Below are 72,089 nucleotides of genomic sequence, written 5' to 3' on the forward strand. Positions count from 1 at the left end.
CTCACCAGACAAAGTAGCATCTGATTTCTTAATTCTTCTTAGCTGAAACAAACCCCGACATATACATATGAAATAGAAATTACAGTGTTAACATCTGTGCAAAGGAAGCAAACCTCGGGCAAAAAGTAAGAGCAAAATAAGGTAAGCTAAAGCTACATGCAGAACATCAAAAATGAAAAGAAAAGGAAAGACATTTCAGCTTCCAATTATTTACAAACAGGTCCTCAGACACGGATATATTAAGAGCACGAGCGAGAATTATGCAGAGTTGAAAGTTGAAACAGTTGACATGTCTGCAGCAGCGAATGCATCTATCCAATGCCAAAGATGTTAGCTAACTGAATTGGTATAATCACTCTCTATACGCAGTATCAACAACAGCTTCTCTGCTCCGCTAGAGAGGTTGTACACATCTTACCCATCCTAGATCTCACCAAAAGTGAGAACGAGTATCCTGAACTCTTAACTACTTCTTGTTAGACAGTTAGAGCACAGACAATGAAATAAAATGAGCATTACAGCCTCATTGACCCGTGCTCATAGTCTTTTGAGCTCAAAATAAGTGCAAGATAATATGGACCTCAAAAGATGCAGATGTAACTTACCTCCGATAACCATTCAAGAGAAAAGTATGATCAAAATTAGATAGTCACCTTAGTTTTAAAATGTGCAAAGAGCAAGACGCACGGCGAAGGCGTGTGCATCCCGTAGCCAAGGCGCATCTTTTATTTTTATTATTATTTAACTTTTGTGGTGTTAAAATATCAATAGATGAGCCCATAGTGTCAAAACAATCCCGTATCGTATCGCCCGTATCGTAAAGGTTTTCAAATCTAACGAAATGATATTACCCGCATTGTAAAGGTGTAAAAAAACCGCATTTTATGGGGGTTTTAGGGATATTTCATGGTTTAAGCCAATATTCAGCGATACGACATACGACAACTGCATCATCCCCGTTCCCGCATCACCGTGACCGTTACCGCAACCGTGACCGAAACCGCATTTTTGAACTATGGATGAGCACTATTTGAAAAGTAAAATGAATATGGCTTCAGCCTTCAAGAAAAAAAATTAATATATATATAATATAAAAAGTGAAATCTTTCCATAAAGAAAAGGAAAAAAAAAATTGCACACCTGACATTGATAGAGGACAGCAGTGGGGTTAAGGAGTGGGTACCCTCCCATTTTACTACCATAATACACCATTCGACATAAAAAGAAAAGAACAAAAGAAGTTGAATTCAAAGCTTATCAGAAGATCAAAGAAGAGAAGAGAAAAAAAATTATCAGATAGAAGCTCATGAAAAATGAGCAGAAGAAGAAAAGAGGATCCAAGAAGAGAAAAAAGAGAAAATCCAAGGTGTCCATAGAAAGAGAGACTAACCTCTAAGTTGCTTGTCGCCGCCAACCACCGGAGATATCAGAATGATGGTGGTTGGCTTGCCGACATCCGCTGTCACCTACGGCGAGTTGGCAAGCCATCAATTGCCACCAATTCATGAATTAGGGTTTTTCTCCCATATTAGGGATTTTTAGTTAGCGTTCAATTTGATGAGATTTACTGCAATTAACAAAGGGTTTTTGCTCGAAATTGCTATATTAAAACCAAGGTAAGTCTAAATTTGAATATTTTGGGTTTTTTAACCTTTCAAGTAAGATCTTCCCCCTCTCTTCCGCGCCTCTCCACGATAAGTGTCAAGGCGGTGCGCCTTGCACCTCTCCCAAAGACGGCAAAAACCGAGCGCCTCCGCCAGTCGACTTACGTTTTGGCGTGGCGCCTCTACTCGCGTGGCGCCTTGGACACGCTATTTGAAACCTAGAAAGTCACTATTGAATTGAGGAATATATCCACTGCAAAATTATACTATTGGTTGGCAGCCAGCAAACATTTTACTTCACAAGTCAGTGCCACTTAATAAAACTACAAAAAAACATAAAACATAAAGCTTAGCAGAGTGTTACTAAATTAGCTGAAGGGGATTCCCCTCCAGAGATGAGGCCTTATTCATTGTGTTCTACTTGCAATTGCACATCCAGCTTCACTACTGTTAAAATCTCCTCAGCCCTCAGCAATAAGGTGCTTTACATGGCATATTGAATTTCATAGAACTAACAACAACAAAATCAACCTGCTGATCAGGCGGCAATGCGTCATCACACTACTCCCAAGATCACCTACTGACCCCTAATCCAAACCTTAATACACCACCTGCAGGACCAAAAAAGCCTCTAAAGTGTAAGCCACTCACACGCGCCCCCGCGCCATTGACCCCAATATGGTACCTTGAACTTCTACGCCTCCGATTTCAATTTTTCTCTCCTCTCATTCCTCGACCACCCAATCCAACTCCTTATACACCCGTGAGGCAACTACTGGTGCACTAAGCCAGAACATGATTGTTGCAGGGTCCTCTTGAGGGTTTCTATTGCAAGCTAGAGCAAGGAAGGGAAAAGAAAGTGACAGCAGCAGTGATAAGAGAGAAAAGAAAGGAAGGGGATTAGAGTGTCTAATCCAAGTAAGAAAACTAACCAGAGCCTCAAAAACCTCCCAGATCACTTATGGCCCAATTGATAAAAGGGAGAGATCGGGTAAGGAGATAGAACTTATTAGCACCTAAGGCGCTGGCTAGACAGAGCTTAAAATATTTGATTGATACTACTTGTATCACCAAGGTGACTCGCTCCCACGACTAGAAAAAAAATGCATGCTTAGTCTACCATAATGAAAAAGTGCTGAACTTGTGCAACTTTCCCTGTTAGGATGAGAAAAGAGTGCCTAAAAGGCTTGGCCAGGGTAAGCGCCAGAAACCATCCGCATTGTCCGTGAAAGTGGTTCTGTGACTGTTATCACAATCGCAGTCACATCCTAGATTTGAAACCATGCTCCTTCCTGTGCCATAGGCATGGTCAACTAACTATGCAATGGGTGCATTTATGATAATTATCCTGGTAGAAAGAGAGATGGTAACGAGTGTTAGCTAGATTGCTAGAGTTGCAATGTTCTTCTAAGTGACCCATCAAAAGAGAAGTCATGGAACAGGGATGCTTGACCTGCATAATGCAATGGGTGCATTGTGGAAATCTCCATGGTAGGGATTGTGACTATGAAGTGTTGGAAATGCTTACAGCAGTTAATGAGGCTAGCTGCTGACTAGTGTTACAATGTTTTGCAACAACCCAACTCAAAAAAAAAATTGTGAAAGACGGATGGATAAGTTAGGGTAGAATTAAAAGAAAATGGGGTTTTCAGGTACAATGTTAACCCACACTATTAAGACCTTCTTATTACTACTATTGATCTTTGTGCCACACCCAAATGAGAAGAAAATTCATCACTGCAGATAGTTGTACATTGCTCCCTCCGTTTCAATATAGAAGGCTAATTTACCATCTTTACCCCTTAAGAGCTAAGTTAATGTTCAAAAGTTGCATTGGCAATGTATTGACAATATTTAATGTGCAGATAATACAACATTAATCTCTCTCTCCCTGTCCCCTCTCTCCCCCTCCCTCACTCTCCCCTTCTCCCTCTCCCCCCACCCCTCTCTCTCTCTCTCCCTCCTCCCACCCTCCTGTCTCTCTCCCTCTCCCTCTCCCTCTCCCTCCCCCTCCCCCTCCCCCCTCCCACCTCCGCCCTCCCCCCTCCCCCTCCCACTCCCTCCCTCGTTCCCCCTCTTCTCTCTCTCTCTCTCCCTCCTCCTCCCCCCCCCCCCCCCCTCTCTCACTATATATATAGGCCTTTATTGTTGCATTCATAGTGTCCTACTTGTATTTTGCTATATCTCAAATCAACAATTCTAAGCTCTTTAATATTAATTTTCTCTATGTTCCTTGAATGCACTTTCTCACTAAAGCTATCCAAAGTCGTTGACATCCACTTCTCTTAATCTTTGTAAATGTATAAACTAGGACAAATATCATGCAGCAGCGCAAACAATATTGTTTTAAGGGAGCTCTAATATAATCCATTTATCTAAACCAATCAGAAAAAGAGACATACTTCCTCCATAATTAATTTTCCCACTTCAGGAGCTGCATCCTTGCTCAATTCCTTCATCACCTCAATCAGAGCCCGCAGTGTAGCAAACACCTTCCTCATCCCCGCCAATCTGAAACACAATTCAAAAATTAATTTCATCATATAACCGGAGAATATAAATCATAAAACTCATAACTAGTTAGTGAAAGAGAAAGTCATTAAACTTGCCACAAGCCACCAAGCATAAAGTTGTCGACGACCATTTCAAAGAAAATCACAATAAAATAAATCTTCTTATACAATACTCCCTATTTTTTATTAGGTGATGTTTGAGGCTCTAATTCATGTTCATAAGTGATGTGTTGGGCTGCAAAATAAGCATATAATTACTCTTACTTCCCTCTTTTATTAAACGTTAACTCCGACATCATCTTAGACTCACTTTGAAATCCTTTTCAAGTTTGGGTATATATCATTACTTCTCACAACAATTTATAAAAGATCACTACATTTAAACTAGAAGAATATGTATCCTAGTGGACTATTTACTCAAAAGAAACACACACACACACATTCCACGGTTACTCTAATATAAGTCTGACCTATTAGAATGACGAGCCAACTACAACTCAAAGTAAGGGTGCGTTCTCTTCACCTAAATAACCCTGAACTTATCTGAATTGAACTTATTGGACCTCAACTGAACTTATTGGACCTGACTTGAACTTATTAGACCTGATTGGACCTGATTCAACTTATTGGACCTAATTGAACCTTATTGGAACTTATTGGACCTGATTGAAACTTATTGACCTGATTGGAACTTATTAGATCTTATTGGACATAATTGAAACTTATTAGACCTTATTGATTGAAACTTATTAGACCTTATTGGACCTAATTGGAACTTATTTGACCTTATTAGACAAAAAAATTAATGGGTTATAACATAAATATTACCCGTAACATAAATATTACCCCTCAAAATTTATTATGAAATAATAATTATTAATATTGGCCTTTAAAAAAATAATTATTATTAATTATCTCTTATGATAAATAATTTAACAAAAAAAATATACTATTTATATACTTGCCTATACACAACTTTCACCACTAATATATCTCATAGTATGGTTAATAGTAATATGAATAATAAAATCATAGACAATAATACAAGTATAACACTATACATTGTGAAACTTTAATAAAAAATTTAATAATAACATAATCAGCTAATAGTTATATGAATAATAAAATAATAGACAATAATACAAACATTTAATAAATAATAGACAATAATACAAGTATAATACGATATAATCATTGTGGTACTTTAATTAAAATTCTAATAATAACATAACCAGCTAATAGTGATATGAATAATAAAATAATGGACAATAATACATATGTTTATTGATCATTGACTATTTGGACCTTATTGAAACTTATTGGACTTGATTGAACCTAATTGGAACTTATTGCACCTCATTGGAACTTATTAAACTTGACTGAAACTTATTAGACCTGATTGGAACTTATTGAACCTTATTAGACCTGATTGGAACTTATTGCCCTGGACATGATTGAAACTTATTTGAACTTATCTGAACTTATTGGACCTGAAACTTAATTTATTAAGTTGAAGAGAACACACCCTAAGTGAATGTAATTTGGTTTTTAAAGTTGAAATGAATGATCCATCACAAATCCTTATCAAAAACGATATCTAGTACATCCAAAACGCCTCACATGCAAACAAAAGAAAGGGTAAGTGCGATACATTCGCACTTGACTAATAAATACATCACACTCTAATCTAGATAAGAAGTTCAAGATGAGCCAATTGTAGAGTGTGATAGGATTATACTCAAATGCCAATAGGAGATATAATAATATAAAACTATACAAGCAAGAGTTCATTTGCATTTACTCTCCAAAATTGGTACTCATGACTCCAGATTCCCGCCATTTTTGTTCTTCACGTTGAATATCGTCCACTCTATGTCTTTGCTTGTATCGATGGTAAAAGTCCCATAAACGTTCAACATCACGGCTACGATCTATTTGAGCTCCGTCCCGTTTAGCAAGTTTTTGCTACAACAACCAGTAAGTTCCTTAATTCAAACAATAATCTAAGAATAAAACTTCATATAATACAAATACAATGCTATTAATGGTAAAAGTCCCATAAACAGTCAACATCACGGCTGCAAACTAGTTAAGCTCCGTCCCGTTTAGCAAGTTGTTGCTACAACAACTAGTAGTTCCTTAATTCAAACAATAATCTAAGAAGAAAACATAATACAATACAAATACAATGCCAACTCTATGATACTCACACTCGGGTACGGGTACGAATCCTAGTGTAGAATTGTCAGATCCTTAAAATCTCAAAATCAAGGACTAGGGGACACGTTTTAGAAGGATCCAAAATATGAATTTGGACTCAGGGGGACTATAAATTTTCCAGTTTTAATATTACTTTATTATTTTATATTTCTAAAAATATGTTTTTCTTTTAAAAAAATAGAAGCAATAAATAGCTTTTTTTCGTAAGTTTACAATATCTTGTCAAAGTATTAGTCTTATTCAGCTCCTCTATTCAATTCTTGCAGAGAAAATAGAACAACAAAGTGTGGTAAGTCTTAAGTGCATGGGAAATACACACAGCAAAAAAGAAAGTACTTATAAGGTTGTATGGGGAAACACAAAAAGGAGGCCCACTTGTCCCAACTCAAAGTAATAAAGTCATCATTTAATTTGGGGAAAGAGAAGGCTGAAAATTAAACAAGAGAGAGAGAGAGAGAAAAAAAGGCCCCAAAGAGAAAGAGAGAAAAAAGCAACGCAGAAAGAGAAAGAGAGAGAAAGAAAACGCGAAAAGCACTCGAATAGTCGAATTCCAGCCACGGCGGCCTGAGGAAGAAAGAAGCCCCGAGTCTGATTTCATCTACCCAGGTCCGACTCATATTCTGTGTCCGCACCCAGGTCGCCTTGCGTCGTGCCAACACGAGCATGGAGGGGTAAACCGGCATGTCTGAGCATCACAGTGCCAACTTAACCTCTAATTTCTAAATCTCTTAAGCACCACTAGCTTAAATACTAAACTAGTTCAAAAATTGTAAAACAATACTAGTAGATGACGGTACCTTAATCACAGACATCAAACCAGTCTTGAACTGGAGGACACCTCTGCCTTCACTGCTCGGATCCAGATTTTGTGCCATTGAATATGCCTGCTCACACACTAGAACACACCGAAAAAAGTACTATCAGGCAGACAGGCCATATAGATTGTAAAGTTGCACCCAGAACACATAACAATATCACACCAAACTGCACAAGAAAGCATTACTAACAATACTAAAAATTGAAAGTAAAAGCAACAAGAACAACTATACATCAACAGATAATTTGAAATGCACCTAGACCCATGCCAGACAACACCATGAACAGAAGCTACACGAGAGCGCTGAGCTTATGGCACAGCTGTCTGAGCATGCTACAATAGGCACAGTCATCTTCCTTTTCACCATTTCTTGATTTGAAGATTAAAAAGAACAAAGAAAATTTTCACGCTTTTCATTTGAATCCTTTCGCATGAACAATTCTTATTTCAGAATGTAAAAGAAGCAATTAAAACCAATTCAATAAAAAGGAATCCAATAAAAACTGATCAAGCTTGTACGGTGCCTTTTCCAACCTCAATGGTCTAATCAACAAATACAATTTATTAGCAAGCGCATAATAGGGTGATCAAGTAAATTACTACACCAGTTTGCATAAAGGAGTCATTCCCCCACATATGTCTGTAAGAGAAAGTTTCTTTGTAGAAAAAAACTTGATCCATATCTAACAAGCGAATGAAGAGGAGTAAGCTTGATAGCTTCCAAAACTATACTAAAGCTGGTTTTAGGCTTCATTATTTGCTTTACAGGTGTTGAATCTAGTCGGCATCTCTTCCTTTACTGCAAGGTGACTGTTTTTCTTATAGTTCAGAAGCAAAGTTTGAATTTGGCTATACTTGTTTGGTTGGACTTATTCACGTGACTTGGTTTGGTTTTAGAAGGAGTAATATCACTTTAGAGGGTAATTTTATGGCGGCGGTATTAGGGGATTCCATTGGAACATAAAGATTATGTAGTAAGGCTGACGGGCTGGGAATCTTATGGGATTGAAGAAGACAGGGAGCGTTCAAGGAATATGGATGGCCCACAGAGAAGTTATAAATCTCTAGTAATTAGAGGGTAAGCTTGCCCTCTAACAAGTTTATGTCAGTGTATAAACTGCCAACTTAGTTAGAGATCTTACTATTAAAAACTAATCTTATTTAGCAGTTTATGATAAAAACGGCTCTCTTGGTTAGCAGGCACACTTTCTCTCTAGCTGCAAGCAACTTCTCTGGTTCCCTTATACCAGAGAACAATATGAACACTGAAACACCTCTCAAAGAAGGATTATCACTACCTAGTATTCTGATGGACACCTTGGATATAGAGAAAGCATTTTCTTTCGCGGCAAGAAATGCCAAAAATGAGGCTGGTTATGAATAAAAAAATCGAAAGAATGCTTGATCCCCGAGCTGTATAATTTCATCAAAATTCAAACAGAAACCACCTGCAAGTAGTGCCAAGGTGAATATAGATGTTACTATGCTGCGAGATGAGAAGGATGAAAAGGGGAGATTCGAAGCCAGAGCAAGTAAGCAGGTGAAGAAGTCATCGACTGTTGTGATGGCTGAAGCTCAAGCAGATTCTTATGGCTTAACAGGTAGCAATTGGCAAAACAGAGATTTTAAACCGCAGCGGAGGATGCCCTGCTTTAGGGCTATTCCAAAAGCTGAACACAGGGGCCCTAATCCTGTCTCCTATGGTGCTTCATACTGATTATCTTAATCTTTTCGCGGCTCGTTCCATTTTTTTCCCTCATAGTCATTCGAAACAAGTGGAAAACTCAGCCGCGTATATGGTCGAAGGTTCTAATGAAGAATTTCGTGAATATCCCGCAATTTAAAGTATTTAGCAACTGTTCATCACCCGTAGTCCAAATTACCGAGAACTTCACTTATACTAATCATTAATCAACCAAAAACATCAAAGTTCACTATCATAAACAAGCAGAAATAAATAAAAGTGATGAAAAAAGAAAGGAACATACAAATGCGAGCGACATTAGGATCCTCGTCTTGAATCCCATCAGCAGCCTGCAATATCGCATCAATATTCGAGGCTCGGCCAAGTGAAGGTGGAACAGCTCCAGCAAGTCCGCTAGGTTGACGCTCATGGCCAGGACCGGTAGTTCGAAGCTGCTCGCGCCGAAGAGTCGCTCGAACTAAGCGCTCCCAATTTTCTTGAACCCTCGCCATTTTCTCTTCTCTGAAGCTTTCAAAACTCAAAACCCTAGCTTAATCAACTCATAAATTGCGTCATCAATGACGAAAAAGACGACGAATTAGGTTTTTTGACGAATGAATTTAGGAAATTTAGGGTTTGAAGTGGAGAAAATCGATCTTAGAAGATAGAAGAAAGAGTGAAGGTAGATTAGAAATTGAGGAGAGAGAAATGGAGGGGAAGTTTTCAGTGGAAACTGAATAAAAAAAGATAGTCGCACACGAGATGGTGGACCGTGGACTCAAACTTTTTCAGTTTGAGATTGGAGATCGCGGGAAACGTCGGATTTTGGGCAACGACGTGTCTTTTTTTTTTTAATTGGTAAATTCAACGACAATTCACAATACTGGATTAATTGAAACCGTTTTTTTTTTTTTTTCAATTACGCTACCTTCTTTTCGTTAATACTCGCAAGTCGAAACACTTGCTAAGTGATCGAGAAAAAAAAAATATATTGCCGAAAATATTAATATTGCAAATAACAGACAACTTCTTAGTAAGAGAAACATAGTAATTATTAAAAAAAAAAAAACAGATGAAGTATGATTCAAATTGATGTTGAATAAGACCAAATGGTATTTGACACCGCTCTCAACAAATGAAATGTCAAGGGTTTTATTTGTTTGATACTTTGAGCTATTCAACTATAAGAGGATATTTTTAAGAGATTGAATTTGTATACTTCCTCCGTTTTTTTTTAGATGTTACACTTTTCATAAATTGCATGTTTCTAAATAGATGTTACACTTTTTTTTATTTCCTAAATTGGAAAGTTTTATGTTGTAAAATTACTCACTTACCCTTACTTATAAGGGTTAACCAAAATTAAACTAACTTAATTTAACCTTATTATATACTAATTTAAATTAATTAACCTCCTCCCTTCTCTTCCACCACCCCTCCCCCACCACCTCAGCTGCCCCATCCCTTCCCCCACCTCGCAGCCTCCTTACCCACCACCACATAAGCCCAGCGAACTCCCACCCACCCACCACCCACCCAAAATCGCAACCCACCCACCCGAAAATCCACCCAGCCACCCAAAACCCACCCACCAACCCGAAAACCCGACCCCCACCCACGAAAACCATCCCACCACCCCACCGACCGAAAACCACTCAATTTTCTTCGCACAAAACCTCATGCCCTCCATTTTCGGCGGTAGAGGTGAGGTTTTCGAGGCTGGGGTGGAATTTTGCGGCGGTAGAAGTGGGGTTTCGCGAGGCTGGGGTGGGTTTTCGGCGCGTGGTTAGGGTTTTCGGGTGGGTGGGTGAGGATTTCGGCGGTGGGGTGGGATTTTCGGGTGGGTGGGTAGGGATCTCGGCGGGTGGGGTAGGCTTTTCGGTGGCTGGGTGGGGTTTTCGGGTGGGTGGGTGGGGATTTCGGCGGTGGGGTGGGCTTTTCGGTGGCTGGGTGGGTTTTCGGGTGGGTGGGTGGGATTTCGGCGGTGGGGTGGGCTTTTCGGTGGCTGGGTGGGGTTTTCGGGTGGGTGGGGGGGGATTTCGGCGGGTAGGGTGGGGTTTTGGGTGGTGGGTGGGATTTTTCGGTGGGTGGGGTGGGGTTTTGGGTGGCTGGGTGTGTGGTTCGAATTTCGGGTGGGTGGTGGTGGGAGTTCTATGGGCTGCTGGGTGGTGGTGGGGAACCACAATTTTCAAAAGTGTAACATCTAAAAAAACGGAGGAAGTATGTGAATTTATAGATATTAATAACTAATTATAAAGATAAAGGCTTTGGTGTAACTATTAGACTATAACTTATTGGGTAACAAGGTACACGCACGTGTAAAAATCAAACATGAACTTCTCCTCTCTCCTTCTCTTCCCTCCTGATTTCATACTTTCTCTCTCCTCCTCCTCTCACTCTCCTGGCTAGGGGTGATAATGTGTAACACCCTTGCCGACCCGAACCCTTCCTTATTCGATAAAACTCGGGTTTTTGGGGGAAAATAAATCCACGAGGGTTCGACTCGACGGGTGGTGCTACCGCCGCAATTATCTCCTTGGAAATAAATCAAGGCTAAGTTACAACACACCAACTTAAATTCATTAATCATTACAATTAAGTGAATTGTTCATTAAACATTACTAATTAATTAAATGTTTCAGAGTTCCAGCAGAAGCTAATCATATGCTAAGTGGATGACAACTCTAAATAATCTCCCTTTTGTTCCCCCGATCGATCACCCACCTGCACAAATACATTGAAAAGAGACAAGAGAGACAAGCTCCCAAAATCAGAAAAACTGAGTAATTCCAACTCCATCCCGTAAAATACTTAAGTTGAAGATACTTTGAAAATAGATATTAATAGTTTTGGAAGTCATAACACATTACACATATATATACACGAATAATCATATAATAATTCAATTAATCCAGTTATTCAAGGAGAGGAAAGAGAACGCCAGTAAGCCGGGTCAATCCCCTGTAACCACTTACTTCAACATAGTAGGCCGGGGAAACCCCCTGTAACCATCTACTTGTAGGCCGGGAAACCCCTGTAACCACCTACGAAAAATCATAAGGCCATAACAGAGTCCCTAGTGTGCACACCCCTTCTACTTGGATCACAACAAGATAGAAGGAAGACACTAACAGAATAATCAGCATAGTAACCAGAGAACCTGTAGGGGCCGCTGAACCACTCATACAGGGCAATCTGTTCATCATTTCCCTCCGATATTTCACTTTACGTGATTAACATCTTTTAATTCACTCATCACATAATTCACATATACATTTACGTCAACTTATTCAATTTACGTCATCTTGTTCAAACCAGTGTAACATATTCAATCCATCATAATCTCAATTCATTCATAGAGATTTCAATAACTCATTTCATAACACGACTGTCACTTGAGTTCAATTATCACTTCAGATTTATAATCATTCATTAACACAAGTTCTTATCAATTTCAACTTTCATAAAGTCTCAATATTAATAACGATAATAATACTCATGATAATCATAATGATATATAATAATAATAATCATAATAATGATAATAATAAAATAATAACTATAACAATAATAATAATAATAATGATAATCATAACATCATTAAATAACATTAAGCGATTTTAATAACGTTATAATAACATTTATGTCGTATCGTACATCGTCCATAGTCATGCATATTCGAAAATCCATAGTCATTGTCCATTTGTCATTCGTATTCATAATCCACATTAAATCGATAAATCCATAATTATAGTCCATACTTATAAATTTTATAATCACATAATCATGTAATCAATTCGTTTTACGCTAACAGGATCTATGTTTAGATGGACATCGGAGATTACCTCGTGACGCATGCCCAAAAGTTAAGTTCACGAACAGATTAGCGCTCTTGATAATCCTCGTCTACGAAATCGGAGTCTACAATAGATGTTAACGAGATCTAAGTTAGTTACCTAAATAACCCCTTTTATATACGTATATAAAATAAACGACTTAAATAATTCAAATAACTTAAAGGAGATTCACAATTAGTTTAAGAGAGTTTATAAATCAAAGTAAATCATTTATGAAATCCTTTTAAGTAATGAAGGGTTACTTCAACTTATTTTTATTAACTTTAAACAATTATTTTAAACATAGAAACTAACTTTATTTTACTTCTTATTCTAAATTAGAAAAATTATCAAGTATAAAAGATTAACTTAAACAAATACACTAACTTAATAAGATAAGCTAGTTTAGACATTAAGAGTTTTGTTTTAAAAATAAAAGTAAAATTAATAAAACTTAAGAAAATAAATTAAAAGGGGAAGGAGGGATTGTTTACTGATTCAAATGAATCAGGCTATGTTCAGTTCACCTTATTTTTGCTTATTTCAGATCTAATCAGATCAGATCAGATCAAATCAGATCAGATCAGATTAGATCATAAAAAATAAGTTCAGATCAGATCAGATCAGACCAGATCAGATTATATCAGATCAGATCAGATCAGATCAGTCAATTCATATCATATCATCTTATATTTAAAAACTCATTATTATTAAATATCTTTCACTACATACTAATAAAAATTATATAATTGAATATTAATAAAGTACTCATTAGACGAATCAAACAAGACCCCACATGACTATATTTTTCTTCTATATATTGAGAAAAATCTAAAAGATTATCTCTAATTGTGAATAGTGTCAAGATTCTAAGTGAGAAAGATAAAAAAATACAAAGGGAGTTATTTACTAGTACATTTGTTCAAAGAAATTATTATTGTTGTTGTTACTTATTAATTATTAATATTGGTAATTATTATTAATCTTGTTGTACCATTATAAATGTCATTGTTATTATATATTAAGTTATTTGTTGTTATTAAATAATAGAAAATTAAAAGCCACGTGTTAAGAACATAAGATTGACGCAAAAATAAGAAATATATAAAATATGAATCTCAAATTCATGACAACGAAACTACTAAGTTCGGATTACATTTCAAAATAAGCTAAGTGTGAGATACAAATTATAAATTTAGATTCGGTATCTCTTCCTACCGAATTCAAATCTCTCTAGCTATTTGAAGTTGCACGATATTTATTTATTTTTTGCTCAAGTCATAGTTGTTTGTATATCTTATTCTATTTTATATGGAAAAAAAAGAGTTAGTTTGCCGACTTCTCAAGTGTGAAACTTTTTTTAAGGGAAAGTGTGAAACATTGTATAAGTGCTCTTATAAAATAATGACTTGAGTTATATAATTATTTTTAGTAATAAAATAATTATGATTATAATTATTATTGTTGTTCTTATAATAATGATAATAATAATTATTATTAATAATAAAAGTTGTGTAAAAGTTGTAATAGAAATAAAATGATAATAATAGTAATACTATAAAGAAATCTTATAATGTATTGCATAATAATGATTTACAAAGTAATAATATAATAGTAATAATATATTTTATAAAAGATAAGATCTTGTAAATCATATCAGTTCAGATCAGATTAGATCAGTCAGATCAGATCAGATCAGATCAATCAGATCAGAAAAAATAAGTTCAGATCAGATCAGATAAGTTCAGATCAGAAAAAATTTCAGGTGAAACTAAATATAGCCTCAGTTTCATGAAACCAAAAGAAAAGAACAAGGAGAAAGGAATGACAGAGGCTCGAAGCGGGGGAAAGAGGGAGTTTTGTGGTGGCTCGGTGGTCGCGGCCGAAGTTAGGCGGAGGAAGGCAGACACCGCGGCTGGACAGGTCGCGGGTTAGACGCAGCAGTAGACTTGAGCGATTTACAAGAGACAGTCTCACCTGTGGGCATGGCTATGTTGGCTCGACAAGACTGGGTAGACTTGAGGGGATACTTGTTAACAAAAGTACTAGAAATAAAAGAATGAGACGCTCCTGAATCAAAGAGTACATAAGCAGGTTTTGAGTTCACGAGAAAAGCACCAGTCACAACATTGGCATCGATGTCAGCTTCAACTCGGCTCATGACATTGATTCTCCCATTGGTGTAGCCTCCATTGCCATTCTTTCCGAAGTTTCCATTTCCACTTTCAAAAGAGCGGTTGATCTGGTTTCCGTTCAGTGCAGCATTTCCTCCATTGGGGCGGTTGTTAATGAAGTTCTGAATTCTGTTTCCACCTCCATTATTGTTACCATTGCTACCATTGTTCGCATTTGGTCCATTTTGAACTGGCTTCTTGGAACAGTTGAACGATTTGTGACCTACTTTTCCACATTCGAAACATTTGATCCTTTCACCATGACAAGTGAATCCTGGGTGGCTCTTGGCACACTTCCTGCAAACAAAGTTCTTTTGTATCCTATTTCCTTGCTGGGCCTGTTGTCCAGAATTCTGATTGTTGCGGTTGTTGTAGCGTCCACCATTGTTGTTGTTGTTTCCACCATTGTTGTTGTTGTTGGGCCTTTTATCGTACCCTTGGTTGTTGCTGTTGCTAGCAGGTTCCTTCCTTTTATGTCTACTTAGCACATCTCTTTCACACTGCAGAATTCTCTCTAAGTTTGAGGCCTTAGCATACGCCTTCGCGAAAGTAGTTGAGGTACTACCTCCCATTCGAGTCTGAAGGTCAAACTTAAGTCCGTCTTCAAACTTTTGTGCTTTAGTTCCCTCTTCTGGAACTACAGTTGGACAAAAGCGAGCATACTCATTGAATTTCTGAGCGTACTCTTGCACACTCATGGTATAGCCCTGGTTGAACCTACTAAACTCATTGTACTTCTGCCTACGAATGTGCTCGGGGAAGAATCGAGCCTTAATCGCTATCTTAAACGCTTCTCAGTTAAAGTTCTCTTGAGCTTTAACAATGGGTCCTACACTTTCCCACCAAGTATCAGTGTCCTCGTGTAAGTAGAAGGTCGCTTGGTCTACTTTCTGGGCCTCAGGCATACCCGTGGTCGTGAAAATCTTTTCGAAGTCTCTTATCCAATTTTCGAGAAGTAATGGGTCTTCTCTACCAACAAAAGTTGGTGGTTTCAAAGAGGAAATCTTTTTCGCCATTGCGGCTTGCGGATCATCCCCATGGTGGTTGTTGTTGAGCTGGTTTTGAAGAACTAAGCCAAAGTTTTGAGCTAGTTGCTCGAGAGTCCCAAGTCGTGCTGCAACTTGTTCCGGAGTTTCGGCCATTTGGTTTTCTTGTCGCCTTACTCTAGATCGTGTATAAACGTATTGCATAAGCTACCTGCGTTATGCACATTGGTGTTCCCACCATTCACATTGATCTTTAAACAAGGGCTATTTCACATAAAATATATAATCGAGAGTCATTCAATTCATTCATTTCCACACAGCATACTCAGGTCATATACCAAAATTTCGTCATTTCATTACTCATGCACATTTCATCACATAAGAGTTATCTTAGTTTCCGTAACTAAGAAATACTAGCATCACAAAGCAAATAAGTTAATACTAACGTTAATAAATCTACTACGATTACTTACGGATGAGTATCCTTCCTGGCTTTACAATTCAAACGTCCACAAGGCACCCAAAACAATTTGACAGTTCGGAACAACAAAATCTACTGTCGTGGAGAGACTTTGAATCACGTGTAACCTTTCAAGTACATGTTATCACCAGCAAATGGCACATAATTAAACAAATAAAAAGCTTAGCAGAAACCATACACCATGTAACTTCATTACCTCAACTTCCCTCTCCCCTCATCTCCGACCAATCTTTCCCCAGCAAGATATCAATCTCTTACAAGTCACACCAGCCATAATTGGTAATGTCTCTTCAGATCTCTTTATTGCAGCCAACTCATTAATCATAGCCTATAAAAATTAGTCCAGGCCGACTTGCGTCAAACCCTCTACAAACCAAATTTCTTGTGACTTCCATTCTTTCAGTGTCTTGCGTCTTTGTTTGCTTGCTCTTAAGCGGTTCACAAATTAACTTATTAATTTAGGAAGATAATAGTCAGGACACTGGTGTAATTTTGGGAAAAAGGAAACTTGAAAGAAAATATAGAGAAGGGCACAAGCTGCCTCGTATTGATAAAAAAGATAGGGTCTAGAAGTGACGGTAGGTGGGTGGTGCATTGTCATTGATGGGTGAACCAGTGGGTCCGTACTCAGTGGGCAGGCATTTATTTTTTTCCTTCATTAGAAGGTTTTAGGCTACTTTTTTCTCTTGATAATTGATAAGACAAAAACAGTTTATCAGCAGAGTAACAACTAAAAATCTACTAGTAACTTTTTTTAATATGCGAAAAAATTATTTTACAAAACAAAATTAGAAATAACTTTGAACACCATTTTTTATATAAATATGATACGCATGTGCAAGCTATTCGAGATTTTCCATTTCCGCATATAAGATTCCATTTTCAAGAAGCATAGTTGATTTGTATTATCCTTATGGAGCATAGAACCACGTGAGTAAGAGAACACAGTATTAGCGAAATTTCTGAGACAGACGAAAAAATTTCTCATAGTCATGGGCTTAAAGGACTACAGAATAACCGTTCTCATCCACAATCAGCCATTGTCAGTCAAGACTGATACAGATATATATTATTGATCTGAGATGACCATAAACATTGGACAGAAACATTAAAGATTGAAAGAAATAACTAACCTTAACTATTGTCTCATATATAGGGTGTATGATTTGCTCAAGAAAGGCGACTGAGCCATTTTCCAATTTACAACTTTCTGCCACACATGCTTCTCCACGGTCCAAGATTGCATCTAGCTCCTTCGCCATCTACAAATCACATTAAATTCAATCCAGACAATGAAATCTATGTAAGGCCAACAGATGAAGCCAAATGTCTCAATCCATGCACTTTCAGAAAAGCAAAGTGAAAAGAATAATCATGACATTAGAAAGGCAACTAAGCAACTCAAGGGCAGAAGCATACATTGTGGAATATGTAGCAAATACATTCCGGGAGAAAACGGACATTGGCAGCCTCCCCCCAAATAAGAAAGTACAACGATATTAAAAAGAGCTTCCTCTCCCGGGTAATTGCATCAGAACTGGAAAAGAATCAAAAAAGAAGAAAAAGATAATTTCAGTAGAGGAAAAGGCACAGTTGTACCCCCGTGAAATAGCAAGGTAAAGCAAACTTTTTTTTATAGTCTGCAGGTTGCACAACCTATTCCATGCCATCCGTATCCGCAAATACTTGCACCATTTAAAATAATTGTCCAACACTTTCTTGTAAACCATATTTACAGCTTTTTCATCTATTTTCTGCACAGACCAAAAGAATTAGTATGCAAAAAGACAAACAGTACAATGTGATTACTGTAGATACCAACAAGCCCAGAAAATATAAAATCACTCAGGAGATATAAATCAAAATAGACTACCACAAGTCCACAACAGTACTCACAATGAGCATAATAAATGGCATTAGTTTAGTAAATCAAGGCTTTAGGCAATAAGTTTTCAACATGAAATCAAAAAAGCATGGGTCATGATCAATATAGAAACAATTCCAAAAGAACTGCGTTTTTGCTTTCCCTTTTCAAGATCAGCAGCCAAAAATTAAACTAGTACAAGAGAAAGAATAGTCAAAGAGATAAGAGTATGGATAAAGGCATAAAGCTAAAAGAAACATTAGAAAGACCTTGACCTCTCAAATCGTTTCCTGTGCTACACATATATGAAGTTAAACAAAATCTCTGGACACAGTGACAGGGATGAGACTGAAAAAAGCCAAGATCCAACTTCTATCTATTCTGAGTTTCTGACATACTTCATCATATCGAGACATTAGGCTATATCACCTCTATCCAAAGAACAGTGAACTTTCAAACAATTCTCTTTTCGCCCTTTTCTAGCATGTAATGAATTAAATTTTAATTGTTTCCATTGTAGATTAATTTCCAAGCAAGTGAACTCAGCCATAATCTCACAAGAGTTTATAACATGCTGTTTCAGGGAGAGCCAAGGAAATATATATTTCCAAGTTGAGAATATTCACATGATTTAACACATTCAGAAGTATGCAGGCAGCATTTATCCCACTCAAAAGCCCGCTCATGAGACGATGGAAATATTGGAAATTTTAACCAAAGCGTAAATAGTCGAATGCACACCATATCCAGAGGTGGGGGAGAGCAAGCAAGAAAACAGTATATAGTTTCCTTATGTCAAACATTAACTTAATATTACCTCCCACTTCTCTATGTTATTTAAGACAAACATCTCACATGATAACTGTACATAAAATACAAATTTTCACGAAAGATAACAGATACTAAAAGATGGATAAAGCGATTTGAAAGTTGAGAAGTAGCATATAACATAGAACCAGAGGAACACAGGAACTCACAGGATCACGTTCATCTGGAAGTCCTAGACGAGATTGCGAATTTGCAACCAAAAGAATAACATTTTCACGCTGATTTTTTATGTTGTCACTCTGCAAAAGGAAGTTTCAAGGCAACAAATGTAAGAATACATTTACTCTGCAAAAGGAAGTTTCAAGGCAACAAATGTAAGAATACATTTACCAAAACAAAGATCAGAAAATAGGCACAAACCACAAATAGTAGCATGAAATAATGTGTTCGCCAATCCTGTCACTAATAATTACTGAAACTGAAAAAGTGAAAATATACTTGCAACATCCGATGTGTCATCATGAAACTACAAGCTTAAAATTCACAAACGCACAATTTGAAACATAGAAATAAGCAAAAGCATGGGTTGACACCCTCTCGTTATTAATAACCGATCTGAAGACACAGATAAGTTTCATCATGAAAATACAAGCTTAAGATTCACCAGTGCACAATCAGACATGTGAAAATCAGCACCAAGCATGTATATTACTTCGATCTATTAGTAAAATGACATTTCCTTCATTCCACAAACACAAAGCATTTCTAGTTCCATATTTAAGGCTAGTTTAGTCACCTAAATTTTACTTTGATAGTTTGAATTTGTCTTGTCTAGGCTGCCGCAATTTATGGTTTGATCTAATATGACTTCTTTTAGTGTGGTATGATCTAAATCTGATATGACGGAGTAGCTTGTTCTTTGAAATAGTTTGAGAGAGCTCACTTTTCTTTATACTTCCACCGTTTTAGTACTTGCAACACTTTGACTCTAACGCTTGCCAAAACTTAACTTTGCCTACTAATATCTAAGTTATCTACTAGTAAAAGTTACAAAAATTGTTTTACAAAAATATATATTGAGACTAATCCAACAAACTTTTACATAATAACATATGTTTATTAATTCTATCAATTAGTATAAAAATTTGTAATCAGAATTTGTATCCCTCCATACTAATCAAACTACATACTATTTTGGTGGGTCCTTAATTGTGGATACCTCTATTAACCATCTCTCTCTCACACTATTCATGGGATGTAGGGCCCTACAAAAACTCTTCACTCTTAATCAATTTGTAATTCTTATTTGTACTCTATCCACTCAGAAAACCTACGCCCCTACTATATACCCTCTCTTCATATTCATGGGATGTAGGGCTCTCCAAAAACTCACTCTTAATCAATTTTAATTCTGATTTTTACTCTATCTACTCAGAAGACCTACACCCCTAATATATACTCTTAATCTGCATGCTCAAACCTAACACGACAATTAATTGAGGACAGAGGGATATGTAAATAGTGCAAGTACTTTCATAATATTACTATATGCAAGAGACTAGACACTACGAAGTTCAGTTTGTATCTTAGTGTATCTAATATACAGATTCTTCTTACTTTTTTATTTATTTAAATGTGTGTCCTTGGCTGAAGTTCTTATCTTGTGGACTAGACATATCATAGACTTCAAGCATTTATAATTTTGCAATGATAAAGTAATTTATTGTAACAATATACATACAAGAGCAATAATAAAATGCCTTGTGTTTGGTGGAAAAGAGAATGCTTATAAGAGTAATTTACTTAGCAATAAGTTACTTGAGGCACATGGGAACTCATTTTGTTGGGATGCGGGTAGTATAGAGAGGTCAACTTCATCAATATGTGGCAGCAGAGCGGAGAGAGTAGCTATTACTGATTAACAAACAGCATTTGGAACATGCACGTAGCATTGTAGCTAAACTCGAACAACAATACTATAATGAGACTAAAACAAAACAAAATAAACACAGATAAAAGTCAGAAGAAACCTGGAAACCAAAGACAAATTCAAGAAGATCAAACATGTCTGCATCCCGGTGGCCAGGAATCTCAAAGGCAGCAGGAAGTCTGGGAAAGCTATCATTATACCTTATAGAAGATATGGCCCCTTTAACCTGATTAAAAGACAATGCAGCATTCGGACTCAGTCATAGCAACTCCCTCAGTTAACAATAACTTAGATAAAAAAATAACTGATCAAACATCGTGGACAACGAATGGAAATGTCCAGAAAAGCATGTTTTTAGTCAAAATCTTCTTCCCTGAGAATGGGAAAGTAGCTTTCCAAGAGAATCAGAGTAGGTCCCAAAACTTTCTTTTATTATTATATTAGCATATGACATCATGTATCATGTATGACAATATAAATGCAGAGAGATACAAGCACAATGACCAAGAAGGAAATTGCACTACCTCCATCCCAAAAGAATATCTTTTTACTTTTAGAATCTTAAATGCCAATCTTTCACCATAGTTTTTCTATCTACACACATTAGTTGGAATATGAAAGCAAAATCTTTCAAGCCAACAAAATCTTGGAGACATAGCCTCCCCTCATCAAGATTTTCAATTGAGGCTTTTGTCTAGCTGAAGCTTTTGGTCATGAGCAATGAATCAATGATTTAACTTCTTTTAATTTGTAGATAAATTGCTTCATAAAAATTAAAGGACGTGAGTTTTTTTGTCCTTTGCCTCATTGGGTGACACCCATTTGGTGTCTTTTCAATATATCTCTTTATTACCAAGCACACAAACGAAAAGTAAGTTCATAGAAACCAAACTATGAAGGTGAATATTGGTTTTACATTTTACGACGGCATATTCTTAATATATTAAGCGCCAACGTTATAGACAGTTGACCTCGTAATCAAAAGTGCATATGTATTTTATGTACGACGGAGAAAACAAAGATTCAACAACTCTAGAAGTCTCACCTCCGGGAAAACTCCAATAGCATTGGTCAATGACGGTGCTTCCAGGGGAATAATATTATATGGTGTGAGCTCACCAGACAAAGTAGCATCTGATTTCTTAATTCTTCTTAGCTGAAACAAACCCCGACATATACATATGAAATAGAAATTACAGTGTTAACATCTGTGCAAAGGAAGCAAACCTCGGGCAAAAAGTAAGAGCAAAATAAGGTAAGCTAAAGCTACATGCAGAACATCAAAAATGAAAAGAAAAGGAAAGACATTTCAGCTTCCAATTATTTACAAACAGGTCCTCAGACACGGATATATTAAGAGCACGAGCGAGAATTATGCAGAGTTGAAAGTTGAAACAGTTGACATGTCTGCAGCAGCGAATGCATCTATCCAATGCCAAAGATGTTAGCTAACTGAATTGGTATAATCACTCTCTATACGCAGTATCAACAACAGCTTCTCTGCTCCGCTAGAGAGGTTGTACACATCTTACCCATCCTAGATCTCACCAAAAGTGAGAACGAGTATCCTGAACTCTTAACTACTTCTTGTTAGACAGTTAGAGCACAGACAATGAAATAAAATGAGCATTACAGCCTCATTGACCCGTGCTCATAGTCTTTTGAGCTCAAAATAAGTGCAAGATAATATGGACCTCAAAAGATGCAGATGTAACTTACCTCCGATAACCATTCAAGAGAAAAGTATGATCAAAATTAGATAGTCACCTTAGTTTTAAAATGTGCAAAGAGCAAGACGCACGGCGAAGGCGTGTGCATCCCGTAGCCAAGGCGCATCTTTTATTTTTATTATTATTTAACTTTTGTGGTGTTAAAATATCAATAGATGAGCCCATAGTGTCAAAACAATCCCGTATCGTATCGCCCGTATCGTAAAGGTTTTCAAATCTAACGAAATGATATTACCCGCATTGTAAAGGTGTAAAAAAACCGCATTTTATGGGGGTTTTAGGGATATTTCATGGTTTAAGCCAATATTCAGCGATACGACATACGACAACTGCATCATCCCCGTTCCCGCATCACCGTGACCGTTACCGCAACCGTGACCGAAACCGCATTTTTGAACTATGGATGAGCACTATTTGAAAAGTAAAATGAATATGGCTTCAGCCTTCAAGAAAAAAAATTAATATATATATAATATAAAAAGTGAAATCTTTCCATAAAGAAAAGGAAAAAAAAAATTGCACACCTGACATTGATAGAGGACAGCAGTGGGGTTAAGGAGTGGGTACCCTCCCATTTTACTACCATAATACACCATTCGACATAAAAAGAAAAGAACAAAAGAAGTTGAATTCAAAGCTTATCAGAAGATCAAAGAAGAGAAGAGAAAAAAAATTATCAGATAGAAGCTCATGAAAAATGAGCAGAAGAAGAAAAGAGGATCCAAGAAGAGAAAAAAGAGAAAATCCAAGGTGTCCATAGAAAGAGAGACTAACCTCTAAGTTGCTTGTCGCCGCCAACCACCGGAGATATCAGAATGATGGTGGTTGGCTTGCCGACATCCGCTGTCACCTACGGCGAGTTGGCAGCCATCAATTGCCACCAATTCATGAATTAGGGTTTTTCTCCCATATTAGGGATTTTTAGTTAGCGTTCAATTTGATGAGATTTACTGCAATTAACAAAGGGTTTTTGCTCGAAATTGCTATATTAAAACCAAGGTAAGTCTAAATTTGAATATTTTGGGTTTTTTAACCTTTCAAGTAAGATCTTCCCCCTCTCTTCCGCGCCTCTCCACGATAAGTGTCAAGGCGGTGCGCCTTGCACCTCTCCCAAAGACGGCAAAAACCGAGCGCCTCCGCCAGTCGTACTTACGTTTTGGCGTGGCGCCTCTACTCGCGTGGCGCCTTGGACACGCTATTTGAAACCTAGAAAGTCACTATTGAATTGAGGAATATATCCACTGCAAAATTATACTATTGGTTGGCAGCCAGCAAACATTTTACTTCACAAGTCAGTGCCACTTAATAAAACTACAAAAAAACATAAAACATAAAGCTTAGCAGAGTGTTACTAAATTAGCTGAAGGGGATTCCCTCCAGAGATGAGGCCTTATTCATTGTGTTCTACTTGCAATTGCACATCCAGCTTCACTACTGTTAAAATCTCCTCAGCCCTCAGCAATAAGGTGCTTTACATGGCATATTGAATTTCATAGAACTAACAACAACAAAATCAACCTGCTGATCAGGCGAATGCGTCATCACACTACTCCCAAGATCACCTACTGACCCCTAATCCAAACCTTAATACACCACCTGCAGGACCAAAAAAGCCTCTAAAGTGTAAGCCACTCACACGCGCCCCGCGCCATTGACCCCAATATGGTACCTTGAATTCTACGCCTCCGATTTCAATTTTTCTCTCCTCTCATTCCTCGACCACCCAATCCAACTCCTTATACACCCGTGAGGCAACTACTGGTGCACTAAGCCAGAACATGATTGTTGCAGGGTCCTCTTGAGGGTTTCTATTGCAAGCTAGAGCAAGGAAGGGAAAAGAAAGTGACAGCAGCAGTGATAAGAGAGAAAAGAAAGGAAGGGGATTAGAGTGTCTAATCCAAGTAAGAAAACTAACCAGAGCCTCAAAAACCTCCCAGATCACTTATGGCCCAATTGATAAAAGGGAGAGATCGGGTAAGGAGATAGAACTTATTAGCACCTAAGGCGCTGGCTAGACAGAGCTTAAAATATTTGATTGATACTACTTGTATCACCAAGGTGACTCGCTCCCACGACTAGAAAAAAAATGCATGCTTAGTCTACCATAATGAAAAAGTGCTGAACTTGTGCAACTTTCCCTGTTAGGATGAGAAAAGAGTGCCTAAAAGGCTTGGCCAGGGTAAGCGCCAGAAACCATCCGCATTGTCCGTGAAAGTGGTTCTGTGACTGTTATCACAATCGCAGTCACATCCTAGATTTGAAACCATGCTCCTTCCTGTGCCATAGGCATGGTCAACTAACTATGCAATGGGTGCATTTATGATAATTATCCTGGTAGAAAGAGAGATGGTAACGAGTGTTAGCTAGATTGCTAGAGTTGCAATGTTCTTCTAAGTGACCCATCAAAAGAGAAGTCATGGAACAGGGATGCTTGACCTGCATAATGCAATGGGTGCATTGTGGAAATCTCCATGGTAGGGATTGTGACTATGAAGTGTTGGAAATGCTTACAGCAAGTTAATGAGGCTAGCTGCTGACTAGTGTTACAATGTTTTGCAACAACCCAACTCAAAAAAAAAATTGTGAAGACGGATGGATAAGTTAGGGTAGAATTAAAAGAAAATGGGGTTTTCAGGTACAATGTTAACCCACACTATTAAGACCTTCTTATTACTACTATTGATCTTTGTGCCACACCCAAATGAGAAGAAAATTCATCACTGCAGATAGTTGTACATTGCTCCCTCCGTTTCAATATAGAAGGCTAATTTACCATCTTTACCCCTTAAGAGCTAAGTTAATGTTCAAAAGTTGCATTGAACCCTCGCCATTTTCTCTTCTCTGAAGCTTTCAAAACTCAAAACCCTAGCTTAATCAACTCATAAATTGCGTCATCAATGACGAAAAAGACGACGAATTAGGTTTTTTGACGAATGAATTTAGGAAATTTAGGGTTTGAAGTGGAGAAAATCGATCTTAGAAGATAGAAGAAAGAGTGAAGGTAGATTAGAAATTGAGGAGAGAGAAATGGAGGGGAAGTTTTCAGTGGAAACTGAATAAAAAAAGATAGTCGCACACGAGATGGTGGACCGTGGACTCAAACTTTTTCAGTTTGAGATTGGAGATCGCGGGAAACGTCGGATTTTGGGCAACGACGTGTCTTTTTTTTTAATTGGTAAATTCAACGACAATTCACAATACTGGATTAATTGAAACCGTTTTTTTTTTTTTTCAATTACGCTACCTTCTTTTCGTTAATACTCGCAAGTCAAACACTTGCTAAGTGATCGAGAAAAAAAAAATATATTGCCGAAAATATTAATATTGCAAATAACAGACAACTTCTTAGTAAGAGAAACATAGTAATTATTAAAAAAAAAAAAAACAGATGAAGTATGATTCAAATTGATGTTGAATAAGACCAAATGGTATTTGACACCGCTCTCAACAAATGAAATGTCAAGGGTTTTATTTGTTTGATACTTTGAGCTATTCAACTATAAGAGGATATTTTTAAGAGATTGAATTTGTATACTTCCTCCGTTTTTTTTTAGATGTTACACTTTTCATAAATTGCATGTTTCTAAATAGATGTTACACTTTTTTTTATTTCCTAAATTGGAAAGTTTTATGTTGTAAAATTACTCACTTACCCTTACTTATAAGGGTTAACCAAAATTAAACTAACTTAATTTAACCTTATTATATACTAATTTAAATTAATTAACCTCCTCCCTTCTCTTCCACCACCCCTCCCCCACCACCTCAGCTGCCCCATCCCTTCCCCCACCTCGCAGCCTCCTTACCCACCACCACATAAGCCCAGCGAACTCCCACCACCACCCCACCACCCACCCAAAATCGCAACCCACCCACCCGAAAATCCCACCCAGCCACCCAAAACCCCACCCACCAACCCGAAAACCCGACCCCCACCCACGAAAACCATCCCCACCACCCCCACCGACCGAAAACCACTCAATTTTCTTCGCACAAAACCTCATGCCCTCCATTTTCGGCGGTAGAGGTGAGGTTTTCGAGGCTGGGGTGGAATTTTGCGGCGGTAGAAGTGGGGTTTCGCGAGGCTGGGGTGGGTTTTCGGCGCGTGGTTAGGGTTTTCGGGGTGGTGGGTGGGATTTCGGCCGGTGGGGTGGGTTTTCGGGTGTGGGTAGGGATCTCGGCGGTGGGGTAGGTTTTCGGTGGCTGGGTGGGTTTTCGGGTGGGTGGGTGGGGATTTCGGCGGTGGGGGGGCTTTTCGGTGGCGGTGGGTTTCGGGTGGGTGGGTGGGGATTTCGGCGGGTGGGGTGGGCTTTTCGGTGGCTGGGTGGGGTTTTCGGGTGGGTGGGTGGGGATTTCGGCGGGTAGGGTGGGGTTTTGGGTGGCTGGGTGGGATTTTTCGGTGGGTGGGGTGGGGTTTTGGGTGGCTGGGTGTGTGGTTCGAATTTCGGGTGGGTGGTGGTGGGAGTTCTATGGGCTGCTGGGTGGTGGTGGGGAACCAATTTTCAAAAGTGTAACATCTAAAAAAACGGAGGAAGTATGTGAATTTATAGATATTAATAACTAATTATAAAGATAAAGGCTTTGGTGTAACTATTAGACTATAACTTATTGGGTAACAAGGTACACGCACGTGTAAAAATCAAACATGAACTTCTCCTCTCTCCTTCTCTTCCCTCCTGATTTCATACTTTCTCTCTCCTCCTCCTCTCACTCTCCTGGCTAGGGGTGATAATGTGTAACACCCTTGCCGACCCGAACCCTTCCTTATTCGATAAAACTCGGGTTTTTGGGGGAAAATAAATCCACGAGGGTTCGACTCGACGGGTGGTGCTACCGCCGCAATTATCTCCTTGGAAATAAATACAAGGCTAAGTTACAACACACCAACTTAAATTCATTAATCATTACAATTAAGTGAATTGTTCATTAAACATTACTAATTAATTAAATGTTTCAGAGTTCCAGCAGAAGCTAATCATATGCTAAGTGGATGACAACTCTAAATAATCTCCCTTTTGTTCCCCCGATCGATCACCCACCTGCACAAATACATTGAAAAGAGACAAGAGAGACAAGCTCCCAAAATCAGAAAAACTGAGTAATTCCAACTCCATCCCGTAAAATACTTAAGTTGAAGATACTTTGTAAAATAGCATATTAATAGTTTTGGAAGTCATAACACATATACACATATATATACACCGAATAATCATATAAGTAATTCAATTAATCCAGTTATTCAAGGAGAGGAAAGAGAACGCCAGTAAGCCGGGGTCAATCCCCTGTAACCACTTACTTCAACATAGTAGGCCGGGGGAACCCCCCTGTAACCATCTACTTGTAGGCCGGGGAAACCCCCTGTAACCACCTACGAAAAATCATAATGGCCATAACAGAGTCCCTAGTGTGCACACCCCTTCTACTTGGATCACAACAAGATAGAAGGAAGACACTAACAGAATAATCAGCATAGTAACCAGAGAACCTGTAGGGGCCGCTGAACCACTCATACAGGGCAATCTGTTCATCATTTCCCTCCGATATTTCACTTTACGTGATTAACATCTTTTAATTCACATCATCACATAATTCACATATACATTTACGTCAACTTATTCAATTTACGTCATCTTGTTCAAACCAGTGTGAACATATTCAATCCATCATAATCTCAATTCATTCATAGAGATTTCAATAACTCATTTCATAACACGACTGTCACTTGAGTTCAATTATCACTTCAGATTTATAATCATTCATTAACACAAGTTCTTATCAATTTCAACTTTCATAAAGTCTCAATATTAATAACGATAATAATACTCATGATAATCATAATGATATATAGTAATAATAATCATAATAATGATAATAATAAAATAACTATAACAATAATAATAATAATAATGATAATCATAACATCATTAAATAACATTAACCGATTTTAATAACGTTATAATAACATTTATGTCGTATCGTACATCGTCCATAGTCATGTTCATATTCGAAAATCCATAGTCATTGTCCATTTGTCATTCGTATTCATAATCCACATTAAATCGATAAATCCATAATTATAGTCCATACTTATAAATTTTATAATCACATAATCATGTAATCAATTCGTTTTACGCTAACAGGATCTATGTTTAGATGGACATCGGAGATTACCGTGACGCATGCCCAAAAGTTAAGTTCACGAACAGATTAGCGCTCTTGATAATCCCGTCTACGAAATCGGAGTCTACAATAGATGTTAACGAGATCTAAGTTAGTTACCTAAATAACCCTTTTATATACGTATATAAAATAAACGACTTAAATAATTCAATAACTTAAAGGAGATTCACAATTAGTTTAAGAGAGTTTATAAATCAAAGTAAATCATTTATGAAATCCTTTTAAGTAATGAAGGGTTACTTCAACTTATTTTTATTAACTTTAAACAATTATTTTAAACATAGAAACTAACTTTATTTTACTTCTTATTCTAAATTAGAAAAAATTATCAAGTTATAAAAGATTAACTTAAACAAAATACACTAACTTAATAAGATAAGCTAGTTTAGACATTAAGAGTTTTGTTTTAAAAATAAAAGTAAAATTAATAAAACTTAAGAAAATAAATTAAAAGGGGAAGGAGGGATTGTTTACTGATTCAAATGAATCAGGCTATGTTCAGTTCACCTTATTTTTGCTTATTTCAGATCTAATCAGATCAGATCAGATCAAATCAGATCAGATCAGATTAGATCATAAAAAATAAGTTCAGATCAGATCAGATCAGACCAGATCAGATTATATCAGATCAGATCAGATCAGATCAGATCAGATCATATCATATCATTCTTATATTTAAAAACTCATTATTATTAAATATCTTTCACTACATACTAATAAAAATTATCATAATTGAATATTAATAAAGTACTCATTAAGACGAATCAAACAAGACCCCACATGACTATATTTTTTCTTATATATTGAGAAAAATCTAAAAAATTATCTCTAATTGTGAATAGTGTCAAGATTCTAAGTGAGAAAGATAAAAAAATACAAAGGGAGTATTATTATTTACTAGTACATTTGTTCAAAAATTATTATTGTTGTTGTTGTACTTATTAATTATTAATATTGGTAATTATTATTAATCTTGTTGTTACCATTATAAATGTCATTGTTATTATTATATTAAGTTATTGTGTTGTTATTAAATAATAGAAAATTAAAAGCCACGTGTTAAGAACATAAGATTGACGCAAAAAAAGAAATATATAAAATATGACATCTCAAATTCATGACAACGAAACTACTAAGTTCGGATTACATTTCAAAATAAGCTAAGTGTGAGATACAAATTATAAATTTAGATTCGGTATTTCCTACCGAATTTCAAATCTCTCTAGCTATTTGAAGTTGCACGATATTTATTTATTTTTTGCTCAAGTCATAGTTGTTTGTATATCTTATTCTATTTTATATGGAAAAAAAGAGTTGAGTTTGCCGACTTCTCAAGTGTGAAACTTTTTTTAAGGGAAAGTGTGAAACATTGTATAAGTGCTCTTATAAAATAATGACTTGAGTTATATAATTATTTTTTAGTAATAATAATAATTATGATTATAATTATTATTGTTGTTCTTATAATAATGATAATAATAATGATTATTATTAATAATAAAAGTTGTGTAAAAGTTGTAATAGAAATAACATGATAATAATAGTAATACTATAAAGAACATCTTATAATGTATTGCATAATAATGATTTACAAAGTAATAATATAATAGTAATAATATATTTTATAAAAGATAAGATCTTGTAAATCAGATCAGTTCAGATCAGATCAGATCAGTTCAGATCAGATCAGATCAGATCAGATCAGATCAGAAAAAATAAGTTCAGATCAGATCAGATAAGTTCAGATCAGAAAATTTCAGGTGAACTAAATATAGCCTCAGTTTCATGAAACCAAAAGAAAAGAACAAGGAGAAAGGAATGACAGAGGCTCGAAGCAGGGGGGAAAGAGGGAGTTTTGTGGTGGCTCGGTGGTCGGCGGCCGAAGTTAGGCGGAGGAAGGCAGACACCGCGGCTGGGAGCAGGTCGCGGGTTAGACGCAGCAGTAGACTTGAGCGATTTACAAGAGACAGTCTCACCTGTGGGCATGGCTATGTTGGCTCGACAAGACTGGGTAGACTTGAGGGGATACTTGTTAACAAAAGTACTAGAAATAAAAGAATGAGACGCTCCTGAATCAAAGAGTACATAAGCAGGTTTGAGTTCACGAGAAAAGACCAGTCACAACATTGGCATCGTGTCAGCTTCAACTCGGCTCATGACATTGATTCTCCCATTGGTGTAGCCTCCATTGCCATTCTTTCCGAAGTTTCCATTTCCACTTCCAAAAGAGCGGTTGTCTGGTTTCCGTTCGTGCAGCATTTCCTCCATTGGGGCGGTTGTTAATGAAGTTCGAATTCTGTTTCCACCTCCATTATTGTTACCATTGCTACCATTGTTCGCATTTGGTCCATTTTACTGCTTCTTGGAACAGTTGAACGATTTGTGACCTACTTTCCACATTCGAAACTTTGATCTTTCACCTGACAAGTGAATCCTGGTGGCTCTTGCACACTTCTGCAAACAAAGTTCTTTGTATCCTATTTCCTTGCTGGGCCTGTTGTCCAGAATTCTGATTGTTGCGGTTGTTGTAGCGTCCACCATTGTTGTTGTTGTTCCACCATTGTTGTTGTTGTTGGGCCTTTTATCGTACCCTTGGTTGTTGCTGTTGCTAGCAGGTTCCTTCTTTTATGCTACTTAGCACTCTCTTTCACTGCAGAATTCTCTCTAAGTTTGAGGCCTTAGCATACGCCTCGCGAAAGTAGTTGAGGTACTACCTCCCATTCGAGTCTGAAGATCAAACTTAAGTCCGTCTTAAACTTTTGGCTTTAGTTCCCTCATTGGAACTACAGTTGGACAAACGAGCATACTCATTAAATTTCTGAGCGTACTCTTGCACACTCATTGTATAGCCTGTTGAACTACTAAACTCATTGTACTTCTGCCTACGAATGTGCTCGGGGAAGAATCGAGCCTTAATCGCTATCTTAAACGCTTCCCAGTTAAAGTTCTCTTGAGCTTTAACAATGGTCCTACACTTTCCCACCAATATCAGGTCCTCGTGCAATAAAAGGTCGCTTGGTCTACTTTCTGGGCCTCAGGGTACCCGTGGCCGTGAAAATCTTTTCGAAGTCTCTTATCCAATTTTCGAGAAGTAATGGGTCTTCTCTACCAACAAAAGTTGGTGGTTTCAAAGAGGAAATCTTTTTCGCCATTGCGGCTTGCGGATCATCCCCATGGTGGTTGTTGTTGAGCTGGTTTTGAAGAACTAAGCCAAAGTTTTGAGCTAATTGCTCGAGAGTCCGTCGTGCTGCAACTTGTTCGGAGTTTCGGCCATTTGGTTTTCTTGTCGCCTTCTCTAGATCGTGTATAAACGTATTGCATAAGCTACCTGCGTTATCACATTGGTGTTCCCACCATTCACATTGATCTTTAAAAAGGGCTATTTCACATAAAATATATAATCAGAGTCATTCAATTCATTCATTTCCAACAGCATACTCAGGTCATATACCAAAATTTCGTCATTTCATTACTCATGCACATTTCATCACATAAGAGTATCTTAGTTTTCTAACTAAGAAATACTAGCATCACAAAGCAAATAAGTTAATACTAACGTTAATAAATCTACTACGATTTAGATTGCGAGTGGTTAAGGCTAGCTAGGGTTGAAGGTTTTACTCCTCATCCTCGGACGGGTCTTCATCGTCATCTTCATTTTCATTTTATCCATGGTTTTCAACGGGTGGGGTAGGGCTTCTTTCTATTCCTTCATTATCACTATAGTTGGGTTCATCATCATCGGAGGTTAGGTAGTCATTAAGCCATTTGGCTCTGGCATCGAGCATCCTTTTCTCCAGGTAACTCAAAGTGAGATACCACTTCCCTTTCCACGTGTATCGTTCATAGTTTGGCCTTCCATTTTTCAGAATATCAGAGTATTCGTTCTTGATTTCAGCATAAGGGCCATCGCTGGGGAGTGAATTAAGACATCGGCTTGTTTAGGCGTCGTGAGGAAATCTGAATTTCCGTGTCCTTCATTAAGGTGGTAATATTTCATGGTTAAACGTAACCGGTAGATACTGAAATGGACTCTCCTACCCTCATCCTTAGGAGGTAAGGTCCTTGACGTGGGGTTCTGGTGCATATTCTAGCGGTCATACGTGTCCAGGCCATCTAAAATATAAACAATTAATAAGTACCTTTAACTATTACTTTCATACATGCACACATAACTCATTCGTACCCATACTAAATCCTTAAATCATATTTTAACCCTAATTCATTTCTCCTAATATTTTATTATCTTGACTTCCTAACAATTTAAAGTTTAAACCTATTTGATTCATTTTCTTAATCAATTTTAATCTTTCCCTAGTTAATCTAACTCCGCTCTGATACCATTCTGTAACACCCTCGCCGACACGAACCCTTCCTTATTCGATAAAACTCGGGTTTTGGGGGAAAATAAATCCACGAGGGTTCGACTCGACGGGTGGTGCTACCGCCGCAATTATCTCCTTGGAAATAAATGCAAGGCTAAGTTACAACACACCAACTTAAATTCATTAATCATTACAACTAAGTGAATTGTTCATTAAACATTACTAATTAAGTTTATCGGTGTTCGTTGTCGGCGTAATAAGAGCTAAGATCCTAACTTTATCTTCTGGAGTGAAAATTGCATAAGCATGCTGTTGATTCGTCACATTGGTTGATGTTATTTCACTAGAAACACTACAAGAGGGGGGGTGAATTGTATGTGTAGAAATAAACGAAACTTTTTGCGGAATTTCAAACTTAAACAAATAAACAAGCTAAAGGAACACAAGGGATTTTTACGAGGAAAAAATTCTTGGGCCCAACAAGAAGAAACAACCTTGACCACTAGGGATTTTAAACTCAACTCTTTCACTATAATAGGCCAAAACACCTTTGTTACAAACCTATTATCTCTCGAGCCACTCCTTGAGTTCCTCTACAAATTCAAGTCCCAACAACAGTTCCCTCTAACTGTTGTTCCTCTCGAACTTCACTCGAAGTTCCTTTCTCTTTCTTTGTTTCACTCAAAGCCTCACACTTTACATAATTCACTCAATCCCTTTCCCCAAACTCAAACAATAAGAGTTCTTCTCAACTCAAAATACAAAATAGTAGAATGATAGAATGTACTAATGAAACAATGAACTCATATGGTAATGAAACTTAGAACTTGGAACTTTGAACTTTGGTGGTACTAACTCAATAAAAGTGATACTCAAATTAATACCTTTGTAGATTAATTATCACTTTGTCAGGCACACATTGAACTCAGTTAAGTGCTTGTCTTAAATAGTAGTAAGTTTAATGAACGTGGTTTAGATCATGTGTTAGTGGGTAAAAACATTTTCCATGATGTTCCTTAACCAGAGGAACACGTTCCTTTTGACACCCATGATTTCTATGATCTACGTTAAACATGTGTTATGGAAATTCTACTGCTTCCTTAATTATAGCAACCACTTATGCAGTAAACCAAAAATCTGATTTAATTAAAAAGTATTTTAATTAATAAAACCAAAATTAAATCCTTTTATCAAAATAATATCTTTTAAAATATTTTATCCAAAAATTGAAAAAGATTTTATTTTCAATAAAGATAAAATCTTTCCTTTAAAAATATTTTCCTCCAAATCAGATTTTTAACAAACACAAAACAGTTTCTTAAATTTAGCCTTTAACAACTCAACTGACACATTATCACTGTTGCACCATATAATACTTGTCTAGTTTCTTTAATTTCGTTAGTTCCTTAACAATGCCAGTTCATCAGTTCTTTACAAAAGAACCGATAAACACTATCTTATAATTTTAGTCAGTTCGTCGTTTTAGACACATGTTTCCTATATAGTTCACTAACATAGTTCCATAGCAACATTTCCTTTATTCACAGGAACAACTCCATAGTTCCAATTCATTACCTTATGAAGATCTTTGTTTCTTACATAAGAAACCTAATTACACCCTTATGTAAAAAAGCTCTTCTTCTCTTGGAGTTCCAACATAGGAACTTCATTCTTCTCTTGGAGTTCCAACTCAGGAACTTCACTTATTATCTTTATAAAGAACCATTATTAATTCATGAACCTTGCACACATAAAACTTGTAAACCTTGTTAGTTATTACTTTAGTTTGTCATCATTAAAACCATATTGGCTCAACAGTTGATGTTTCTTTCTCTTGACCGTTGACTCTGATTTGCCCCAACTCCTGCTGCTCTATATCCCCTAGTTTTAGCTCTCCCGCTTCCTCTTCCAGCAATTCCTCCTCTTCTTCCTCGAACTCTCTAAGTGCCTCGTCTCTTCCCCAATTCGGTGGGTAGCCGATGATCTGAAAACAGTCAGATACATCGTGGCCCACCTTCTTGCATTCGTTGCAGACCACTCGATCATTGTGGTCTCCTCTCCCTACGTTCCTTAGCCACGATAAAATGTTTCTTGTTGCTAACCCCTACCACGCCTTGCTCCTCGGATTGCTAAGGCAGATTGGTTGTGAGGAAGGCTTCCTCACCCGAGCATGCTATCTTCTTATGCCTTTCTTCACGCACAACACTCGAGTATGCTGATTTTAAAGTGGGCAAAGGATCTTGGTTGAGTAATTGAGTCCTTAGAACTCCATACAAACTAATATCAAGACCCATGAGAAATTTGTGCACTCGTTCTTCTTCTGATTCCCGCGTTATCTCATCTGCAACACCACATGTAAACTTGTGTATCCTGGAGTATTGAGCAAGCTCATCCCATATCTCTCTCAAACTTCCATAATACTCCTACACACTCATTTCTCCTTGTTGCAAATAATCATACAATTTTGTTTTAAATTCATGTACACGAGGCGCATTACCTTGTGCATATCGCTCTTTCAAAACGTCCCACAACTCCTTCGCTGTCACACAATACTTTATGGCAGAGTGCAACTTCACATCTATCACATTACGCAACCAGAAAATCACATAAGCGTGCACTGTTTCAATGCCACCAATGCTTCACTCGTTGTCTCACTGTCAGCAGTACAAGTTTGTCTACCGTACCATCAATGAATTCCACCTTATTTTTCGCCATCAAACTTTGCCTTATAGCATCTACCCATTGATCATGATTCTCTCTATTAATTACTATGGTGGTGAGAATGGCTCCTGGATTGTCAGAAGCGTGTAAGAAAAGTGGTGAACTAGGTGGAATAATCTTCTTCCCTTTGGAGGACGCCAATGCGTTTGCCTCTTTCATCTGCCATTTTTCTTGGTTTCTAAAACCCTAGCTCTGGTAGCATGAGAATTTTATTTAGGCTACATTCACAATATTACAGGCTAAATAACAAGACTATATATATACTACCTACAACACTACCATACAAAGATCTAGACAATTAAGGAAACAAATAACTGATCTAATTAAATAAGGAAAGTATCACCAGACTACCGATCTCTTCATATGCTATATTGAAATTAAAGGATTTTCATACATCTCAACATATCTTTGTTACACGCTACCACAAGAGATAACTTGTTGAAGAATCAAATAAGGTTACTAGCAAATAGAAGAGTAAATTTCCATAACAATACATCATACATCATACTTATTACTACAAACCCGCGGAAGGGTGGTTATCATGCTATTGAAGAATGGAAGGACCATGCTATAATGTCTTGCGCTAATGTTTCTTAATGGTGTTATAGATTAAAGTAGGTGATCGAACATATCGCGAGATCTTCTGACTAAAAAGAAGTAAAGATCTCCCAATTGGAACCATACAGTCCATGACAATACGTTTGTCCATAAGAAACATAAGCAAAGAGCATAAAGCTAAAGAGATTATCGCGATCCAGGGACTAACAGGGAAGATGGTAGCATATAAACCTGCCATGAAAGTGACAAGAGTTGCGTAGAATGAGAGTAGGAGCAATGTTATGCTGAAATCCATCAACACAACGGCTTTGCCTTTCTCAGCACAAGCCACGACCCAAAGGAGGCAAAATAAGACCATCATGGATAAGCACATAGCCAATATGTCTGAAATCAGAAATATCTTAAATGCTGCCTTTTTCATGAGGAGCGGAGTTCCTTTGTCTTCGACTTGTCCACCAGGAACAGTGAATGCTGCCGTGAAGGTTATTGTTGCCAAAAGTGCTGCTGTTACGCCCATTGTGTCAGCATATTCATTCATTTGAGTTGTAGGAACTTCCCACACACTTCGAATGCCTATCATCGTAGGTTCATCCTTCATGAACTGTTCAAACTGTATCAAAAAATCACAAGAATTCAAGTTAAGCTTTTAGATTAGGAGATTGTTTTTATACTTATTTTTGATAGTTGACAACGATACAGTGTTCCATATTTTTGTTTTTAGCTTTCAAAAAAGTAGAAAATGGATAAGGAATTGCCTAAACATTTTTGGGTTTCGTATTTTGGTTATTATTTTTCCAAAAAGTTAAATTCTAAAACAAAGATTTGAATGATAACAAACATTCCAGAATATCGAATGAATATACTAAAACAAAGAATTAAAATGATAACACACACTCCAGGATATCAAATGAATATACTGGAAATTGAATGGATTAGAAAACTTACATAATCAGGAACTTGTGGTGAGGATCTTATCAAATCGCTAGAAGTAATACCATCCTTAGTTTCTAATTCTAGATATTCTCTCATCCATTTTTGTCTAGCTTCTGGCTCGTCCGATGGTGAACCATATTCAATAAAATATTTGGCATGTCTAAATTGTCGGCTTTCAACCGCTAGATGCAATGGCGTTTTTCCCTCCCAATCCTTTATATCTAGTAGACATTTCAAATTTTGTTGTTGTGATGATCGAATAAGACGCCATGTCAAATATTCAGGTTGATTTACAAGTAAATGCCACAATGTCTGACCATTGGAATCTTCCATTCTGGTTGCTTCTGGAGAAAGTTCATTCAGTGTTGTAATTGTAGCCAGGTTACCAACTTTAACAGCTTTCAGAAAGGGGGTGAGTGTGTCCTCATCTAGCAAAAACGCTGCTCCTTCATTCGCGTTCACCAACGACTCTATTGTTTTGCTCTCTAGTGGCTCCAATCCTAAGTAGGGAAATAACATAAATTGTAACTTGGGGAATTTGGATGGAAATATGTGGAGGAGAAAATCATTTTCTTGTTTAAATACAATATACTTCTTCTTTTTAGTTCCACCATTCATTTGTTTTTTTGGACGTTTACCAATGCACATTATATAAAGCTAATATTTTGAAAATATATATAAAGACAAATCCAACAACATCACACATGACTATGTTATTCCTTATGTATAAATAACACAAGATGGTCAAAATAAAATTTATTAAAAGTGTCAAAAATCAAAATGCTAAAACTAAAAAAACAAAGGAATAAAGTAGAAGGGAAGGGAAAAGAAATGAATTGGAATGATTCGATTTCCTTCCCGGCCTCTTTATATTTATATATATATATATATATATATATATATATATATATATATATATATATAAAACTAGCAATTTATAAACACCATGCATGCCTCACTTTTTTAGAATATAATTTATAATTTTTTTGGGAATAACAAAGGTAAAATTTAAATATTAGACATGTTTTTTGGGCTAGCTAATTTTATTGATTAAGCTTATATCATTTGATCAAATCCGTTTTTTATTATTTATTTTATTTATACTTTCTTTAAGATTTTTAAAATTAAAACTGATGAGCGATAAAAGAATGTTACGTAGATTTATTAAGAATTTCTTATATTTTTATCAACAAAGTATTATTTTAATTAAATCATTTCACTTTGGTAATTGATTGTATTTTTCTTTTGAATTTACTACTTGATTGTTCATTGATGATCAAATATTTGATTGATATAATTTATTTTGTTAGTTTTTTTATGCTATATTTGAGTTTGATTTTCTTTCATCTATTTTTAGTAGAGTATTATTTGATTTACTAAGGGATAATTAAGTAAATTTATTGGGGGATGCTATAGCTCCCCTCTTCCCTTATATAATAGAGATCAGATACGTTCAATATTCTTACCTTTACATCCAGATATGATATTAAGTTTGTATTTTTGCTTTTGGAAGTAAAGCTATAGAGTAAGGGTTAAATGTTAATGGTGGTGGTCCACTAGAGTCACATGGGATCGTTGATGTGAGGGAAATAGTAGAATTAGGAAAAACAAGTACCCCAAAAAGTAAAGTGGAAAGAAAAAAAACGGAGCTACTACACAGTACATATCATTACCAAGGATGTCTTAGCCTAGTGGTTAAGATTGAGGTGTTGTGAACGATAGGTCACAGGTTCGAATCGCCCTCCCCGTATTTGTACTTTGTACTGCCTTCGTGGCTCATATGGATAAAAAAAACATAATACATATCATTGTTATTGCTATTGGATTAAAGTGTTTATTAGAGACTGACCTGACGAACGTCCGGCTAGAAGATGGAGTGGTGTCTGATTACGTTTGTTGAGTAAATTAGCAGTGATTTGTATATCCATATCTAAGAGTCTTTCCAAAACCCTTATATCACTATTTGCTATGAGTGCTTCATGTAAGGGAGTATTTCCATCTTCGTTTTGCATCAACCATGCCCAGTCATATTCATAGTCCTGCAAATCACCCGCCTCTGCTTCTCTTCTCTCATTCGTTAAACTATTATGACATAACTCTAATAACTTGGGCAAAAGGTCTAATGTTGACAATGGTGAGAGATTACAATCTTTTTGCTGCGTACTGGAAGTTGGAAGACGAATCATGGTATCATAAGGATTTCTCACAAGGATATGAATTGGGGTGTCCCCATTAAGGTCTTTTTGACAAACAAGATATGGAAACATCCCGAGAACTTGTTCGATGAAACTAACAAATTCAGTTTGTTTTATTAAAGTTCCTCTGTGTATGTGCATAAGCTTATGAAGGATATTTCTCCATCTTGAATCTCGTGAACCTAAAAAGTTCATTCCAAGCTTCTGCAATCGATTGTCTAAGTATGGTATATTTCCCGCATCCAATGCTCTACATTCCTCCAATGTCATTTCTCTTTTATTCATGCTCGTCTGCAGCATTACATACATGCATCTAGTAAATATAAATATATAGCTGAGCATTAATCTAAGAAGCTTAGTGTTAAGACTAATATTATTCTGTACGTTTAGGTTATTATTTATTAAACTAGTAGCTAGTGTTTTGACATAGGGAATGCATGAGATATAATATAAACTAGTATTAGGTGTATCTTATAAGTTGTATATACTTTGCATATGAATTGAGAAAGATTTTTAACAATCACATTTTGAAAACAGATGTGAAAAAAGGTCAGATTTTTTAAAAAATCTGTATGATTCAATTCGACATTCATTTCGATGAACTTCAAAATACTAACTTGGTTTCATTGATGAACGAACCTCATAGTGATTAGAGCACATGTTTGGTACTCTTGGGTTTATCATATAGTTTGCCTATTTTTTAGGTGGTTCCTAATTAATTCAAGAACTTGTTATTTAATACATTCTCATTATTTTATCTACCTTATGAATTAATTTCATACGTGAAGCATGAAGGGGAGTACTAAATTAGATATCATCAAAGGGCATGAACTCAAATAGATTGAAGAGAAAGAAATTAGGGCTCCGTTTGGTAGGGTGTAAAACGTTTTTCCGGAAAACTGTTTTCCTCTATTTTTAGTTTTACATTGTTTGGTTGGCAAAATAGTGTAAAATCATTTTTCCTTGGGGTAAAATTACTCTCCCAATGATGGAAAACCATTTTTCTTTCAAAATGAAGGGAAAACTATTTTCCTTATCTCTCTTGTACACTCCTCTCACTACCTCCTTACTTTCCCTTTCACTTTCCTTTCATTTCATCATTTTTCTTACATCGAACCAAACAACGGAAAACTAATTTTGGAATTGTGTTTTTCATTGTAAATTGTTTTCCATGAAAATCATTTTACGCTGAAAATATTTTACACCCTACCAAACGGAGCCTAGATTAAGAATCTCTCTTAGCTTGAATATAACACAAAAATATATTAGCAAAGATGATTCCTAGTTTCCTACCTGCATTTCTTCTTCAATCAAATCTAATGCTGAGATGCCATCCTTGTTTTTGATGTTCATTTTTGCGGGGAAACGCAATAGATATTGCACCAGCTTAAGGTTTTGATTTCTTACAGCCATATGTAACGGTGTATTTCCTTGATGATCTTGATAATCTTTGATGGCATATATTACGGGAACATTTAAGAGTTCCATACCTTCATCGTAACTAGGTATCCATCTCAGATGATGTAAGATGGTCTTGCCAGAACTATCACGCACCTCTGCAGACTCTGGGCAATGCTCAAGCATGAGTCTAATAATCTTTAGATTGTAGTATGAGGTGATTGAGGCTGCTCTATGGAGAGGAGTGAAGCCATTTTCATCGCGCCAACATGTGACACAACTTTCTTTCTCTACCAACAATTTTATCAAGCCAAGATAAAGCGAAGTGGTTTCTCCTTCCTTCACATAACCTTTTAAAAAAATTACATCCATAAATTGGTTTCAACAAGTACTATAAAAGCAGCAAACAAAAGTCAAACATAGACAACACATAAAAAAACTCGTATGGACATGTTATAAAAGATAAGGATAATATTGTCAGTTTTGATATAGTGTGTTTGTATGTGGCGTAGTGTGTTTTTATGTGATATAGTATTTTTTTTTTTTTTTTTGGCAAAAGCTATAGTGCTTATTTGTGATAATGTTACTTTGCGTTATAGTGTATCTGTTTGTGATATAGTGTATTTATTTCTTATATAGTATATTTGTTTGTAATATAATGAATTTCTATGTATTATAATAGTGTGTGTCCCAATTCACATGTGTGAGCATGGTGATACTATTTTACATAAATAGGATCGGACAATACATAGACTACAAACTAGGTGTTCTTATTCTAAGTAATAGTGTGCTTTATGCTTTATATTTATCTAGCTATTTCTAGTTGTTGTCTACTTCATGTTAATTTGAACATGTGATAGCCTGTTCTGATGTATAGTTGTAATTGTTGTATAAATAGGTTGTAACACTCATTGACCAAAATATTCAAATACACCCACAATAGACTCCTTTTGATTGAGTCCCTCAAGCTAATCTCTCATTAAATCTTCAAGTACAACATAAACGAAAATTGTTGGCTGATATAAAATGAATTATCACAAATTTTCATAAATAATAGAGATTATAAACCCTCTATATTCTTTTAATCTTTCCTATATGTATTTTTGCATAATCTCTTATGCACATCTTTGACAGTTAACATATTTAAATATGTATTAGTAAAAATTATGAAAAGTTGATAGTTTTAAAACTAAATATAAATAAGAATCTAATAAAATCCTATATGAATATGTTTTTCCATATGATAACCACACACATGGTCAAAGTTCGAAAATTTTGACTAAAATTTGACTAGAATATTCCAAATGAGAAAGATAAAAATATACATCCACCGTTTCTCAATAAGTGACACATAGACAAAGTGGGGGAATCCTAAGGTTTCATGGATCGGAAACCAGACCGGAATTTTCCGATCTGGTCCCGGTCCGAAATCCGGTTCCCGTCTAAAACTGCACATCCCTGTTCGATACTCCCTCCGTTTCAAAATATAAGGTACGCAAAATATTCGAGGTCGAACTTTGACCGTTATTTGCTCAAAATATATGTTGATAGATTTTTTTAAAAAATAATGTTATATTAGTATTTTTCAAGAAGAATCCAATGGTATAATATTTATAATTTTTATTTATCATATTATGAGAGGTATTTGTGATCAAAGTATATTTTCGTAAAGCGTGAATGTCTTATATTTTGAAACAGATGGAGTATAAGATAGATTTCATATCTATTAATCAACAACTATAGTAGTAAACTAGTAACTATCACCGAAATATTCTTAATTAATCTTCCATTTGACCACATTAAGGAAACAAACAAAAACTAAAGATAGGTTTAAATCCATAAAAGAAATTCCGGCAGTTTTTCAAAAACATGTTGCCAAACATTAGATATAAAGTTATAAATATCTAGAGATTAGAATTTAAATCTTTCAATTTTTTAAGGTTTTGTTTGGTAGGACGGATTTGAATGGAAAAGAAAGAAAAGGAAAGGTAAAAACAAACTTTTTCATGTTTGGTAAAAGAAATAAGAGGGGTTTAATTGGAAAGGAGAGGAAGTGAAAGAAAAACAGTACTATTAAATCATTGTTTTCCTTTCTCTACAAAATTGGAGGAATTTGATAGGAAATAAAATTAACAAGCTTTTACCTATGTTTTCTTTATTTCTTCCCTTTCTTTTCCTTTACTAATGACAACCAAACATGTGATTCCTCTCAAATCCATTAATTATACCAAACATTAGAAACTGCAACTACCTTCTTTTCTCTTCTTTTTCTATCTTTTCCTTTATTTTCCTTTATATTTCCCTTCCTTTAATTTACTAAAAAAATACCAAACAAACTGTAAGTTAAAACTTGATTTCGCTGATTATTGATGGCATAAATTAAGAAGCAACCTAGCCACCTCTTCCTCTCCCCTTCTTCCCCTTCTTCTTAGAAAACCCCAATCATTTTCTTCTAGATAATTTGGACCGCCATCATCCTTTCGATAGTGGCGAACTCCCAATTCTTCTTATTTATTCTAGTGTTTATTGCTTTTGTTTTTAATAATTCCTATTCTCTCTACCCAGTTTTTGGGCCTTTCTCTCATTTCTTGGGAGTTTAAATTTTGATTATGTTCTTTTCGTATGTGGAAGTTTAAAAAATAGTATGGAAAAATTATTCTTATTGGTTGAAGTTCAAAACTATCAACATAAATGTATTGAAATCTCATATATGGTCAACATGGTTAGATCAAGCATGTTCTTTCCTAAACTAGTTAGATTGACCTCCCCATTAATCACTGCTTGATTTAACACATATAAGGGGGTTGCGCTATATTAATCGATCTGGTTTATTATTATAGTTTCTTTGAAGATGAATTTAATTTGATCTTGTTTGAGTCTATCTTGTCTACTTTACTACTTATTGTAGATACCGTTTGACATTCAATTAATAAAATTTCTCTTTAAGCGAAAAGTTAAAAATATATATATTATTCTTTTATATAATTCTAATTTTATTTTTAATGATTAAAATTTAAATTTATATTACCATATATTAAACTAAAAAAAGAAATTATTTTCAGTTTGAAAATTTCATTTTTTTGAATACTCCCTCACTCTGTTGTCTTCTAATCTTTTGTCTTATTTTATGTTTTATTGTCAAAATATTTCACCAACATTGACCCTTGTACATTTTACACAATTACTTCTAGAGTTTGTATTGGTCAAAGAAAATAACTCATAATCTATCATTTTGCTCATAAAGTCGGTCTAAGCATATGTGATTTTTAGAAAAACTATGAAATGTTTAGAAAAATTAAAGACTAAGAGTGATTGCGGAAAGTTCATAAAGGTTCATAATTTTTTTTAAAAAATAAGAACAAGTTCTCAAAATTAAAGGTTAGTTTAGTTAAGAAAAGTAAAAAAAGAAAAAGAAAAACTAGTTAGGAAAAATAAGTTGTGTTAGCGCGTTTCTCTCTCTAGAAATTCTCTCTATATACAATGTACGTATGATGCCATGTCAAGGACTTCTCGAGGTTCAAAAGCAACTCAAACAAACACAACACCTATGAAGATCAAGGGCCCTTCCTCATCTAATTAGGCGAATAAGACGCGACCAATGGATGTTGTGTTAGGAGTGATGGTGTTGGAGATTGAGGATGAACACCCTTTGATTCATGAGGAGATTTTATCACCTCGATCCTCTCTTAGGTTTCTGCAACAACAACCAGAATTTTCGGATTGGTTGGAACCCATACATGCATCGCTCTCAAGGCTCCGTTTGGTAGGGCATAAAATATTTTCAGTGTAAAATGATTTGCATGGAAAACAATTTACAATGGAAAACACAATTCCAAATTTAGTTTTCGGTTGTTTGGTTCTGATGTAAAAAAAATGATGAAATTAAAGGAAAATGAAAAGGGAAGTAAGGATGTAGTGAGAGGAGTGTACAAGAGAAAGAAGGAAAATAGTTTTCCCTTCATTTTGAAAGGAAAATGGTTTTCCATCCTTGGGAGAGTAATTTTACCCCAAGGGAAAATGGTTTTACACTCTTTTGCCAACCAAACAATGTAAAACTGAAAATAGAGGAAAACAGTTTTCCGGGAAAATGTTTTACGCCCTACCAAACGGAGCCCAAGTTCGGAGGAATCAGGAGCAGACTAAATGTGTTGTTGAAGGAATGCTTGATCCACTTCTTTCTTTTATCTCCAGTTGATGAGGATGTTGTAGGTGGCGAAGTGCCTAATATTGATGAAGGCGATGATGCTAATTTGAATGTTAATGAGTATTTGAATAATCTAGTTATTTTGACTTCTTTTTATGTTCAAAATAAAATTGATTATTAGAATTCTTCATTGTGTTGTTATGTTATGGGGGTAAATCCTCCAAGTCATGTCATGAAAGGTTTTATCAGGAGGATACGGAGAAACCACGATGTTGATAAGTTACCATGGTTAAGCGTGGTACTTTTGTGGTAAACTTTAGGTCAATGAAGAAGAGAGACATGATTCCAACTGGGAATCCACCTTTTGTTTTTTGAAAGTAAAACTGTTATTTTGAAAGCATGGGGTGCTATACTAGATCTGTGTAGAGATGATATCAGGATATTGCCAACATGGATACAAATGAAACTAGACTTTAACCGGGGTGATTTATGTATTGCCAAGATTGCTGGGCAGTTTGGAAATGTTATTAAGCTTGATTAAACTACTTTGAAGCATGAAAAGCTTTAATATGCTAGATTGATGGTTGAAATACATCTTGATCGAAAATTCCCTAAAGAAGTACAATTTATTAATGAGATGGATCAACTGGTGAGTGTGCCTATAACATATGATGAATGGAAACCTGTCTACTCAAAAAAATTAGCTTCTTGGAAGTCTAACTGTATTTCAAAAGCTGGAAGAATAACCCTCATCTCATCAACATTACAAGCCATTCCTAGATACTGTATGCAAAGCACCCTTCTCCCAAAAAAACTCCTAACAAAAATGGATAGCATTTCTGCAAAGTTCCTGTGGAAAGCCTCGGCAGAGGCTAAAGGAATTAATTGGATTTCTTGGGATAAAATTTGCCGCCCTAAGGAAGTGGGAGGCCTCGGATTTAGAAGAAATCTTGACATAAACAGACTTGGACTTATGAAATTGTGCTGGACCTTAGATAACAAAGACAATTGGGCGACAAAATTCATGATCGAGAAATATGTCTCGAAAAGAAGGGAACCCCTTAGTTTTAAAAAAGGATCCTTCATTTGGAAGGATATAGGAAAGGGTTGGGAGTTCTATAAGAATAGTATCCGCTGGAATCCGGGACTAGGAGATAGTACCAACTTTTGGAACGATGTCTGGGTGGGCGATAAACCTCTTAGATCTTATTTGACTGGACCTCTAACACAAAGTGATAACTGTGCCAAACTGGATGCCTTCATTGTAGACAAAAAAATCCCCTTTACGGCCCTACCTGAATTCATCCCTCTTGAAATTAGGCTCTTAATAAAAGAAAAAACATTCTCATCTGAACCAGATACAACTTTCTCAAGTTGGACTAACTCTGGAAATTTCGACTCAAAGAAGGCCTCCGCTTTCCTTAATATCTCAATCAGGCACATAATTGAAGTCCAACCGAGAGACCCATCATTTTCGGATTGGAGAAACATCTGGAATGCACCGGGTCACCCAAAAATCAAAGTCTTCCTTTGGCAAGTTTGGTGGTTGAGACTTCCCACAAATGACAACCTCTTCTTTCGAAAATGCAGTAGTACTAAATTCTGCACCTTCTGTGCGGATAAAACCGAGACGACCATTCACATCCTCAAAGATTGCCCAAGAGCCCGGGAAGTTTGGCGTCATCTTAGAGAGTCAAATCTTAGGGAGGCCCAAAACCTACATGATTGGATTAGGGAGAATTTGAAAAATGATAAAATGACTTCTTACAAAGTTCCTTGGAACGTTGTTTTTATTTTTACCCTGTGGAATATCTGGTTAAGAAGAAACGCGTGGATTTTCAAAAAATCTAATAAAAAATTGGATAAATGTGTCAAAGAGATTATCTGGGCTGCTCAAGAATGTTTCTTCACCCAACCATCCTCCTATTCATCCAACCACAATATCCAAAGAGACGTCGACTTGACATGGTTACCCCCGCCAACTAACTTTCTAAAAATTAATGTGGATGCCTCCTTTGTTGCAAGTTCATTTGAAACAGGAATGAGTGGAGTGTGCAGGGACCACGAAGGAAACTGGGTTGCAGGCTTCAGAAAAAAAACGCGAGTTGAGGATGCATATGAAGCGGAAGTCGGCACTATCAAAGAAGCCATCTTTTGGGCCGAAAAAAAAATGAAATGGGGAAATGTTATCTTTGTTTCAGATTGCAAAAGGGCAGTGGAAGAAATCCTTAATATAGAGCAAATAAAGTCAAAGCTAACCATCACCTTGAATCATTGCAGGACATTGTTAGGCACAAGAAGCGGCCATTCCCTTAGACATGAGCCGAGGATTTGTAACAAGTTAGCGGATCAAATGGCCAAGGAAACAAAGAAGGACACTAGAGAATATTTTGAAGTAGAGAATATTACATACCCCTCTCCTGTCTGTACTAAGATATTAAACTCTGAACTATTGTCTGTGAACTTCCCGAACTGCCATAGAAATGGTGTGAACTGTAACTCTCACTTGAGGTTTCCACCTTAAGTTTTTAATTTATGTTATCTGCCACGTTTTATCAAAAAAAAAAAAGAAACCTGTCTACTGTGTGACTTGTAGTAAACGGATGGGCCATATAGCCGAGGAGTGTAAAAATCCTATTCAGAGGAAGGAATGGAGACCCAAACCTATACAACATGTGGTACAAGAGACTGTACACGTACACGCCAGTGGAGGAAGAGGGGTTTCAAGTGGTTTGAAACTCAGCAAGAAGATTATTAGCAAGCCGAAGGCGAGCATGAACGGTAATCTCCCATATTTTAAAGATATTTAATTAAATAGTCTTAATCGTTTTTAAAGTCTTTAAGAGCAGAAGATTATTTTAGTCATTTTACCCAAAATAATATTTAGTAGTTTCACAAAGAAGTATTTTAGTCTTTTGAAGAAAGTATTTTAGTAATATTAGTAGGAAGATTATTTTGGCAATTTCATCATCAAATGTATTTTGGTAATTTGATGAGTAAGGGTACTTTAGTCTTTTACCCAAAAAGACTATCACTATAAAAGGGGAAACCCTAGTTTCCCATCATTTTAGTAGCCACTTTTTTCAAAAAGAAGTAAGATGGGTTTCCTTTTCTCTCTCAAACTCTAGTTCTTCCTCAAGTAAGTTCTTCAAAGATCCAAGTTCTAATCTAGTTTTGTTTTTGAAAATTGTAGGAGGATCTTGCAAATATCAAAGTGAAGTAAAAAGGTTAATATTTTTTCTTAAATTTTTTGGGGGTTTTCTTCCTTAATTTCTCTCTCCCTCTCGCCCCTCTTTTGCTCGTGTTTTTCCGGCCACCCGCGGTGGTGGGGCGCCGGCTGGGCACCGGCGAGTGTCACCTGTCCCACTACCGTGTTGGCGGTGGTGGCGACGGCTGGGCATGATGAGTGTCGCCCTGCCATTGCCGCGCCGGTGGTGGTGCGGGTGGTGCTCGTGGTGGCGCTGATGAGTGAAGGTTTTGGGTTGTGGTTTTCGAACCACTTGTAAAAAAAAAAATAAAAAAAATCTGGTTATTATTTATTAATTAAATTATAGCAGTATTTAAGTTAATAAATTATTAATTTTTATAAAGTTTTAAGTATTATAGCGGGTTTTGCCTACTAGTAAGGATTTTCAAGTTTATGACCCAAAAATAGTTTTAAAGCCTTTTTAAGGAAAAATTAGCTTTTTTATTATTTTAAAAATGCTAAATTATTTATTAGTAGCCTTGAATTGTTGCTGGTAAGTATTAATTGATAGTACTTTTTTCTTGGTAGGTTTCAAGCATAGTAGAAGCAAGTGATCGAAGCTTTTAATTATTGATTTTTGTGTGTTATCAAGGTACATACACTTGACCTTTGACCTTTGACTTTAGTAGTTTTAAAGGTCATTTATTGAGCATGAGGAGTAAGGAGAGGCTTATGCCTTATAATTGTTTGAGTACATGTTGAGAACTTAGAAAGGAGATTAGGAATGGAACTTCTGAGTTATTCCTATATTTGAAAAGTATGTGATTGATGATTATTGCTTTTTAGCATAGTTAAAGTTATTTAAAGTTATTCTTGAAACTAGGGCTTGCCTGAGAAGTTATATATTTTATTGAGCAAAGTCTCATTAGAAGTTATATATTTTATTGAGCAAGGTCTCATTAGAAGTTATATTTTATTGAGCAAGGTCTCATGAGAAGTTATATATTTTATTGAGCAAGGTCTCATTAGAAGTTAGATATTTTTTATTGAGCAAGGGGTCACTAGAAGTTATATTTTGTTGAGCAAGGTCTCACAAGTTTTAAAGTTATTGAGCAAGGTCTCACAAGTTTAAAGTTATTGAGCAAGGTCTCACAAGTAGTTGAATCATTGAGCAGGGACTCAATTGATTGGATCATGGATCCTTAAGAAGGTAAGAAAGGACTCAAGTAGTCATTAAAGTAATAAGATGAGCAAGGTCTCAAAGAATTTAGAATTGAGTTATTTATGGTAGTGTTTGTTGCATTCACTTGTTAAAGAAAAGAAATTAATTTATTTACTAGATGTATTATTATTGTGATTGTGTCTCACATAATGGGCTTTGGCAATAAAACTCTTGAGATGGATCCCTCATGAGTATTGAACATAAGGGGGGAGTTAGTGTGAAACTACACTCCTACATATAGCTTAGCATGACGATGCTAGCTAATGCTTTTATTTTATTGAGCAAGTTTATGGAATTCCAATTATCAAAATCTTTGAGTGGACTAGGTGTCACTCGTATTCTTTATCTCTGAGATGTTGAGTCTAGATGCTCACTCTCACCCTCTTTCATTACTAACAAGCATGGAACTTTAGTAAGAGGTGTGGGATCTCTTACACAAGGATTAGTAGCCTGTATGATTCCAAGAGGAGGACGGTGCCCGTTTGTTGCCAAATAAAATTAAAAGAAAGTATTTAGTAAGTTCAGTTATGTGCTTGTCGCATGTAGAGTCATTGGAAGAGCAAGCCGAAGTTGTTTGAGGATTGCATGCATTATTATTCACATAAGTTTAGTTGTGTAATATACTCAGCGTTGCTGATGTATGTGTTTTTTTAGTGTGATTATGCAGCTAGATAACAGACACAATATGGTTAAGAGAATTTGAGATTTCTGTAGAAAAGTAGGTCTTAGTTTCATAAAAGAATTGTTATTGTTGTTACTTTTATTGGCCTGGTGTACTTTATATGGTGGGCAAGGAATGACGCCTACTGGAATATGACTGGGTGAAGAGATTGTAGGAAGTTATTAGAATGAGATTACAAGTGTCTCTGCCTCAAAAGATCTAAAACTGCTATGGATAGAAAGTGGTATATGAAAGTGTTATACTTAATTTTGTATAGAAAGTGTTGTGTTTCAGTTACTGGCGGATCTAGAATATGTATTAAGTTGTGTCGAAATAAAATTATGACATTTTAGTGGGTTCAAACAATTAATTTTCCAAGAAAATTTCCATACTAAACACAATGTACATCAGCCCCTTGTTTTACTGAGTAAAATAAAGATCATTTGTGATATATAGTTTGTTAGCCTTCCTTTGTGGTGGAGAGTCCAACCTAGTTGGTTTGTCCACCTTAGGATATGTTCTAGATTGTAAAAGGTACTTTTTTTTGAAGTGAATACAATTTACTTCCTCCGTCTCTTAATAGATTTCCCATTTTTAATTTTGGGAATTATTCATTGGTAAAGGAAATACTCAAAAAAACAATTCCAATATTAATATAAGGTAAAACGTAGTAATATGGGATCTTGTTATATTAGTCTTGTTGTGTACATTTGGAAAATCAAACTTTTATGATTTGTTACTAATATGTAATTAAAGATATTAAAGATACAAAACGTATATCGAAGAAACAAGAAATCTATTAAAGGTTGGAGAGAGGACTTAGCAAAAAGAAAAGTCAAATAATATAACATATACAAACTGTTCAAAGAAGTCGTTTTTCTAGGATGCATCACTTCAGGATTCAATAATATCATATCACTACTTATTAATTGCATTTAAGCATATTAAACATGCGCGGCTTATTAAGAATATCATTAGTTTTTCGCTACTACGTCGATCTATTTCTTTGCAATCTGCACATTTAAATCATCTTAACACAATTGATATCTATCTAAATTTATTTAATTTGAACTCACGTCACAGAAACTTTTTTCTCTTCAAGAAGTACTTCAAATCCTTTTTCAAGATTAAAACTTGTACGTAAAATTTGTATAAAGGGAATGTAATTGTATGTCAGCATAAGGAAAGATTCATTTACCAATATCTCGGTAAGTTGCAATATGAAGAGGCGTCTCTAGGGAACTATTGGTAGCACGAGCCAGGCGAGGATGTCGTTCCACCATCAACGCGGCAAACTCAACATTGCCATGTATAACTGCAACATGCAGTGGCGTGTTGCCGTCTGCATTCTGCAACGTCCATGGCTCCGCCATATCAGCCGTCTGTTGTAGGAGTAGCTTGCATATGTCGGTATGTCCGACCTCGGCAGCAACATGGAGAGGGGTGTTACTTTCGCAGTTGCCCTGACATATTAGCTTATCAATTGCTGCTCTTGATAAAAACCCCTCCAAAACTGCTACTTTAATGAACTCGTGTTTAAAATGCCGAATTGCTAAGTGAAGGATGTTGTTTCTCTGAGGGAAGGTTTGCCTCAGAAAAAACTCCTCACTGCCACTTTCTATGTCTCTTGCATTTAGGAAGCTTTGTATGTCGCCTATTACCGCCACATTGTAAAGCTTTCTGTCCATTTCCACTATTTCTGCGGTGGTTGTCATCTTTTGTTTTTGTTGAATAAATTATTATTTTAGTGTACTTGCATAAAAAATTGGTTTGACCATCAAATTGTAATATATACTATTAGCTGTGGTCTGTGGACCTCTACGTCTTCATCTTTTTCATGTACTGGTGGTGGTGGGCTGGTGGCATTGATTTACTTGGTTCCTCCTTTAATTAAAGTACTTGCATTGGCCCGCAACCTAGACAAAAGTAGTGATACTGATATAGTGATATTGATATACACACATTCCGTAAAAACAAAATAGTTACGCAACGAATATGACACATGTTTTAGCACAAAGAAATAGTTTCAGATAATGAGACATGTTTGCTTTTTTGAGTGGTAAATTATACTCCTTAGCTCTTAGAAAATCTAAGAGCATTCATAATGGTTGAAAAAAAAAACTAGCTAGCTTGCAAATATATAGTATAAGTGTAAGTTCTATTGACAATGAATCTAGCAAGTAATAGCAAACAATAATAGAACAATAAATAACAAAGCAATAATAACACTCACGAACTTTTACGTGGAAACCCAAGAACTGGGAGAAAAACCACGAATATGCACTAAGAATCGATGAACGTTCAAGAAAGATTACAAAAGCACTCAAAGAACTCTCTCTCTAGCTTTTTCTCTCTTGAATATGTCAATAATGATGTAGAATACCATTATAGGCGTATTAGAACATCCATATTTATACCTCTTTGAATAAACGCATTTTCGAGACAAAACCGACCTAATAAACCCACCGCTCGATCGGGTTGGGCAAGACCCGCCTGATCGGGCACTTAAGTCCAAACCAAACTTGTATGCGAGACCGACCGGGCAACGAACTCCCGTGTCGTAGTTTGCTGATACGACCCGATCGGGAGAAGGGGCCCGATGCCATCGGGCGAAGCTTAAAGTGCCCTGCTGCCAAATTTGTTGCGGGCCCGATCGGGCAACATTGCCCGACCTGATCGGGCAAACTCCCTGTGCAGCCTTTTTTAGTGCTTTTCCTTCTACGCAACCTTATCTCCACTCCCATACACCTCCAGGAGCCTAATATTATCAATGTACCCAATAATCCCCCACTTGGAGATAGGTGTAAGTGAAGAAAGACCTCATACCTTCATCATCTTCTCATTCATCTCAACTCCTAATGCACCACCTTTGCTAGCAATCAACGAAGGTCAACTAAGGTTCAACACAACCTTAGTTTGTCACAACTCACACTCTTAGTGAGCGCTGAGCTCTTAACACCCAACACTTTCTCCAGACACAACACATTCTCCTCCACTAAACTCCTGATGTAGTGAGAGCGCCTACGAATGTGCTTAGTCCTACAATGATACATGTAATTCTTAGCCAAATGCACTGCACTTTGATTATCACTATAAAGTACCACCTTTTAATTCCCGTCTCCTCAAGAAAACTTATAAGCCATACCATCTCCTTAACTGCCTCTGACATAGCCACATACTCACACTATGTAGTAGACAATGAGATACACTTCTGTAACTTGGACATCCAACTCACAGCAACACCACCTACAAAAGAAACATATCTAGACATACTTTTGCTTGTATCGATATCTCCACTGAGATCAGCATCAACATAACCCTCAAACTTTACTCCCTTCTTCTAGTAGCAAATCCCCATACTTGAAGTGTCCTTCAAGTACCTTGGAAACCACTTTACAACATCCCAATGTTTCTCACCTGTATTGGAAACAAATCTACTAACAACTCCCACTGCAAAAGCAATGTCTGGCCGTGTGCACACCATGGTATACATCAAGCTACCAACAGCTGAAGCATAGGGAACAGTGGCCATCCGCTCCTTTTCTGCTTTTGTAGTTGGTGTTGGAACCCAAGGGAACACTCAAGAAGGGGGGGGGGGTTGAATTGAGTGGTGAAATCTAATCGTTTTTCGCAAAAATCCTTTTGTAGCTCAGTGCCTGGCACTGAGTTGAACACTCGTAAATCGCTTATTTGAGTTTCTGCGAATGATAAGTTTAAAAGATATTAGATTTGACACAAGATATAACGTGGTTTAATCTCACCTCTAAGATCTACGTCCACAAGAAACAAAAACTCTTTTATTTCTTTGAATCCTAAAATATCAAACTCTTGATCAATACGATTCCCCTCACTACTAACCCTAGTAATGACTCCCAACACTTAACTCTAAGTGTTGACACTCTCTATAATGTAAAAGTTACAAAAAGAACGATCCTCAATGATGTGCTTCTTAGTCAAGCAAATAGAGGACAATTACAATTATGAAATAGTAACTTAAACCTAACTGCTCAGTGCTATGCACAGTGCCAAGGAAATAGTTTTCAGCTTTTATAGACTCGATTTTTCTCTCTGAAAACGTGAGATTTAAAAGTGAATTCTGATTCCCTTTTATAAGACTTGTTAGGACGAAAATCACTTAAAAATATCTTTATCTTTTAATCCTTGATTTAAGGGATAAAACTTTATCTTTTTCTATCTTTATCTTTTAAACAAAAAAGATAAGTTTTCATATAGATTTTCTTTTTCAACTCAAAGTCTGTTTATATCTAAAAATTATTTTTCCAAATCCTTTTTAGAAAATCAGAAAACATGTTTTAATAAAATCTGTTTTATAAAAATCTTTTTATTAAAACACGGTTTTTATCCAAAACGATTTTTATCAAAATCTTTTTCAAAAACTCGTTTCATATAAAAACACGGTTTTTATAAAATCTTTTTCAAAACTTATTTTTATCAAAATCTTTTCAAAACACGTTTTTATCAAAATCTTTTATAAAACTTGTTATTATTAAAATCTTTCATAAACGCAATTTTCAGAAAAATCTTTTTCTTAAAAACTCGTTTTCCTAATTCCTTTTGATTTCTGATTTTGAAAACTTATTTCCTTTTTTATAGAAATATAATTTTAATACAATTATTTACTTTCTTAACTCAAAGAAGATAATAATTATATTAACTTTATATTTCTATATTTAGCACATTGCATATTACCAAGTTTGAGCATATTACATTTTAATCTAAAGTTACTATTCTAAGAAATTATAAACTAAAACTTCATTCTTGATTCTTCTTTTCTTTCAAAGTCTTCGTTTATCAATTTCTTTCTTCATGCATCTGTTGCAACTGTTACATACTTTCATGCTACAACTATTATATTAATTTTCATCATCAAAATAACATGTGCATAAAACATAAATGTACATGCACAACAAATTCCCCCTTTTTGATGATGACAAACCATGAATATAATATTGTTAAATAAACATTTGTTCCCCCTTAAAGTATGCATATTGACTTTTGTTCCCCCTCAAACAATGCATGGATTGATTATTTACCCTTTTAGAACCTATCCGTACATCAGATTAATAGCTTCAATTATTCACTTGTCCCTAGATGCTCATTTATATTTTATTCACATTATCTCAACCTAGGATATCATCAAGATTCTAGTCAATATTATATGCTTTCTTTTCCCCCTTTTGTCATTCTCAAAAAGCAGCAAAAAGACAAAAAACACACATATAGTCAGAATATATCCAAAATAATCCAATAGCTCAACCAAGTGAGCTAGTGATGCTGGTGCTACAACCAACACCAATTCACAATCAACAGAAAGTTCCAAAGAAACATCCAAAAGTACCAAAACAGTTTAACAAAACGACAAGTTTAAAAAAAACTACAAGCCATCATCATAAGTTTAAAGTGGAACTAGGAGAAAAAGATGGTGATCAAGGTTTGGACATAAGTTGACGGTGACGTTGGGCAGCTAAAGTGTCACTGGCGCGTTGTCGAGCCAAGAGCTGCTGCATCTGAGCCTTCATGACTCGCATGTCCTCCATCATCTTCAAACAACCTTCACAAGCTTCCCGTGGTTGAAATCCCAGAAAATCTTTCTTCAACAATTCTTCTTTAAGAACACACAATTCCATTTTGCTCAAAACACCATCACTCATAACATCCTTTACAGTAACCCCAACAGAAGTAGGCAACAGCACATCAAAATCGCGGAAAACTCGAGTCAACCATAAGCCATACGGATAAAAATGAGGAGACTGAGAAACATGTTACATGTGTAGCATCATGAGGATGGGCAGGTTAATTGGATGACCATGAAGCAACAACCAAAGCAGAATTTGGTCCATAATCAAAACCTCACCACGGCTTTCGACCCTAGGCAAAATGGTTTTGGTTATCAGACTTCGAAGCAGTTTATTTTTGGCCGAGAGATAGGAGGTAGGAAAGATCTGAGCATGTGGAAGAGGATGGTCAGAAATGGTGCGGCTAATTTCAGCATTATCAACCCCATAAATAAACGGCCAAGATTGTGTTTTATACTCAGAAAATCCAACATCAGGAACCCCAAGAATTTCGGCCAACCTATCAACACCCATATGAATCCATTTTCCATTAACTTGGGCTTTTAATTCAAGCACATGTGAAATTTCCAAGGTTTGATAGAATTCTTTAACTTCCTTTTCATAAACAGCATCAGTAAAGGAAAGTAAATTAGACCAACCTTGAGATTGTATGGCGTCAAGAAAAAACTTGAAAACAGGTTGCTTACGCCACGGATCTGCAAAAACTCGCCCAGAAAGAACCTTTGCGCCGGTAGTTGTGACCGGATTTCGACGCGTTGAAGAAGAGGGATCAAACGACGGAGGTTCAGTGGCAGCGGAAGTTTTGCGTTTGCGGGTGGAGGGTTTTGGGTGCAGCTCTTTGGCGAGTGTTAGGGCGACGACCAGAGGGCGAGGGTTGTGGAGATTTTGTGGACTTCGGAGGTGGTTGGGACGGTGGAGGCTGATTAGGAGGAGGAGAAGGGTGCGGTGGTGATGGCGGGGGTGTCGGATTTCGCGGAGGAGAGGACGGGGGTGTGGGGGTTGGTGAGGGAGTAGGGGGAGGGGCATTTTTCCGGAGATAGCGCCGCCTAGCCACCATTTTTCGACCCATTGAGAGAGAAAAGGGAAAAGGTTGGGTAGGGTTTTGTTTGAGAGGAACCGGTTTTTGGGAAAGGGAAGGTGAAGTGTGTAGGTTTTGTTTTGAAAGAGGGGTCGGGTATTGGGAAGTGTTTAGGGTTAGGTGGGGTTTGTTTATGAGGGTAGGTGATAGTCCACTTATTGTTTATGTTGAAGGCCTTGCATATTTTTTCGAAAAAAAAGTTGTAAAACAAAGTTTTTTAAATTATTTTTGGTTTTATCAAAGCAACATCAATGGAAATTTTCGAAAATTGTGATACTTGTGTTGGAAATTTTCATGGAATTTTTCTGAAGCAACTTAGATGTCAGTTATCAGGACAGTATCAATAGCCTTTTCAGGAGTCTTGAATTAAATCAAACATCTGACTTAGTGTAGGTATAATCTTTTGAACTCTTAAGTTTGTAAATGGATCAAATAAACACATAAATCAACTAGGCACTAGAAATCAACCCCAAGGCTAATCTAAGTTTTTCAAATCTTTCACGAGCAAGTGGTTTAGTGAAAATATCAGCTATTTGGTCTTCAGTACAAATAAATTCAAGGGCTATATTACCTTTTTCTACATGATCACGTAAAAAATGATATCTGATTTCTATATGCTTTGTACGTGAATGCTGAACAGGATTTTTAGAATGTTTATGGCACTTGTATTATCACACATAATGGGCACATTATCAATCAAACACCAAAATCTCTAAGTTGTTGTCTTACCCATAATACCTGTGCACAACAAGATGCGGCTGCAACATATTCAGCTTCTGCAGTGGAAAGAGCCACGAATTTTGCTTTTTGGAAGCCCATGAGATTAAGCAAGGACCTAAGAAGGTGGCTGTTCCAGAGGTACTTTTTTCATCTACTAAAAATCCTGCATAATCTGCGTCAGAAAAACCAATCAAGTCAAAGTTGCCTCCTTTAGGATACCATAGATATAAGTTATTGTGCCTCTTAAGTATCTAAGGATTCGTTTGACAGCTTTGAAGTGAGACTCCTTTGGACATGATTGAAATCTGGCGCAGAGACATACACTGTGAAGAATATCTGGTCGACTTGAAGTTAAATAAAGAAGAGAACCTATCATACCTCGGTAGATTGTTTCATCTACTTTCTTACCATTTTCGTCCAGATCTAACTTAAGTGCAGTAGGTACAGGTGTAGGATAAGTCTTTGAATCTTCCATACCATACTTCTTCAATAGTTCCTTCACATATTTTTGTTGATGTATCATGATGCCATTATCCAGTTGCTTGATTTGTAAACCTAGGAAGAAACTTAATTCTCCCATCATAGACATTTCAAATTCACTCTTCATTAGTTCAGCAAAATAATGACATAATAATTCTGTAGTTGCTCCAAAAATAATATCATCAAATAAATTTGAACAACTAGCAATTCTTCCCCCTTACTTTTCAGAAACAATGTCCTATCTACTGAACCTCTTTTAAAGCCATTTTCCATTAAAAAGATAGATAGGCGTTCATACCAAGCTCTAGGAGCTTGCTTTAAACCATAAAGTGCCTTATCTAGTTTATAAACATGTTTAGGAAAATTTTGATCAATAAAGCCAGGAGGTTGTTCAACATACACTGTTTCTTTTAAGTACCCGTTTAAGAATGCAGTTTTGACATCCATTTGAAAAAGTTTAATATTTTTAAAAGCTGCAAAGGATATCAAAATTCGAATAGCTTCTAAACGGGCTACAGGGGCAAAGGTCTCATCATAATCAATTCCCTCTTGTTGGTTAAAGCCTTGGCACACTAGTCTGGCTTTATTTCGAACAATCATCCCACTATCATCCAGTTTGTTTCTAAAAACCCATTTTGTTCCAATTACTGATTGATGAGTGGGACGAGGTTCTAGATGCCAAACTTCATTTCTTTTGAATTGATTCTCATCCTGCATAGCCAAAATCCAATCAGGGTCAGTCAATGCAATTTTATAATTAGATGGTTCAATTTCAGATATAAAAGCATTGAAATCACAAAATTAATGAAGAGATGAACGAGTTTGGACTCCCTTTGATATGTCTGTGAGTATTAGGTCAGTGCGATGTGATCCTTGGTGTTTCCACTTCTTCGGAGTGAAAATTTCGTTCTGTGGTTAGTGCCATGCTCTGAGCGTTCACTGTTGTTTTCGTTTTCTTCAGCTTCTGTTGGTTCTGCCAACTTCTTCTTCGACAGTTTCAGTTACTCTTCTGCATCTTTTTCATTCTCGTCGCAGTTGTTGATTTGTTCTTCAGACTGTGCCATGCTCTGAGCCTCAGAACTTGTTTCAGGTTGATTCTCATCATGCTGTTTGTCTCGTGACTCTCTAATCAGTCCAATAGAGAAGTCTTCGTCATCATCTACCTGCACATCTTGTAAGCTTTTATCAGATTCATCAAATATGACATGGACACTCTCCTCCATACGCATTGTTCTTTTGTTGTATACTTTATATGCTTTGCTATGAGGAGAGTAACCAATGAACACTGCTTCATCACTTCTTGGATCAAACTTACCCAAATTATCCTTGCCATTGTTGTGAACATAACAAGTACATCCAAAACATCTTAAGTGAGAGATATTTGGTTTCCTACCTTTATGAGTTCATATGGAGTTTTATTCAAGATGGATCGTACTTTAGTTCTGTTTATATATAGCATGCAGTACTTACTGCCTCGGCCCAAAAACTTCTAGGTAAGCCACTTTGTAGAAGCATGGTTCGAGACATGTCTTCTAAAGTACGATTCATCCTTTCTACAACTCCATTCTGTTGTGGTGTTCTTGGTGCAGAGAAATTATGATCAATTCCATTGTCATTGCAAATTTTTCGAAATCTGTATTTTCAAACTCAGTGCCATGATCAGTACGGACAGACAGCAATTTACAATTTGTTTGATTTTGAACTTTTCGAATATGAACAAGAAAAACATCAAATGTTTCATCTTTCCCACCAATGAATAATGTCCAAACAAATCTAGAGAAATCATCAACAAGTACCAACACATATTTGCTACCACCTCTACTCCTTACACGCATTGGGCCACAAAGATCCATGTGAATTAGTTCCAAGGGTTTAGAGGTGCTAACAAATGTCTTTGACTTAAAAGATGATCGAACATGTTTGCATCTAGCACATGCATTACAAATTGTTTCCCAATCAAAGTTTATGGATGGTAAACCATCTACTAAATCCATTTTCTCAATTTGTTAAGCAGTCTAGAGCTAACTTGTCCAAGTCTTTTATGCCAAAGTAGTGGATTATCTTGTAGGGCACTCATGCATGAAATTTATCATTAGGTAAGGTATCTAGACAGATTATATAGACATTGTTTAATCTTTTACCTTCCAAAATTACTTCCCTAGTTTTCATATTCAAGATTTGGCACAAATTTGCCTGAAATTCAACAACATTACCTTTATCACACAGTTGTGATATACTTAACAAGTTGTGTTTCAGTCCATTTACCAACATAACATTCTCGATGGAGTGTGTTAGAGACTTGCCGACATTGCCTATTCCAATGATCTCTCCCTTTTTGTTGTCGCCAAATGTAACACACCCTCCATTGTGGGCTACTAGTGAGAGGAATTGTGTTTTGTCACCAGATATGTCTTGAGCAACCACTGTCGAGATACCATAGGTTGCTTCCTCTCACGTTTACCTGCACAAGAATCACTTGTTAGTTTTAGGAACCCATACTTGTTGGGTCCCTTTTTCTTACGTTGAGCATCTAGAATGTCTTTTCTAACCCAGATTTGAGTACATGTTTAATGTTCTTTGCAATTCGATTTTTCTTTTTGTTACAGTCCTCAATTAGGTGCCATTATTTCCACAAAATTGCAAATAAGTATTCAGGAAGGCCAACATATTTTCTTTTCGAAAGTCTCTTTCGAAGGGTCTGGCACTGAGCCTGGCACTGAGTGCTGGTCAGAATATCCTAATCCTGTTTTGTTCATGTTGTTTGTGGTGCAAGTTAGGTAATTTAGAGCATTCTCCCATTGGTCCATTTTTCGTGCATCTTTCGAGCATTAGAAAGTTGTGATTCCAAATATTCAACTGAGGTGTTTAAATCACTACTTCTTTTTCGGGAAATCTCTAAGTCCTTTTTAACCTTATCCAGTTCTTCTCTTATTTTATCATCACTAGGTAGCGTGAGTGGGACAATTTCAGATTGTTGTCTTGAATTCTTAAGTTCATTCAACTCGTGATTTAAATTTTCAATTTGTTCCTCAAGACTAGACTTTTCAGCTTGGAACTCAGTGACTGGCACTGAGTTTTTACGAGATTATCAACTAGAGTCTTTTCTTGTTTTAGTGTGTTTATCTCTAAGTCTTTCTCGTCAATCCTTTTTATAGAGTTTTTTTTTCTTTAGAATTCCTTATATTCTGTTTCTAATCCAATTTTTAGCCTGGTCAAATTTTTTATTTCCTTTTTCATGTTATCAAAATTATCATTCATGTTTTGACAATCATCAATTACGTTTTCAAGCAATATGACAAGCTTACTTTTGGAAAGAAGATGAATTGAAGGTTTTAAAAAGTTAGACTTACCTCACTGTCTTCTTCCTCTTCAAGAGGGTTCGAACTTTTAGCCATCAAGCATAGATGTGAGTCGTCAGGCTCAGTGCCGTCTTCAGAGTTGTCGTACAGCATTCAGACATAATTTTGCTTCGTGGCTCTGAGCCTGGCACTGATCTCGTCAGAATCCGAGTCTCCCCAGACTGCTGCGATCATGGCTTTCTTGTACTCCTTCTTAGACTGCTCTCGTTTTTTCTAGGCTTTTCTTCATCCCACAGAGGGCATTCTTTAATCCTGTGATCATACTCACCACACTTGAAACAACCAGAGTTAGTAGCACTTTTCTTAGGGTTAAAAGTAGTGCCTTTACCTTTGGAGTTTCCACCTCTCCTGAAGTTGTTATTCCTATTCTTTTTCAAAAAGTTTTAAAATTTTCTAGTTAGAAAGCTAGTTCTTCATCACTATCACTATCATCCGTTTCTACTTCAGTTTTTAAGGCCAACCCTTTATTCTTGGTTCACTTGATTTAGAGTCTAAAACAAGTTCGTGAGTCATTAAGGAACCAATGAGTTGTTCTAGTGAGAGTTTTGTAAATCCTTAGCCTCTTGAATAGCAGTTATTTTGGGAAGCCATTTATTAGTCAAACTTCTTAACACTTTTCTAACTAAATCTTCAGAAGAATAGATTTTTCCTAAAGATCTTAGTTCATTAGTTATTAGTGTAAATCTGGTAAACATATCTTTAATAGATTCATCCTTATTCATTGTGAACAGTTCATATTGTTGGACTAGTAAATCTATCCTAGACTGTTTTACCTGTTTGTACCTTCATGGCCAATTCCAATGTGTCCCAAATTTCCTTAGCAGTGGTGCACGCAGAGATTCTTGAATATTCATCAGGTCCAATTCCAGATTGGAGAATACTCATAGCTTTGAAATTCTTTTCTGCCTTTCCTAGTCAAATTGTACTCATCTTCCTCCTTGTCGAACGGTTTCCTTCATCATCTTTGTTTTGAATAGGAAGAGGTCCAGTCTTTATGATTCTCCAGCATTGAAAGTCAGAACCTTGAATGTAGATCCTCATCCTAGTCTTCCACCATCCATAGTCTTTCCCGTTGAAAATTGGACACTTGGAATACTTGTCGCGAAAGTCGTCTTGTGTGTTCATGATTTCTATTCTCTAGATGTGAGTCTTACGAGAATAGCCTGCTCTGATACCACTTGTTGGAACCAAGGGAACACTCAAGAAGGGGGGGGGGTTGAATTGAGTGGTGAAATCTAATCGTTTTGCAAAAATCCTTTTGTGCTCAGTGCCTGGCACTGAGTGAACACTCGTAAATGCTTATTTGAGTTTTTGCGAATATAAAGTTTAAAAGATATTAGATTTGACACAAGATATAATGGTTCAATCTCACCTCTGAGATCTACGTCCACAAGAAAAAAAACTCTTTTATTTCTTTGAATCCAAAATATCAAACTCTTGATACAATACGATTCCCCTCACTACTAACCCTAGTAATGACTCCCAACACTTAACTCTAAGTGTTGACACTCTCTATAATGTAAAAGTTACAAAAAGAACGATCCTCAATGATGTGCTTCTTAGTCAAGCAAATAGAGGACAATTCAATTATGAAATAGTAACTTAAACCTAATGCTCAGTGCTATGCTCAGTGCCAAGGAAATAGTTTTCAGCTTTTAGTAGACTCGATTTTTCTCTGAAAAGTGAGATTTAAAAGTGAATTCTGATTCCCTTTTATAAGACTTGTTTAGGACGAAAATCACTTAAAAATATCTTTATCTTTTAATCCTTGATTTAAGGGATAAAACTTTATCTTTTTCTATCTTTATCTTTTAAACAAACAAAGATAAGTTTTCCATATAGATTTTCTTTTTCAACTCAAATTCTGTTTATATCTAAAAATTATTTTTCCAAATCCGTTTTAGAAAATCAGAAAACATGTTTTAATAAAACTCTGTTTTATAAAAATCTTTAATTAAAAACACGATTTTTATCCAAAACGATTTTTATCAAAATCTTTTTCAAAAACTCGTTTCATATAAAAACACGGTTTTTATTAAATCTTTTTCAAAACTTGTTTTTATCAAAATCTTTTCAAAACACGTTTTTATCAAAATCTTTTATAAAACTTATTATTATTAAAATCTTTTATAAACGCAATTTCAGAAAATCTTTTTTTAAAAATCGTTTTCCTAATTCCTTTTGATTTCTGATTTTGAAAACTTATTTCCTTTTTATAGAAAATATAATTTTAATACAATTATTTACTTTCTTAACTCAAAGAAGATAAATTATATTAACTTTATATTTCTATATTTAGCACATTGCATATTACCAAGTTTGAGCATATTACATTTTAATCTAAAGTTACTATTCTAAGAAATTATAAACTAAAACTTCATTCTTGATTCTTCTTTGATTCTTCTTTTCTTCAAAGTCTACGTTTATCAATTTCTATTTTCATGCATCTGTTGCAACTGTTACATACTTTCATGCTACAACATATTATATTAATTTTCATCATCAAAACATAACATGTGCATAAAACATAATATGTACATGCACAACAGTTGGTGAATGCTCTCTTGTCAATTTGAGATCGTTAGGAAGCGACGAGTTTCTGGGTTTTGCATCTCCCACATTAAACCTCTTCAGCACCTTAAGCATATAATCCTCCTGAGACAACTTCAACATATCAGTAGAGTTGTCCCTGAAAATCTTCATGCCTAAGATTTGTGTAGTATCACCAAAATCCTTCATCTCAAATACATGTGACAGCTTTCCCTTTACACTATTTATCACATCCATGCTCGTACCAGCAATCCACATATCATCAACATACAAAAGTAAGTAAATATAATCATTTACATACCTATGAAAATAACAACAATGATCACTATTAGCTCTTTTGAACCCACTCCTACACATGAACGTGTCAAGCTTTATGTACCATTGTCTCGGAGCCTTCTTCAATCCATATAAGCTCCTATTGAGCTTGCACACTAAGTTCTCCTTAGCCTGAACTTTAAAGCCATCCGGTTGATTCATGTAGATCTCCTCATCCAGATCACCATGTAGAAACGCGGTCTTAACATCCATCTGTTCTAATAATAAATTTTCAGCAGCAACAATAGCCAACAAGATATGAATGGTAGTCAACTTCACAACAGGAGTAAATATTTCATTGTAATCTATGCACTCCTTTTGTAGGAACCCCTTTACTACCAATCTCGCTTTATAATTGACACTTCCATCAGGTTCTTTCTTCAGTCTGAAGATCCACTTGTTGCTGAGTGCTCTCATACCTGCAGGCAATGCAGACAACTCCCATGTCTGATTCTTTTCCAGGGAATGCATCTCATCTTTAATGGCTATCTCCCACTTAGATGAGTCGGTCGATTTTAATGCTTCCCTATATGATTCTAGTTCACCTGCATTAGCTAGTAGCAAATAAAACATAGAAGGTGAATATCGATTAGGTATTATGGACACCCTTGCGGATTTTCTCATGTCAACTTGAGAGACTATTCTCCATGTACTAGAACTGGAGCCTCTTGGTGGTGTGACAGCAGCAGCCTCTGAGTTACCTGGCTGTGAGATATGTGACTCATCTGAATCAAACCGTGTAGGAGTGTGACTTCATCTCTATGTTGCTCAACCCGTTCTGGAACAACCATTACTGCCACCAATCTCCACAAACTCCTTCTCCTGAACTCCCACTATATCTCAGTTTTCTCAGATTTATCACCATATACATCCTTATACAACTTAGTCTTATCAAAAGTGACATCACACTGTCTCATACTTCTCAGAATCATACCCAATAAAATAACATTTAACAGCTTTATTTGGGTCTAACTTGTCATGTTATTCATACTGAACATAAGCAACACAACCAAACAATTTTAGAAAAGAAAGATTTACCCCCTTTCGACTCCAAACCTCCTCCGGCAACTTGAACTTCAATGGAAGAGATGGTCTTCTGTTGATCAAGTAAGTTGTTATACTAACTGAATCAGCCCAGAACGTCTTTGGTAGCCTTGCATGCAACCTCATACTTCTAGCCCTCTCAGCCATTGTCCTGTTCATTCTCTCTGCGACTCCATTCTGTCGAGGTTTCCCTAGAATAATCATCTTCAGAATGATGCCGTTCTCCTCACAGAGTTTTGTATACTCTGCCAATTCATACTCATCTCCATTATCAGACTTTATGCACTTAATCTTTTTTTTCATTTTTATTCTCAACCTCAACTTTCCACTTCCTGAAAGTTTCATGAAGCTCATATTTCTTATTCATGAAATAGACCCATACCTTCCTGTTGTGGTCATCAATGAAGGTAACATAATACCTTGAGCCTCCAAGGGATTTGACTAGGGAAGGACCCCGCAAATCAGTGTGCACCAATTCTAGTTTTTCATATTTCAACTCTTTCTTGGCTTTTGTGAAAGTAACCTTTTTATGCTTGCCATAAACATAGCTCTCACAAAATTCCATGTCAACTGATTTCAACCCTGATAAAGTACCACTCGAAACTAAAATTTTTCATCCCTTTCTCACTCATGTGACCAAGTCTAGTATGCCATAACTTGGTCTTATCCACTGTAGCTGCAACAATCATGTTTGTACACCCTGAAATAGTGTATAAAGTTCCCATCTTAGTACCTCTAGCTAAAATCAAGGAACCTTTGGAAATTTTGCACTTTCCCTCACATAACACAGTTTTTTAGCCACATGAGTCCAATTGACTCATAGAAACTAGATTCTTTGATAGGCCTGGAATGTAACTAACATCATGCAGTTTTATTGTCCCTCCATTCGTAATCCTAACAATCACATCTCTTTTTCCCATAAAATCCAAGGTCTTGTCATCAGCAAGATAGACCTTTCCTAACTTCTTTGCCTTCAAGTCGTGAAATATCTCCCTCATGGGTGAAGAGTGAAACGATGCCTCCGAATCTAGGATCCACGAATCTATGGGACTATCAACACTCAAAATCAATGCCTCCTCAACCTCATTCGATGCAGAAAATATCGATGAGTTGTCACTATCCTCCTGTTTCTCACTATGGTCAGATTTTCACCCTTCTTAGCTTCTTGGGATGTGGATAATCACTCTTTGGATGACCCTTCTCTTCACGATTCCAACAGGTAAAACCTGTCCTACCCTTTGACTAACTTCGACCCCTTGACTTTGATCTTCCTTTAAAATTCTTCCCTTTTCCCTTTTGTTTTCCCCTCCCTCTACCCTTTGCACTGTATGCTCCAGATGATTATCCACTCTCATTCCTTCGAATACTCCTACTCAAAATCAGATCATGGATTACATAATATACTAATTTTTCTTTACCAGAAGAATTACTAACAACAGTTACAACAGTTTCCCAAGCAGTAGGTAAGGAAGATAACAAAATTAGGGCTTTCACTTAATCCTCAAAGACAATATGAATCGAAGATAATTGACTTATTATTGAATTAAATTCATTAATATGTTCAGCAGCATAACTACCATTATTCATCTCTAAATCAAATAAACGGCGCATCAGATTTACCTTATTCATTGCCGAGGGCTTTTCATACATATCTGATAGTGTTTTGAGTAATTCTGCCATTGTTTTGATATCCTTGACATTGAACGCCACAGACCGAACCAATGTCAACCGCACCACCGCTAGTGCTTGCCGATCGAGTACCTTCCACGTTACCTCATCAGTGCTATCTGGCTTTGCAGACAAGGGTTGATACAGATTCTTCTGATATAGGTTGTCTTCAATTTGCATCTTCCAATATCTAAAATATGTTCCATCAAACTTCTCACTTCTGATCTTTTGCATACTCTATTGTTAATTACTTCTAGATCTAGACAATAAACCAACCTAGCTCTTGACACCACTTGTAAATTCGATTGACTATCAATCTAGCAAGTAATAGCAAACAATAAATAACAAAGCAATAATAACAAACACAAACTTTTATGTGGAAACCCAAGAACTGGGAGAAAAACCACGAATATGCACTAGGAATCGATGAACGTTTAAGAAAGATTACAAAAGAACTCAGAGAACTCTCTCTCTAGATTTTTCTCTCTTGAATATGTCAATAATGATGTAGAATACCATTATAGGCGTATTAGGGCATCCATATATATACCCCTTTGAAAAAACGCGTTTTCGAGATAAACCGGCCTAATAAACCCACCGCCTGATCGGGTCGGGCAAGACCCGCCCGATCGGGCACTTAAGTCCGAACCAAACTTGTATGCGGGACTGACCAGGCAATGAGCGCCCATGTCGTAGTTCGTTGATACGGCCCGATCGGGCGAAGTTTAAAGGGCCCTGCTGCCGATTCCATTACGGGCCTGATCAGGGAACATTACCCGACCCAATCGGGCGAACTCCCTGTGCAGCCTTTTTGAGCGCTTTTCCTTCTACGCAACCTTATCTCCACTCACATAAACCTCCATGAGCCTCATATTATCAATATACCCAACAATAAGTTGGAGCTATAAGCTCAAACATTGTAGAGTTCTAAGTAGTTGTTTCTTGGTGAAACCTTGTAGCTTTCTCAGGATACATATGGTTTCACACAACTGATGCATTTAGCGGTTAATTACTATAGTGGAATTGTATGATGAGTGTAATTGGTTTGTACTTTTATGTTTCTATTACTTAATTGACTCAGGAAAGCTACAAGTGGTTATGGCGTTTCGTTGGAGATAGTGTAGCTTAAATTTGTTGTAGTTTGGAGAATATGATGTGGCACACAAGCCTACAAATGGTTGTTAGTTTACCATTAAGGTTGTTCTAAACAGTTTTTGGGACTTGGGACACGTATTTAAGGTGATAAGTTGTATTGTGGTCATTAAATGTTATTTTATTGGAATAGTAGATATGATAGGAGTTGGTGGGGGTATTTCTTTTATTAGAGGAGAGACAAATTTGGATAATTTTTTGTTGATAAAGATAGAGTGTGGGCTACATGAGTGTAAAAGAAATAATATAATGAGGACCATTCGAAAAATGGAAGAGTTCAAACTAAATAGGCACAAACATAAAAGGAATGTGCTTAAACTATTCTGGGATAGAGGGATTATGTTTTTTACAATTAATATTTTGATTATAATATTTCTATTTGTTTTTATACATCTATCTATTCAATACTTTTTGTGTGGTAACATATTTTAATTTGACCATCATTTGAGATTTATGCAAAAGTAAAATATACTATTATGAAACTTGTTATATTTATTTTGACATATGTATCAAATTTCAATTTATATATATATAATTTTTACTTGTACGTAATTAAAATATACTGACAGTCACAATTTTGAATATAACAAATTATTTTCATCGAAATTATTTTCACTATTTTGCTTTAATTATTAAATTTTCTCATTAATTTTTTGGGATTCACCCACCTACATTGTTTTCTCTCTACACTTTTTTCCCACTTAGAGAGTGTAAATTTCTTTTGGTACAAAGATTAAATCACCCTGGGTAGAATTTTTGTCTTTTTTTTCGAAATTAAATAATTAATGTTTGTTTGAAGATACCCATTTTACAAAGTCTTACAAAATTACATACGGAGACCATGAGAAATACTTCCTCCATTTCATAATAAGTGAAACATAAGAATTGGGCACAAGATTTAATAAACATCAATTTCAAAAGCCAAAAAGTCATAAAATACCCTTTACATCATCAAAAGGAGGAGAAAGAAAAGCAAACCACACAACTTTGTGACGGGTACTCTTGTCATTTTGTCACTTTCTTTTTTCCATTTAAGGTATATTTTATTTATTTTGAAACATTATAAAATAGCAAGTGTTTCACTTATTATGGAATGGAGGAAGTATCCATTAATTAACATGGGAAAACAGGAGGGAGCATCAATTTTGGGCATGATTAATTTATGACTTGAGCATAGGAGTGATAAACAAAAAGAATTCAAAAAATAAAAACGGATAAGTAGTACTAACTACTAAGCAATACTCCCTCTGTTTTTTTTTATCTTTCTCACTTAGAATCTTGACACTATTCATGCATAGAGAGAATCTTCTCAAATGTTCTCAATTTATAAGAAAAAACATAGTCATGTGGGGTCTTGTTTGATTCGTCTCAATTAGTACTTTATTAAAATTCAATCGTTATAATTTTTACTAATATATAATGAAAGATATTTAAGTTTAAAAACTTGCATTGGCAAACGTGCAAAGTCAAAGTAGGAATGATAAAAAAAAAACAGAGGGAGTATCTAATACTCTCTTTATGTTTTTATGATCCTGGTTGAAATCCTTTTTAAAATTAGAAAAAATCAAACTAGAAATATTAAAAAGAAATGGAGAGCCTTTCAAAAAAAAAAAAAATGGAGAGAGTAGCAGAAAACAATTATTTACAAATAGGTACGATAAATTTGGCTTGATATATCATTTTTAAATATATATATATATAGTCAACATGTGTTCTTTTTCAGGGTTCTCGATCTAGCTTGCATTTTTTTATACATAATTCTTGGTTAAATGAATTAATTAATTAGCTGTGAACTTAATTTTTCATTACTTATTGTCCTCTAAAATTAATTTATCTAAACTTATTAGAATACGTAGTAGTTATAATTAAACTAAACTCGAATAATCCTTATAATAGAATTTGATATAAACATATTTGAACTAAGTCTAAACCTAGCTTATTTGAGCTTATTTAGTCTGATGATTCTATCTTTAAATAGCTACCACCATTATAATATTGCATGTAGGTGGATTAGCTTACTTGTATGCACTTGAGCATGTCCAAAATTTACTTTTTTAGTGAATGTAACTGAGAAGACTATAGTCGTTCACATATATTAGTTTTCCAAATTGACCTATTGAAAACGATTTCCATCCTTTACAAAATTACTTGTAGCAACTATTAAAAAGAAAAATCTATAAATATTACGGATCTTGAGGAAAAGCATTATTACCATAAATCCATAATAATTACAAACATAACTGTTTTCTGTATAAAAAATCAAACAGATTACTCCCTAAAAAAATTTAGACAGATTACAAAGTGAAATATAGTTAAAGTTTCACTAGATAATTTATCACTGCTAAAATGTTCTGATTATTCTAAGGACATGCTTTTATTTAATGCTTATGTCGGGGAATCATGTATATATTAAGGTGTAATAGAAGAGAAAAGTCATAAATTTTTTAGATGATATTAGATTAAATGAGATAATAATTACGTAAAGGAGAAAGAAGGAGGAGTAAAGACTCTTATTTTAATTTGATCTTGTGGCTTTATTACTTTTTCTTATATATTGATTCCAAACTTAACAAGGTGAAAAAAAACTCATTTTAACTTTCGCCTTTTTCTAGTCTCTCTCAAGTAATCGAATGGCTTGTAAACTCCAGCCTCCTTTTAATATTCCTTGCCACAAAAACAATTATTCAATGGCTCCACGATACTCATGTTTCCTATTATTATTATTTTTATACATCGAGAAAACATGCATTGTTGAAAAAACAAAGTACAACCTATTACTAATACAACCATACACAAAAAAAGAAAACCTAAAGGAGCTTTATGAGCTCTTACAAGTCCTAAAAAACATAAATAAGTAAAGCTGATAATGAGTCGCCAATGAAGTAGTGCGCCGTTGGTCGAGGAATGTGTTGGTGGAAGCAAAACTCGGATGACTGATGGATGTGGTAGGAGAAGCAAATGTCGATCACGATCTGGACAACGAGTCACATTGCTAGGTGACTCATGACTCTCTCGCGAGTGTACATCATGTTTCTCCTGAAAGTAGGAGAAACGGGGAGAGTTGAAAACCACCAGATTAAACTGGGGGGCCGCCTGCAGATTTTGATTTTTCAAGGCAAAGACCATGAAGATCATTGCCAAGCAAAAAGGAGAGCTAACCATGGTGAGCTCTCGAACACACCACCGGTTTGGAAAACCGTAAAACTTAACGTCCAACCATGAATAACGAACAACGCCTCGACCATACTCACATTTCTCATCCATGTGATAGTACCCATTCCTTCAAAAAACATTTCAAAGAAACTACAGATGTAACTACTACAACCTTACACCACCATCCCTTATGCCACTGGCAAATAATTTTTAGAAGCCAGACCTAACAACAAACTAAATTCTGATCAACTCGGACGACCCGACTAACACCAACTAAACAACTAATCATAATGACGGAGAAAAAAACCTCAAAATTTATAACTAACACAACTAGGGGGGAAGGGGAAAGGGAATCCCAACTACTGGGGGTAAGGGAAGGGGAAGCCCGAACAAAACCAAACCACAACTGGGGAAGGGGGAGTCGACCAAAAACTTGAACAGGGGATAGTGTTACAGCGTGACTGAACCACGCGAACATAGGGAGGAAAGGGGAGGGGAAGCCCGACTAACTAAAACGAGGGAAGGGAAGGGGAGAACCAATGAAGGAACAGGGCAGGGAGAAGAAACGATCGACGAGGGAATGCGGGAGGGCAACGCATACCTGGCTGACACAACTGGGGAGGGGGGGAGGTGGAAGACCCTAACTGGCGGCGACATAGACCTACACGTGGCGGCGACGAACCGTTTATGCGAACGAAGGAAGCCAAAAAACGCGAATGAAAAGAAGAAAAACCGGCGACGAAGGAAAGCCGACGACGCAACTGACCTACGAAGATGAAGGCAACAAGCAGCAGGCTCGCCGGCGACTTACGACCACTAGCGAGCCTGCTGCGGTGGATTTT

The 72,089-nt window shown here is 36.2% G+C and overlaps 3 protein-coding genes across 5 annotated transcripts in view; all 3 read right to left on the minus strand.

Moving 5' to 3' along the window:
* LOC104884443 (callose synthase 10) overlaps nt 1-9,801 on the minus strand; it is a 46,598-nt gene extending 36,797 nt beyond the window's left edge. The window contains exons 1-5 of one of the 3 annotated variants that reach the window (XM_010669091.4): nt 9,143-9,801; nt 7,135-7,232; nt 5,919-6,082; nt 4,007-4,115; nt 1-42 (exon numbers count right to left, since the gene is read on the minus strand). The exon at nt 1-42 is cut by the window's left edge and continues 69 nt beyond it. In XM_010669091.4, coding sequence (XP_010667393.1) covers nt 1-42; nt 4,007-4,115; nt 5,919-6,082; nt 7,135-7,232; nt 9,143-9,350 — 621 coding nt within the window. In that variant the 5' untranslated portion in view covers nt 9,351-9,801. Of the gene's footprint in view, nt 43-4,006; nt 4,116-5,894; nt 6,083-7,134; nt 7,233-9,142 lie in introns of those variants that run through there. The other 2 variants (XM_010669090.4, XM_048647874.2) reach the window with 2 other exon arrangements.
* Nucleotides 9,802-11,440: 1,639 nt separating this feature from the next.
* Nucleotides 11,441-22,075, minus strand: LOC130592205 (callose synthase 10-like). Its single transcript, XM_057396399.1, has 7 exons — nt 21,923-22,075; nt 20,978-21,103; nt 19,157-19,246; nt 17,972-18,069; nt 17,735-17,852; nt 17,449-17,577; nt 11,441-11,562 (listed from the first exon to the last, which is right to left on the minus strand). The coding sequence occupies exons 2-7, from the start codon at nt 21,011-21,013 to the stop codon at nt 11,506-11,508; spliced, it is 528 nt and encodes a 175-aa protein (XP_057252382.1). The 5' UTR covers nt 21,014-21,103; nt 21,923-22,075; the 3' UTR covers nt 11,441-11,505.
* Nucleotides 22,076-36,172: 14,097 nt separating this feature from the next.
* Nucleotides 36,173-52,216, minus strand: LOC104884442 (uncharacterized). The gene is made up of 5 exons (XM_010669089.3): nt 51,330-52,216; nt 40,813-41,267; nt 39,174-39,810; nt 37,337-37,824; nt 36,173-37,001 (listed from the first exon to the last, which is right to left on the minus strand). Exons 1-5 carry the CDS (start codon nt 51,844-51,846, stop codon nt 36,417-36,419), a joined length of 2,682 nt encoding a protein of 893 aa, XP_010667391.2. The 5' UTR covers nt 51,847-52,216; the 3' UTR covers nt 36,173-36,416.
* Between the last annotated feature and the right edge of the window lie 19,873 nt (nt 52,217-72,089).

This window comes from Beta vulgaris, chromosome 7 (assembly GCF_026745355.1).
Source record: "Beta vulgaris subsp. vulgaris cultivar EL10 chromosome 7, EL10.2, whole genome shotgun sequence".
Classification (NCBI taxonomy): domain Eukaryota; kingdom Viridiplantae; phylum Streptophyta; class Magnoliopsida; order Caryophyllales; family Amaranthaceae; genus Beta; species Beta vulgaris.

Excerpts from the sequence above, each read along its gene's own strand:
- LOC130592205 (XM_057396399.1), bottom strand. The coding sequence starts at position 21,013 with ATGTTTGATCTTCTTGAATTTGTCTTTGGTTTCCAG. Across the intron at positions 18,070-19,156 it reads TTCCAGATGAACGTGATCCT|AAAATAGATGAAAAAGCTGT; the intron begins GTGAGTTCCTGT and ends TGGTCTGTGCAG. Across the intron at positions 17,578-17,734 it reads TTTGCTACATATTCCACAAT|ATGGCGAAGGAGCTAGATGC; the intron begins GTATGCTTCTGC and ends TGTGATTTGTAG.
- LOC104884442 (XM_010669089.3), bottom strand. The coding sequence starts at position 51,846 with ATGACAACCACCGCAGAAATAGTGGAAATGGACAGAAAGCTTTACAAT. Across the intron at positions 41,268-51,329 it reads TGCAACTTACCGAGATATTG|GTTATGTGAAGGAAGGAGAA; the intron begins GTAAATGAATCT and ends TTTTTTTAAAAG. Across the intron at positions 37,002-37,336 it reads CACCACAAGTTCCTGATTAT|TTTGAACAGTTCATGAAGGA; the intron begins GTAAGTTTTCTA and ends TTTTTGATACAG.